This window comes from Nomascus leucogenys, chromosome 2 (assembly GCF_006542625.1).
Source record: "Nomascus leucogenys isolate Asia chromosome 2, Asia_NLE_v1, whole genome shotgun sequence".
NCBI lineage: Eukaryota > Metazoa > Chordata > Mammalia > Primates > Hylobatidae > Nomascus > Nomascus leucogenys.
Genome location: NC_044382.1, coordinates 133763816 through 133835904, shown reverse-complemented (window position 1 = coordinate 133835904; position 72089 = coordinate 133763816).

Sequence of the window (72089 nt, the reverse complement as noted above, 5' to 3'; positions counted from 1 at the left end):
GTCTGCTTGTCTTCTTGTGTTTTCTCCTCCTCTCCTCATCTGTTTGTCTGCCTCTGCACCCTGGGGTTTGGGAGTTATATGGGTATAGGATAGGGAGGTGTGAGGGGCCAAAAGGCAATGTTTTTGGTGCAAAACCAGAAATGCCTGTTCCCACTTAGGGCTGTGGGTCTGCAGGCTTGGGGGTGGGGCCTTTGCCAGAGAACTGCCCTCCTCTACCCAGCATTTCCCTGTCTCCTGTCTGTATCAAAAATGCTGCATTTTGTTAAGAAAACCAAGGCTTAGAAAGAAAAGTGACTTGTCCAAAGTCAACTGAGATCTTCTGCTGATTGCACAGACTTGAGCAAAGACAATCTCCAGCAGATTCTGGCTTGTATTGTAATAGGTCAATTTTTTGTCCATAATCAAGGAGGCATGCTTACAGGAGAATCACAGAGATGTCAGTAGTAAGACTTGACCAAGAGGAGTCAGAAACTGGCCCAAGGGAAATGAAAATGCTGAAATCCAGAGGAAAGCAAGGCAAGAAGTAGAAGGAGCAGACAGGCATTAAGCCCACCAGTATGCATGGGCTAGTTCAAAGAACCCTCAGACAGTGTTGTGCCATCTGTATTGGGATGTGTGCACACATCCACCCAGCCACCTATGGCCACCTATGTGAGGAAAGTCCTATTTGTCATTAACCTTTTTCCTAGAATGCCCTACCCTTTTCCTGTTTTTTTTGGAAAACTTGTCTTCTAACACGACTGAGTTCACACCTCTTCTCTGATTATCCTCTTTCCCATTCTTCCTTAGCATTTTGAGCTCACTTCTGTAGCACCTACAACATTGCATAATGGTCTTTGCTTTTCCAATGGTTAAACTGTATACTTGTAATTAGTAGGGACTGTATTTTATTCATATTTCTATCCTTACCACTTATTTCTTATAAAGTGTTCAGTAAGTGTATGTGTGGAGTGAGTAAATAAGTGAATCCTTGAATCCATGAAGGGCCCCAAAGTGACTGTTATTTTTTATGTAATACTCTCAGAAACAAAATTCAGTTACATGAACACTGCTTGTTTAGTGATGATATGGAATTAGAATAGAGATGACCTCAACCTGGAAATAATAAAGTAGAGAAAGATAAACCCAGCAAGCTAACAAACATTGTGTTCACTGGTCTGTGGTTAATTTTTCTTAACAGTTCTGGAAACAATTTTGGATTGGATTTTTATATAATTTCTTCATTTCAGCCTTCTAAGATAAAGCAACTAACTTTTTGATGCAATGATTCATTTATTTATCCATATAACTTTTTTCTCCTGTAATCAGGCATTCTGTTAAATGATAGGATTTAAAAAAAGAACAAAACACAACACAGCCCTTTTGAAGAGCACAATTTAAGTTTTAGATTTTAAGGGGGCAATTGACACGATGTCAGTCACCATATGATATATACAAATTGAGATAGGAATAGGGTAGTAAGTAATTACATATAATTTCACTCTTTGATTTTTCAATAATGGCTATTGAACAGTCATACCTAGTTACATGTAAAAACACTGCCTCTGAGAGCATAGAGGAGACACATTATAACTATTATAATCTGGCTCCTTTCATCTAATACAATTCAACCAAACTGACTTGGGGTGTGATGGTGGACAAGTGTTCTGAGCCTTAGTTTTCTCATTTATGAAATAAAGATAATACTGTCTACCTCAAGAAACTTGGGGAAGATTTATTTTGAAAACATTGTATGTAAAGCTGCTAGGGCATGTCTAACAGACTTCAAATCAGGTGTTGTTTATCATGCTTTATACCATCTTTGATATCAAAATTCTTAAAAATTATTGACCAGGGGTGCTTGTAGGAAAAAAGTACTTCATTTTTATATGCCTAAATCCCTCAAATTTCTACTGCACTAGAAATGTGGAAATACCTTGAGTGGCTAGGAAGATTAGGATCTTTATTAAAATTAAATGCAGTTATATAATGCTATTCCTACCAGGATCCCTCTCCATTACTATACGCTATGGTTCTGGCTATATTGAAAAAAACATTTTGGCTTTTCTGTCATCAGAATACATTGCTGAAGAAGATGTTGTTACTAGTAATGCTCTCCATATTTCAGACTTTAGGTCTGTATATGAATGTGTCATATTTTACATCTTCTTTCAATTAAGGCACATATACCTTACCGTTTGACTGAATTTATGTATTTAAAAAGTGGTTCCATTTCATTGGTGAATTAAAGGAAAACAGCAATGTAGTACATAGGAAAAGTCAGTTTTCTAGGGGTCAAAGAAAAAGAAAAATGCCACAGTAATGATAGTCTAGTGGAAATATATTTTTAACCCTCCATGTCATACATTTTAGTGCTGGTACAATTTAAGCAAGCTGAATTGTACATCCTTATATTAAAACATTCAGTGAGCCTACTTTAATGAAAAGCTTTTGTCATTGGCTTTTAACCTAGTAAAACCCCAATAATATTAGCTTCTCAAAGCCCATGTTTACAATGTTTGAACAATAATTGTATACCTATTCCCATTTATTTTTATGAATAGAATAATATAATTTATACTTTGCCTTTAAGAGATAGCATGTTCTCTTTATAAGAGCAAAAAATAAAACATTACATTTCCATTAAATAGAAACATTAAGCTTCAAGGAAAGATTAAATTTATTTGGAAGGCTTGGAAAACTTCCAAATTTATTACTTTTGTTAAAATGTTGCAGTTGTACTTTTATGAGTGCTAAACACATTTTTTTGATGTTCACTGGGCTTAGGGGCGCATGTCATGAATAGTATCATTTTTCAATGTCTCTTGCATTACAAAAAGCTCTAGTTGATCCTTGCATGCAGTGTGGTTTGTCTCTTTTGGGTTCCCTGGCAACAATAACCTCTCATCATGATTAGGGAGTCTCTTGCAGAAGGACGGGCCTAATCCCAGTGCTCCATCAACTCAGTAATCTATTCCAATCAGTATTTGATGGATTTGACAGGCCATCTCTAGCCAAGTGAGACAGATTCAGGAAGGTCAAGCATCTTAGCGCTGTGCTACAAAATATTGGGGAAAACCTTTGTGCTACATCAAAAATTATGGACACTAAAATTGCTTCTGGTCTCTTCTGTGAGGATAGAGAATGAACATGAAAAATTTCCAGATCCATAGTTCAAAATAAACCTACTATTTTAGTTATTGAACAAGTTCATTCAATATTAAAAATTAAGGAAAAACAACATGGTATTGTATTTAGCCAACAGCAATAATTCAAGATTATTAAATAAGCCAGTTGTTTCAATGCATGGAGATTTCTTAATATGTTTAGTTTTTCTTACATACGCATGAACAAATATCTTATTTCTGAAAACCATGAATCAAGTCTCACAATTCAATTTTAAAAGGCATTAATAAATAAACATTTTTAAAGATATAATATAACCTAAGATGGCAAGTATCATCTCCCTTTCTGTTTTTAAATATAATAACAATAAAGGGAGTCATCTGAAACAGAAGTCACTGTTTACCTCAAATCTAGCTCTCATACTCAGTGCTCTCTGTTTCTGTAGATTGGGGAACATGGAAGGAAGGTTTCTACGTAATGTGGTGAACCACTGATTTTAACTAGGAAAGATTAGTCTCTCTTAGGTATTTTTTCCTTTCTACATTACTTCTTACAAGACAAGAATTTAGAAAACAAATTTCTCAATATACGTTTATTATTATAGCTGATAATAATCAGCTATAATTTATATAAAGTGATATACAATAGTTAAACATTACTTATCTTATTTCAGAAGCATTTATTATTTTTTTTATTATACACCCTGGAAAACATTTCAGTATGTTTGATTCAACCACCATTTGAAAGATTTCAATGTGTTCCAAGTAGTAGAGCGAAAACAACTTACTAAATGTATTCCAACTACTTTTAATGTCTAATAAAAAGCAGGTTTAGGGAAATGTATGACGAGATATCAATTTAAAGTGCTTACTTTTCTCACTCTACTATTTCCTGACTTTTTCCCCCCAAGAACTCAGCCGGCTCCATGTGATTTAACAGTAAGATTTAGATAAGAAAGAAATCCTAATCTTTCCATCCTTCTTTGCCTTAGGGCTAAACTGTGCACAGTAGCTGTTAATCTAAAAGTTTTATCTAAGATTTCAAAAAGCAGCTTCACATCTGATGTGAAAATAGCATAACCTCAAAGCACTAAAAGTGATTCTCATTTTCTCTATGAGAATGTAACTTACAGAAGCAGAATTCTTCTACAAATACATCTTGAGTGTTCATGGTCACGTAAATGTGTGTGCACCCTAATAGGAGACTGTTCCTATTACACTGTCCAGCACTGAGGTGGTGTACTTGCTTGAAGTAAATGGGGGCAGGGGAGGATGTTTGGTCAAAAATACACCAGAAACACACTGTTTTGTAGCAGTACTGAAATGGATCTTCTATTGTCATATTTTCATAACCGTTTTATATGCTAAAGTTTTTTGAAACAATTTAGAGTTCTGCCCAAGGCTTATTCTCAACTGGGAGTGTTTGGAGATGATTCTTTGGATTGAATCAGGTTTGGCAATTTAATCACTGCAGTGCATAACCAAATTCCCTGCTGCTCTTAATAAAGGAAATAACGGATTTTAAATGAAAGGACGCTTTATATAATATAAGTGAAACCTAGGTAAGACATAGTAATAGGATTTGTTTGGTAAATACATACAAGTTTTGGCTATGGATAGTAATTTATTGAGATAGTAGTGAATAATATGTTTAGAAGCTATATCGTAAGCTGAATCTTAGGTGAGCTGGAAAAATAGAGGAAAATGCAACCGTCAGATGTGGTAAAAAGATTATGATACATCCTTGTTCTCTCTTCCCAGAAAAGAAGAGAGCGTGGCTGTAAAAAAAAAAAAAAAAAAAAAAAAAAAAAAAAAAAAAAAAAAAAGTGTGTGTGTGTGTATGTGTATGTGTTTAAATTAATTGACAAAGAACAAAAGTACATTCTTCCTGGACATTCACCCATCATTCTTGTGTTCATTAATTTTTATGGCTTCACAGAGGCAAATTGTAGAATTGTTATTGGAAGCATTTGTATTGGGCGTGCTAATGCTACAGGTAGCCCTTACTTAAAATTAACCACCTAACAGATTTCCTTCCGAAGGCCGAAGAGCCGCAGCAAGAGGAAAACAGTCAAAGCAAAGAAGCTGGCTCGGGTCTGAGCTGTGTAATTCCGCCCTTGACCACCCGTGTCATTGCAGCCCACAGATCCTTGAATGGTGTTTGCCAGAAATCTGCATTGAGGTGCTGAGCTGACTCTCACGGCTTTTTAAGAGTCTCTGAAGGGGAGCAAAATCAAGATTAATATGCGTTGAAAAATAAAATGCCCTTACCACATTTTTGTCTGACCTTTGCACAGTTAAATGAATATATCTCCTCACTGGGAGTTTTTGGCTTGATGTCAGGTTTGCAGAAGGAGGAAAAAAAAAAGTCCTTGCAGCCTAAGGAGGAAGGGACGCTCCCAAGTGACCCTTGATAGATATTATTAGTATAGAGATGGTTCCAGGCAGCCTCTGTCTCTTTCCTTCTCTCTGCACTTTGTGTTCTACCCTGGGGCAGAATAACTGATGGAAAATTACATCTATTGGAGAGTTGAATATTGTCTTAAAATGCTAATAAGACAAGCTTGGGAGCAGACAATAGAGGCTTTATTTTATTTCATTTTATTTTGCTCAGGAATGCTTTACCTACCAGAGCTCTGTGGCAGAGTTGTGTGAGCAGGGGAAAATCAGACTTGCAAAAAGTTAACCTTGAACAAAGAAAACACCCAAAGCTTCATGTTGCTTGCTATACTGAGAGCTTTTTCCCCGAGACGAAGCCGAATCAATTGCCATGAAGTATGTGGAGAACACAAATGTAAAAGGTTTTCCTCACTTCCTCCCCTCTACAAAGGTTCTTCTTCGCTTATTTACCTCTTCCATTTTTTTTTTTCTTTTTTGGTCAAAGTGCCCGAGGGGAGCAACATCTGCAAGTAGCAAGAGGCTCGCATTTCCTTTGTGTGTGAACGCTGCACAGACTTTAAGGGCTAAGCTGCATCTACCGCGGTGTTCTGGCTGCCCCCTTTTCTTCCTTCCAATCTTCTACCCATGGAACTTGGGAAACTCTATTGTCACTTTCTTCCGAGGGTGGGTTTAGAAAAGAATAGCAATGCGTCAATGTGACTGTGTGTGGAAGCTGAGAGAAGAGACGGTTGAGAATTAAAACAGTAAAAGTCCTAGAAACAAATTTTGTTGATCTGAGAGAATGTAACCCTGAGAGGAGCTGGATAGGCTGGGCTGGGGCTGCACTGAGAAATCCCACACTGTGTGGCTGGAGTAGGAGTTTCGTCTCTCTGTCCAGCCTGCTGGCCTAACTGTGGATTTGTGTAGGTTGTTGTCTGAGCATAGCAAGCAAAAGCTGGGAGGTGCTCCAGAGTTGGTGTCCTGAAAAGAGATGGAAAAAAAGAAAGAAAAAGAAAGAGCAAAAATGTTGATCAGTGTCAGGAACAAAAGCAATCTCATTTTGAACAGAAATGCTTTCAATTTGTTTGGGCTCTTAGAAGAAAGCCAAATAAGAAAAATGAAGTTCAGTTAATATGTCTTACTTCCTTCCCTTATTTTCTCCTCCCCTTCCCTCTGTCCCTTTCTTCGTATCTTTTGTTTTTAAAGAAATAGGTATTCTCTTCTTCCTAGAGAAGAGAGTTGAGTATATTCGATTACAGAAACCTGTTTCACTGTTCATTTCTAATGGTAACTTATTCTTTCAAAAATGGAAGTTTTTGGTTATCCAGATTAGTTGGTTATTTGATGTTTGTATGTCTGTGTCTTTGTCTCTTGCTATGGTTTGAGTGTTTCTCCTTCAAAATTCAGGTGTTAATACTTAATTGCCAATGTGATGGCATTAAGGGGTGAAGTCTTTAAGAGGTAATTAAGTCATGAGAGGTCCTCCCCTCATCAATGGGATTATGTGCCCTTATAAAAAGGCTTGACAGAGGAAAATTGTCCCTCTTGCCCTTCCACCTTCTATTATGTGAGGACGCAGTGTTCTTCCCCTCCAGAGGATGCAGCCCTCACCAGACAACTGAACCCGCTGGCACCTTGATCTTGAACTTGGCAGCCTCCAGAACAGTGAGAAAATAAGTTGCTGTTCTTTACAAATTACCCAGTCTGTTGTATTTTATTATAGCAACCAAAACAGACTAAGACATCTACGCAGTCAGGGTCATCACAATATGTTTCTGTTGAGAATTTCTTTTGTTGTAAAACATCCCTGGGACCATTGGGCGAGAACTGAAAATAAAGGTAATATGATGAGATCAGCACTTCTGTGGCACTGACATATGTAAACAGTCAAATTAGCTCTCTTGTCAGGAAAAAATGGAAGCCTCAGCCACAAAACATTATTCCAGCCGCAGCCTGAAGTGTCCTTTGAGCTGTTAAGGTCATTAATAATGAAATGTCCAAGCATTGCCTTTTGGGTTGTTAAACAATGTGAGGATTACTTGATTTGATAAAACCTATTTCCTGTGGATGGTTGTTTACTGAATTGAACGTGGTTTGTTTGGTAGTATTCCTTTTTATAATTAAAATAATTCACATTGCCAACACATATTTAAGGGATTCAATTTGACATTCTTTGAGCTAATTAACAGAGAGGAATTGCTTCATAGACTGAAAATAGAGATTCTGTTTTTTGTTTCTAAACTTTTGTGTCTTTTTAAAAGGAACAGTCTGCTGGCTTGGGTCAGCATGTTCTCCATATTTTTTTCCCCCAAGAGGAAATATTAATCAGATTCTGATTACTGTCTTCAGCTTGTCAAGAGGTGAATGGAAGTTTTAAGAAGAGTCTAGGAGAATTTGTAGACTCTAGCTTGGGGAATTGAGTAAACACATTAAATCTGGAAAGTTATCCACCAGGGTAATAGGGTGGAGAGGGCATTTAACTACCTTCTGCTAAAAATAATGCTTTTCAAGGAGCTTAGAGAAACATGGTAGTGCTTTAGCCAAACTATCTGCATTTTTCTTTCCCTGAAAATCTGGGCTTTTAGCTACAAAGAGACTATCAGTTTTACATAAAGTTCAGAGAAAAACAAAGGTTTGTTATAATTTAATAAAATAAAATACAATTTTAAAAGTGATCAGTTATTAAGAAGGATACAATTCTCTGCAAATTTTCATTGAGGTATCTATTTCTGCTTGGTGATGTATAGTTTGAGTCAGTCCCAAATCCAGATGTTGTTATTTTTTCTTATTTCTTTTAAGGTAGAAAATTATAATTCATTTTATATACCATTGAGAATGTTAGCAAGTGTATCCTGACTTTGTAAGGCAGTTCTGCATATTTTTAGATCAAACATTAATCTGAAATGATGGAATGATTTCTAACAAAAGATACTAAGTCAATATTCATAGCACATTAAAAAAATAAAAATGGAAGCTTGAATGTTATTGACTTCTGAAATGGCAGCAAATGGATCTTCAATTTACTCGTTGGCTATAGACAACTTAGGGCCATACTTCTTCATATGCTGAATGTAGTTTGTGTACATTGCCTCAAACTGTTATTGGTTTCTTTCACTAATAAGTAGATAATATTACGAATATTGGCAATCAAAACCTAGGTGAATGAAGCATTTACATCATAGCTCAATAGTCTTAGGAAACCTCATTATATTACAAATCAAATTAAAAGTTTTGTTATTTTCACCTTGAATTTATAACTTAAAGGTATTTAAGATATTAATACATTGCCAAGGTACGTCACTTGATTAAGCCAACTGAAATTATGGAAATGATACTTACCAGAATGACCATGATCATGAAAGAATGTTTTCATTATTTACTACTCATTTCAAACAATTTTTGTGAGTACCATTCTGATTGGCTGCTTCCATACTTCGGGATGAATGCACAGTCTTTGTTGTTGGTTTTTGTCTTGTGCAAGCCCTAAAAAGTATATGTTAAATGGTTTTGGTTTTATTCTCTTCTTAATCTCACCGGTGTGTTCAGTACTAAAATGTGCATTAGAAGACATACATTGTTGAGTAAAACAAATAAAACAGAGTAAGGATTTGTAATAGTCTGTTCTTGCATTGCTATAAAGAAATACCTGACACTGGGTAATTTATAAAGAAAAGAATTTTAATTGGCTCATGGTTCCACAGTCTGAACAGGAAGAATGGCTGAGGAGGCCTCAGGAAACTTACAGTCTTGGCATAAAGCAAAGGGGAAGCAGGCACATCTTACATGGCCAGAGCAGGAGGCAGAGAGAGGGGCGAGGTGCTACACATTTTTAAACAACCAGATCTCATGATAACTCATTCACTATCACCAAAACAGGCACCAAGGAGATGGTGCTAACCCTCTGTCAGTATAACAAGAAAAAGGAGAAAGGAGAAGTAGGATGCACATGTTTTAAAAGTTTGAGGAAGAAAAGTTTTGTCATGATCCAATCACCTCCCACCATGCCCCACCTTCAACATTGGGGCTTATAATTCCACATGAGATTTGGTGGGAACACAGATCCAAACCATATCAGAATTGATGATCAGACACAGTTCTTTATTATCCATTGAGTAACCCCTTACTTTGTTATCACACAACTGCTTCATCAGCACTGATTTCGATGCACCTTTCATACTCTAACTTATAATACAGTTCTTAGCTAAAAACAGTCTTCTTCCATAGCATGTGTTTTTGGAGGTAACTAACAGGAAGTTTTCCAAGCACTTCTTCCCCATATCCATGACTTTTGTACCAGGAGCTATTGTATAATATGAACATTAATGGTTCTATCAAAATGTAAAGTGAGATATCTAATAACATGATTTCCAACATTAAAAAACAGTGGTATTATGTGACATCCCCATTTCACATAGAAGTCTTGCCAGTATTCCAATCTGCTTTATCCTAGAGGAGGAGATTTTTCATGTAATTAGTGGATGGCTTTGCTTTTTCAAATTCTTATGAGCAGGACAACTTTGGACGATGCTCCCATAGCTTTGATTTCTTTTCTTGACAGTGAAAAAGGTCATAAATGTCACATTAGAAAGATATATTTAGAATTTTTTTATGTAAAAGCTCAGTTGTTTACCAGTAAGATTACTGTGTTCTACTGGAGAAATCTGGAGGAAATCCTGCATGATTTCATTTCTTCAAATGGATCTTAAACACCAGCTAGATGCTAAGCACAAGTTGCTCATGAGAAGTGTGTGATATAGATATGATCCCTATTCTTGGAGAATATGAATATGAACCAAAAGTCACACACACACAGTAAAAGGTGTGCTGAAGGAAGTAGTAGTGGTACCTATACTAGTCTGGGAAAGTCAAATAAGAATTTCCAGCAAAATCTCTCTTTTGCTATAACAAGAAAAAGGAGAGAAAGAGACATCATTGCAAATGTTTTAAAGGTTTGAGGAAGAAATGTTGCATTCTGCTGGCTTCTCTATGAAGTGGGTTCCAGTCCATCTTCTGAGGGGATTGGGGAAACAGAAGTTTGTTAAAGTAAGAAACATTTGAAGTAGTTTTGTTAAGAATGAGAAATAATGACAATAAGACCCAACAAACAGGGAGATTTATCTATTTTGTTAATTTATGCATTCAAAAAACACATGGAAAACATTTACTAAGTTTATATGAAATGAATGATTGAATGAATGATAACCATACAGTGTTGGAATTGACTGTTAGTTGTAGACTTTAAAATTATGGTGGTGCAATATACTTGATTGTGTGATTTATTTCAGTAGGTCTCAGTCACATATCAGAAGGTAGGTCTGGAAGAAGCAGAGAGTTGGGATTTTGTCAGACAGAAAGGATGAAAATAAAAAGGGACAAGGGTGTGTCATATATTATTTAAGTGCTGGACTGTGAAGTCTAACATGGCAAAGGAGGAATGCAGATGAGTTGCTCATGGACAGGACTAGAGGTTCTGGAGAACTGGCATTTGGTGGGTATGTATTGAAAGGAGTAGAGATTGAGAACAAAGGGTGAGACTCTAGACTTTAAAATTCAGAACCCCTCCTGATGATATGGCTTGTAGTTGGGCTTGACCTGAAATGATATTTTTAAATTGTATCTTCTGTCACTTTCCTCCAAATCCTTCTCCACATTGCAGGGGGTTTTCCATTCATGATTCCTTCTATGCCAGGCCACCAAATAGATATGAGCTTCTTTGTGCCTCACTTTCTCCTTCTGAAAAAGGGGAAAGCAATATTCATTTCAAAGAGTTGTAAAGTTTAAATGGGATAATAAATATAAAATTATAAATTTGCCTACAACTGAGGTATAAGATATACCAAATTATTTCATTTTTTAAAAATTCAATGGAATCTGCCTCTAAGTTCCCATTTAATGTGATGCCAAGTTACTAACTATGAACCATTAATTGTGACTTATTTCTCTGTTTGGCAATGTCAACACTGTCAGATACTTAGAAATATCCTTTGGCCTTTAGTCCATCCAGGTTGCAACTGAGATGGTCACTGGATGAGACGACATGATCCATTCAAAGGCAGGTGGCTCCACTGCCTCTCTGCCAGGTAGGGTGCTGTCATCCTTTGCTGCAGAGCTCAAGTCTGTGGTTCATGAAGTTTCACTTCCTCAGCAAACAGACTGGCCCACTCATCAAAAGTCCTGTTGCCTCCTGGGGTACTTCTAACCCAGGCTCTGACATTAGCGCACCCATCACCACTTATCTTTTCTCAAGGGCACAGAGACTGCTATCCTTGGGTGAATCCCTCTCTTTCAGCACAGTAACACCCCTCCCACCCCACACTCCATCCCCTCCCTCTTAGGAACATGCAGCTACATTACCCTCCGACACAAAAGTCCAGATAAACATATATTAAAGATACTTAACAACTTTTGTATTGGTCCATGCAAATATAATACCTTTAACACACTCTTAGACCAGAAGTCTAGAATTTCCAGGAGGAGAGGTGGGCAAAGTGACCTTTCCATCCTCTGAGTGTCTCTTCTGGCAGGGAATAAGTATAGAAATTAATAACTTGGATATTGTGTCCTGAAGGACATTGCATAATACAGAGTGAGCAGGTAGATCAGGAATTGTTTCAGAAATTACCCTTATGTCATTGTCAGCCTAAACTCTCTCACACTGAAGCCTGGCCCAACCCTCTAAAAATGACATGATAATCATTGACCCCTTTGCCAGGGCTCTCAGTAGAAGGAAGGAGCAGATCCTGAGTTTCAGAAGAGGTGAGAGGGAGCAAATTCTGTGTCTCTTAACTGCCACTGGCCTCTCTAAATGAACCCAAACCTGTCCTTGAGACCCCAACAAGTTAAAAGGGTAACTTAGGCTGCAGCTTGCAGAGCTAATGAAATTTCCAGATGAGAGGACTCAAAAGGCAGAGCCCTTCAACTAGCCAGGGCCTTGCACTAAACTTGAAGATTTGGATTCAATGCTCCATGTTGATTCCCTCCATGGGGCTGCCTCCAGGAATCCAAGCCCTTTAGATAGGAGCTGGCTCTTGGAATTTTGGGCATCAACAGCTGCCCCTTGGTGACACTGTGCCCACTCCATACCAAGGTGCCAGCTCAGCCATGCACTTTGTTTACCCCAACACTGAGCGCGGGCATGTAGGACTCGGTGATGGATAATCACCAAGGATTACCAGGGAGCCACATCCCTGTTGCGTTCTGTTATTTATGGCTCCTCCTCAAACACAACTCTAGAAAATGTGAATAATGCCCCCTGGAGTTGATCCTTCTGCCCCTACACTTGGGCCTTGAGTGTGGCAAAAAAGCACTAGAGAATTTTCTCTTGGAGTAGGTCCTCATCTGCCCACCATCATTTAGCTAATAGACTTTCCTGCTTTTGAGGGCCTTCTTTATTGCCTGTGTGGGAAAAAGTTAGGGAAGGGGAAGGGGAACCAGGGCTAGAAGCCAAGCTAGAGTAAGAAATCCTTCCGGTAGATTTTGGGCAGATCTTTTTGCAGCCACCCCCTCATGTGCACACATTGTGTTGGACTGCCTCACCACACACCTGTGTGTCTTTGGAGATAAGCACAGATCTGGGAGTGAGGTATAACTTGTTAGCTTCCTCCTACCTGACTACCTTCAAGCTGGGACATTGTTTTCCTTCTGCTTTCAGACTTGCACCAAAACATCAGATCTTCCTGGGTCTTGAGACAGCTGGTTTTCAGACTACAGGTACACCATCATCTCTTCTGGTTCTCAGACCTTCAGACTAAGACTAAAACTTACATCCTCAGCTCTCCTGGTCTCCAGCTTGCTGACAGCAGACCTTAGGACTTGTTAGACTCCATAGTGGTAAGAACCAATTTCTTATTATAAGTCTTTTCATTTGTGTATTTATCTATGAATCTATCTATTTATCTGTATATCTATCTATCTATCTATCTACCTACCTCCCTACCTACCTACCTACCTACCTACCTATCTCTGTATCTATATCTATACATCCTCTTGGTTCTCTTTCTCTGTAAAACCCTGACTCTGATACAACCTCTTCTTCCTAGACTGCTTAAGGGTTTACCTCAAGAAGCATCACAGCCTCATTTATTGTGTCAGCTATCGAAATATGAATAAATGAGTGAGGGAAAGTGGGATGGGGAAGAGGCCTGGCTCAGGCCTTAAACAACATTTTGAATTCAAGGACCTCACACAGTGGACACCATATCTGGTGTATCCAAAAGTACACTCTGTGAGCTTCGAGAAACTGTTGAGGACACAAATTAAGACAGGAAAACTCCAGGGAAACATTCTTGTGATATTATTGATCAGATGAGGGTATTTATGGTGGCTGGGTGGATGTGGGCCTTCCCAGATGGCATAATGAAGAGTGGGCAGCAGCCCATGAAGGGTGCATGGCCACTGGGACCCTCGTCTAATTGGTTTGCCCCATGTTCTTCCCCAAGTAACTGTTTTGGGTTGGGTGTTTTCAGTAACCCTCTTGTTTAAGTTATTCCTTGGGAACCTTGAGAAGTCATTTTGTGAATGTCTCACAGAATTTACTTATTATCTCCTCCTGGAAGTCAGCCCTGAGACCCTTCATTAGGCTTCTCTTGAAACCGTGCAGGAGGCCCCTGTCTGGATCTTTTTCTGTCTTCAACCTTGCTGAGTCCCTTACATGAAACTATGGTTGTGAGGAGACAGTACAGTGAAACACTAGAAACTATGGTTGAGGGGAGGGAGGCAGGTGTCAACTTTGATGAGAGAGGTTGTAATCCTAAGAGAGTGTGGGGTCAGGTGAGGAGGTAAATCTCAAAGACAAAGGAGGGTGTGACTGGGGAATAGGGTCCAGTATCTAAGTGTACTCTGGGGGTGGAAAAGAAAAGACAGTGGTGCGGTGAAAGATGCTATGTGGACACTGTGGGATCCAGTTTTGTACCAGACTCTGGGGGAAGAAAGATACCCAGTGGTGACGGTGAAACAAAGGGAAATGAGAAAATGGGAGGGTCCAGTGGGAGGGTGGAGGCCAGAGGAAGGAAGGCCGAGTGAGTGATGCTCAGTGATCCCAAAGGTGATGGAAAAAGCACAGCGTCTTTTCCTGCCTCCTCATAGAAGAACAGAACGTCTGCTTCTGTGGTGGCTCTATTACACCCTACAGAGCACAAATTTTGCTGTATATGCTCCAGAAAACTACCACCAAAACGAAAAAGAAAAGAAAGGGCATAGATAGTAAAAATGTTGCACCGGTAGGGGTCAGGAGGCACAAAGTGGATCCAGAAGGAGAATGGGGACAGGAGGGCCTGGCGGGCCTGGCAAGGATCACATACGCTAATATCCTGGACTTTATGAAACTCCTGTGATCCCTCACCCCACATCTGGTGTTCACATTCCCTTCCCTCTGGGTTCTCCTTCTCACGTCAAACCCAGACTGCATTGGGACACTGGAATTCCATGCGACAAGCTAGAAAGAGGGTTATCTGGGATAACAGAAGAGATTAATCACCTTTTGCGAAGAGAAAGGTGATCTTATGCTACCTTAGCCCTTTGCAAACAAGCTATTTTAAATAGAGAAAGTAGCTTGTATTGCATCAGGTGAAGGTAGGAGCAAAGGTACTCTGTAGGAGGTTTGTAATATGCTTCATTGGGAATAGATTTAAGTTTAGGCCCTGAGAGCTCCAGGAATTTAAGGTCCAAGGGTCAATTACATTAATAGTTAGGCTCACATGGGTACAGTGCTATGTCATTTAAAAAGGACTTTGATATACATTATCCCATGTGAGCAACACAACTCAATGAGATTTGCAGGCAGGATGCCCTCTCAAAGGAGGAGTCTAAAACTTAGGGAAATTAACACTTTGTTCAAAGGGTTGACCTGGAAATTTTCTTTCCAAACTTAGCCAGTATCCTTTCCACTATATCTCACATCAACATTTAGTAGGAAAGACCCACTGCCCAGCTCTATTGTTATTTAATTCCCATGGAGGGGCAGAGCATTAATTGGAGAAGTTTCCTAAATTCTGATATTCTTCCTTTGGGCCTTTCCTCTCAGGGCTCTGTTTTCCTCTAGAAACTGACATCCTCAGCAATTGTGGACCTGGGACCTCATGAAATAAGAGAGATTAAGATTAACACTGGGGGGCTGGCATTGAACAGCATAACCTTACCTTTTTAAGCTATGACTTTGTTCTTCTTGCTGTCTCTGCATTGATGCTGAAAGCAAAAAAAAATTAGAGGGTGGAACCCATTTCTTAGTCTCCTCTTTCTAAGCAAGCAGCAGACATTCATTATAAATGAATAATGTGACTTCCTATGTTGATTTAAAGATCTCTATTCTTTCCTTTTGAAAGTGGATATAAATAATTTCTACTAATCCCTTTCTGAAAAACTCAAGTAATGATAGTTTTTCTCCATATGGTCTTAAATTGATATTTCAGTCAGTAGTCCTCTGCTGAATGAGAAGGACATAGGATCTCGAGTCTTCAGGGTTATATATGCTCCTTTCCATAGGATCCTGTTCCCTGAGGACAGACTAAGTCATATCTGATAGGAGGTTTTTAAAAGTTCAGCATTTCAGCCCTACAACAAGGGACAGGCTTGACCCAAATACACATCAGATGGAAAGGTGGCTATGAGTAAGTGTTGCGGGCCTCTTCTCTTGGAGTAAGCCAGCCTGTAGTCCCAGCATCACAATGTTTGGGATTTCATCTTGGAGCTCTCTACCATGCCCAGGTTGGTGGGGGTGTGTCTCTGAGCTTTGATAGAAGCCCTAGTTTCCTCTCTGCCCTCTGTCCCTCATCAACCTGTTGCCCTAGACGGCTGATGTTCTTCTCTTTCCTGAGAGCTCCCATTTCTTACGTCTCTCTCTTCTAATAGAAAGATGAAGAAAAGGAACTGTGAATGTAGACATGTTTAGAAACATAGGGAAAGGAAAAGAATCAATAAGGGTCAATCTCATTTGTCAGCTGGACCCAGGGTTTCCTTGCCTAATTGATGTCTCTGACTTTTTCAGATATTGGTGAATATGGATTCCACTGAATGTAATAACATGACACAAAGGAGATACTGACCTCATACAAAAAAAAAAAATATGGAACTCACTAAAGCACAAAGAAACCAGTCAGTGGTCTTTATCACTTTAAGCACACTGCTGCCTCTGGCAGCTGAACGCAGAGAACGTGAGCTCCAGTCTCGAGTTCCATGCCAGCAACACAGAGCTAAAGAAGTCACACAGGCCGGGCGCAGTGGCTCACGCTTGTAATCCCAGCACTTTGGGAGGCCGAGGCGGGCGGATCACGAGGTCAGGAGATCGACACCACGGTGAAACCCCGTCTCTACTAAAAATACAAAAAATTAGCCGGGCGTGGTGGTGGGCGCCTGTAGTCCCAGCTACTCGGAGAGGCTGAGGCAGGAGAATGGCGTGAACCCGGGAGGCGGAGCTTGCAGTGAGCCGAGATTGCGCCACTGCACTCCAGCCTGGGCGACAGAGGGAGACTCCGTCTCAAAAAAAAAAAAAAAGAAGTCACACAGAATTATTGAGCACTGGGGAAGAAACAAATGTGGACCATGCACCAACGGCCCCTCCACACCCACAGAGCTAAGCAGACCCCACTGCTGCACCTGGTCTCTAGACCCCTCTACTCTTATCCAGGCCTTCCTATTTTCCACCTGTAGCTTTTCTACACATCCGTATTCAAATCCTAGCTTGGTTGTGTACCCTGAATTGGTCACTTCATCTCTGAGAGCTTTGCTTTCTTCCTTTATATAGTGGGATTGATAGTATTATGCTTGCACCAAGTTGAAGGGTAGCTTAAATAAGGTGATATATAATGTCCTTTATAGATGAATCCTAAAGGGCTGTAAACACATTTTGGGGGATTCTCTTTTCTATATTCTCTTTTTTGCTAAACTCTTTTATCCTTGATCCTGATTTAGAGTAAATATTGATGAATCTTCCTTCCTTGCAAGAGAGAAATGTAAGAAACATTGTATTTTCTTTTAATGTTTTCTTAGTGCTTGGCGCTTTCAATGATCTTGCATGGCTAGCCACAAAGGGTTACTTTAACATGGTCAACGCAGAGAAAAGTGTCCTGGAGATACAGCCCAAGCTGGCTGTACTTCTAACTCTGCCACTCACTACTGACTGTCTGTGTGACCTTGAGCTCTTATCACCTCTGACTGTGACCTGCAGAGTGTGGCTCACATCACTTCCCAGGAGATGCTGGAGGAAAGAGAACTCTGTAAACTGCTGCCAAAGGATGAGTGGGCCTTATGACTAAGTAATAGAGAAATGGAAAACCAATGAAATGAGAGACTCACAACGTGGTTTGTTAACATTCACGCGGGCAGGGTATACTACAACTGCCCTTTGCTGAGATGATCCTCTTTTTCTAGCCTCTGCAAAATTATTGTATCTGTAGAACTTGCATCTCTGAGGCTGCAATGAGGATAGTGTGATGAATGCATTATCTGCCCATTTGTCTATACTTCCTCCAATAAGCGTTCAGATACATACAGCATTTTCAGTAACATGATCCGACTTTTGCTTCAGATAAAATTTGGTGATGGAAGGAGATGAAGGATGATGGCAGGGACATTTCTAGCTCAGAAACTTGTAGGATGATGATATCTTTGACCTAGTTAGGGAGTCCAAGGAGAGAAGCATGATTAGACTTTTGTCAACTCTGAAATGTGTTGCAATTGGGAAAATTACTTAACTTGTCTATGTCTCAATGTTCCTTCTCATCAGTAAAACTTCCTATCCAGCGTTGCAGTCAAAGTGTCTGTGTGCCAGTGCACAGTAGTCTCTTCTAGGGTCTAGCATAGATCCATGAGCTCTAGAAAGAGAAGTCCAGAAAATAGAAATAAATGTAGCAATTACCATCAACTTTATTCAATTTTCAACAATCCCATCCTATGGAGGATCAGGCCAGGAACACTGGTGTCACCGATGTTGCAGAGTCCCTCCAAAGATCCAAGGTGGTATTTTCAGTTTTCACTTATTTTTAAATTTATCTGATCATAAGATGTATGACACCGACACCCTATGATGTAGATTTATAATTATTTTTGTTCACACTTTCTAATAAGGACAGTGAGCTTTAGAAATGTTAAGTGATTTATGTAAGTTACCTGGTAGTGAAGTAAGGATTCAAACTCAGAACAGTCTGGCTGCAAGTTCAGTCTCCTCTAATCATATAATGCTACATATAATGCTACTGTTTATGAAAATGAATTCATTTTATTAAAAATAAACTGGAGTAGCAGGCACTGTTTCATTTTCCTTTGTAGTTACTCCCACACGGCAATTCTCTTGGGTTCTTCTGACTGAGAGACTGACTGCAGTAACGTGGCCCAGTTTTTCCCAGAGTAGTTGAGGAGGGTTCCCAGTTCTCTGTTTTAGTTAAAATGAAATAATAGTATTGCTGTTCCTTCTTACCCACAACTTGATTGCAGGAAGGTTGTGTACAAAACTGTTGAGCACCTAGGTCTGTTCAAAACCCAGTTTGATTACTTACTAACTTGGATAAGTCTCATGCCTTTAGACTGAGTACAACTGTACTTATCTCAGATAGTAGTTATCAGCATCAATTACTAAAAAGTATAAATTTCACCCCACTTCTGCTACGTATATGCTTTTCACCAAAGCTGAAAAGAGCTAAGCTGACATGGAACTATAATTCATGCTGTGAATATGTTTATTTGTCTTTATTTTACCAAGCATTCCATGAAAAAGCTGCAAAAATAAGTATTCTATGACATTTAGATTTATGCCACAATAAGATGTGTACTGACTCGTATTTTGGAGTCATACTGCAAGTTAGTGAGAGGCAGGTCCTAGAATAGTCTCTCCTGTGTGCCTGTTTAACTCTGTTCTTCAACTGCAGCTGCTGTGGAAGGTCTGTCTAGGGAAAAAGTTAAAGAGCTTTTGTAACCTGTACTCTCTTTGAAAGATTCATGAAATCAAAATTGCCAAGTGAAGTCATGAAATAATGTCTGATTTGAGTAAAATCTATTAATTTAGTTTTCTTTTAGATTTCGCTTTTTGTGGGAGAGACATTTAATCTTCATCACATATCCATGTGTTCCCCCACCACTCCTGCTGCAACCCCCTTGCACATGGGAAGGGCCAAGTGACTGGTGTGGCTAATGGATTGAGAGTGGAAGAAACATGTATTACCTCTGGGCAGAGGCAGTGAAAAGTCCCCAGAGAGCCCTCCAGCTCACTTCTGCTGCTACAGAGGTCTAGAAATCTCATGTTCTAGATATTGCTGCTTTATGATGTAGACAGATTCACATCACTGGCAGGCACCTCTCTGGAGAGCCACCTAACCCATGGAGACTGTGGAAATGAGAAATAAGACACTGAACTTTCAGTGTTTGGATATTGCTGCTGAAGCTTCTAGCTTAACCTTCCCTACATAATTTTATTTTTTCCCTGTTATAAAAGTTATATGTATTCACTGAAGAAAAATCCAGGTATATTTGAAATAACCATTCAGAATCCTACCACTAAGAAGAAACTGTCATTTTAACAGTTTTGGTGAATGTTTGGTCATAAACATACACTTAATATAAAATATGCATATTATACACATGTAATATAAAACATAAAATATGACACAAAATATACACGTTATATAATAAGAATTATGAAATTAACATATACTGAATACCCATTTTATTCATGCATTGTACTAACAGCCATACATGAATTATTTCTTTGAAATCTTACAAAGGCCATGCAAATTTGAAAGTTTCTTAAAGTCATTTTATAGATAAGGAAACTGAATTTAAAAAAGGTTAAAATAGCATCCTAAAGGTTACACAGCTAGTCAACAGTGCAGCCCAAACTGGAATTCATTTGTCTGGCTTCAAACTAGAGCGGGTCTTAGCTACAAAACTTATATTGCCTCTAAACTGGGATCATATTATACATATAATTTCAATCTTCTTCTTGCTCTTATTTTCCCCCTTAACTAAATATATCTATTTTTCAATGGCATAATTTATTCTCTTACAATATTATTTTTAATGTTGGTAATGCTATACTGTTAAATAGTAAATTAGCTATTTTTCTATCTTTGGACTCAGATCGTTTCTATTTCTTTTTTTGCCATCATTAACAATGACGCTAAAGATATATCTGAACCTAAGTCTTTACATACATCTATAATTGTTTTCTTAGGATAAATTCCGATAAGTTGAATAGCTGTATTAAAAGGAGTACATGTTTTTATCAGTTTCTTTAAATTATTGTCAAATTACCCTGCATTGAGGTTCTTATCCATTTAAGTTCTATGAGTCCTACACAGCAAAACCTCACCAACACTTTTATCTTTTATTTAGATTTTTATTTCTTTGGTTTTTTTGAAGTTGGACATTTTTCTAATGCTAATTGGCCAGTTATATTTCTCTATTCATTGCATATATATATATATATATATATTCTTTACCCATTTTTTAGTTTAGGGGTTAAGATATATTTTCAAAGCAAGTATTTGTGTGTCATGCTGCTGTGGCAAGCTCCTCCAGGAGAATAGATGTTGAAGCTACAATGTGTATCAAATTTCTTATGGCTATATAAACCACTCAGCTTTTTAATGTGTTAAATTATCATCTTTTAATTTTAGGGAAATCACAAAAGGACTAAGTTATGTTTGATTAGGCTTATGTTACAGAATCTTATTTCACTATATGACTGGCAAAAAATGCTTTAATTCACTGTTTTTTAAGAGTATAAAATACAGGTAATACCTTCATAAAGTACATGAGGGGGCTAAATGATAGGGATTACACCTCTAAAAGCAGTTTACAGCTTGGACAATATTAGAAAATTCAAGTTATGCTTCTCATGTAGCATATTCCTGTTAATTATATAAAGTCCAAATGATTTAGTGAAATTGGGCAATTTAGGATATATACAAGATACAATGTCTAAATTTTGAAGGAAACCTTGGATAGACAAGGAATATACACAGTATTTGTATAACATTTTACCTTTCCCTCAATTGTATAGTCATTTTTATTGCAGTCTTCCATGTTATATATAAGTGTATATATCTACACACACACATACACACACACATACACACACACACACATAAAAGAACAGCATAAATTTATTCAACAGCATCACCTCCCTTTGTTTGGCATAACGAAAGACGTTTTCGTTTAAAGGCCAGAGCTTTAAAATCAGACATACCCTTTTAAAGTCACTGTAAATATGTAGAATTGTATAGGCAGCTAGGCTTATAATTTTGGAAATAATAATTTGCACTGATTAGCTGTAAATCTCAGTTATTAATGTGGCCTCACATAAAGAACAAATTGTGTGTTCTTTTTTGTATTGGCACTTGGCTTCTAGAACATATTCATCTAAGCAAAATGCATGCTATTTCAGCATTTCAAGGGAAAAGTTATTATTAATTATAATCTCAGTTGAAGGCATGATCTGAAACTCAATTCTATGCAGAAAAAGATAGGATGGTTAAAATTGTTCGGCTCAACACATCATTGGTGTATCTCTACTTGGCTAAAATATATTGGGAAATCCTCCTGGTATATCAGGTCTGATTAATTTAAAGGCTTTGTAATTAAGTTTGACTCCAAAGAAATAAGAAAGATGGGTGACATTTTGAGATTGTAATTTAGACAAGGCTTTGAAATCACTTGGTTTAAAAATGTTATTCCTTTATCAATGCCTTAAAACAATGTCCTTTTTTTTGAACATAAAAACACAAAAATAGTCCTATTGATAATTAGAAAGAGCTTTCTATGATATCCCATTCTTTTAAATGTTTACATTAAATTTATAACTGTTAATTTTGTGGTATATTTTCACTTAGATTGCTCTTGTTTGTGAGTGTAGGGAATATTTGTAAATGGTGTGGCTACCATTAAAGCACTCTTCTTTCTAAAGCATTACTGTTGGTTCAGATATAACCTCTAGAAGGGAAAGAAATTGATATTATAAAATATGAATGTTGAGCCTTAGTTATATTGCATGTTTTAAAATAAACCAATGCTGTCATTTCCCAGTACAATATATCAAACCAATTTAACATGTGATAGTGTATTTAAATTAGTAACTTCTTGAGGGAGATGTGATGAACTTTGAGATGAATGAGATCTCCAGGTAGAACTTGTTTTGCTACTGAGGTACTAATGCTTTCAAGAGCTAAGAACCTATAATTAGTGAACTTTGGGTTCACTGAAAAATATAAGTGAAAATCAGAACTCACAGAAAGAAGAGCGAGAAATTTCTATAATGGCTATGTTGAGGTAAATAACCTGTTTAGAAAACCGGAAAAGTAAAGTGTAAAATGGGGAAATAGGAAAAGCAAAGATGGAGAGAAAAGAACCTAGCATACACACATCAAGAAGATGATTCAGGGAAGGAACTGAGGGAGGATGATGGTAGAGATCACAAAACATGAATGGCACTGGCTATTTAGCTATTGTTTTAATGAACATTTATAGAGTGCCAGATGTGTATCAGGTGAGGAGATTTGTGTAGTGGATAAAGTGTGCCTCATGTTCTCTTCTTAGAGAATCTCATTGTCCAATAAGACAAATCAATGAACAGTTGAAGTATAGAATGATAAGAGTTATGATAGCAATGCATACGGACAAAGAGAAGCACAGGAAAAGGACACCTATCTCAGGCAGGGGATGAAGTGAGTAGGTGAAAGCTGAGATAAATGTTGAAGAACCAGAACGATGTGATTGAAGAAGAATGTGAATGATATTTTAGGCAAGTTGGAAAAGTATGGGCAGAGCCAAGATGTGAATGTGTACAGAATCTTCAAGGGTACACAAATATTGCATCATGCTGACAGTAAAAATATACACAGACAGTCCCCATCTTACAAAGGTTAGACATGATTTTTTAATTTTTACAATTGTGCAAAAGCAATGCACATTCAGTAGAAACCATATTTTGAATTTTGATCTTTTTGATCTTTTCCTGGGCTAGGATACCTGCAGTACTATAGTCTTTCTGGATGTTGGGGAGTGACAGCGAGCCACAGGTCCCTGACAGGGACATGATCATGAAGGTAACAACCAGGAGATATACAATATTTTTATAAAATAAGCATTGTGTGAGATGATTTTGCCCAACTGTGAACTATTCTAAATTTTCTGAGCAGTTTTAAGGTAGGCTGGGCTAAGCTACAAAGTTCCAAAGGTTAGGTATGTTAAATGCATTTTTGAATTATAATATTTTCCACTTAACAAGGGTTTATCAGGACATAACCCCACCTGTGTTACTGCATTTGCTTTGCTTTAACAAAATCATTGAGGCTGGGTGATGTATAAAGAAAAGAGGTTTATCTTGGCTCACCATTATTCAGGCTATACAAGAAGCATAGTGCTGGCATCTGTTTCTGGTGAGGGCCTCAGGAAGCTTACAATCATGGCCGAAGGTGAGAAAAGCCTGTCTGTCACATGATGAGAGAGGGAGCAATAGAGAGAAGAGAGGAAGTGTAGGGCTCTCTTAAACAACCAGATCTCATGTGAACTTACAGAGTGATAATTCGTTACCATAAGGACAGCACCAATCCATTCATGAGGAATCTGCCCCCATTATCCAATACCTCTCACTAGACCCCACCTCTAACATTGAGAATCACATTTCAACATGAGATTTGGAGGGGACACACATCCAAACCATATCAACATCTTAGATCAAGGAGCATTTGTATAGGAAAGTGGGGGAGGGGAGAAAAATAACAGGAAAGATGTATTCTATGGTGGTACTTATCCTAAAGGTAATATGAAAACTTGGAATGATTTAAGAGAATGATGCAATCAATTTATACTTCAGAAAAATGTTTTTTTGTGGCAGTATGGCTAATGGATTTGGGATAGAGGGAAAGAAGACTAGGAGAAGGGAAAATTCATAAGAAATCCAGGTAAAGAGAGGAGGGTCTAATGTAAGGCAAAGGCAGCGATAGTACAGAAGGAAAACAAATTGTAAGATATTATGAAGGTAGAATTGACATGTTTAAATGGAATAGTGGAAAGTGAGAAATATAAAATGACCTGTAGGCATCTTGGAAAACTGGAAATATGTTATGAACTGAATGTTTGTGTCTCTCCAAAATTTATATGTTAAAATCCTAACCTGCAATGTAAGGTATTAGGAAGCAGGGCTTCTGGGAGGTAATTAGGTCATGATTATGGATCCCTCATGAATGGAATTAGTGCCATTATTGAAACAAACCCGAAACACCTACCCCCCCCTTCCACCTATGAGGGCAAAGCCACTGGAAGAGGGTACTCACTAGAACCCAGTCATGCTGGCACCCAGAGTTCACACTTCCAACCTCCAGAAGAGTGAGAAATAAATGTTTGTTGTTCATTAGCCACCTAGATTGGCATTCTGGTATAGCAGCTCAGAGTGGCTAAGACAGAATATGGTGGTATAAGTTACTAGAGTAGAAAGTAAAGTTAGTGAGTTGTAGAGGGGTCATGTTATATTGTTCTGGACAAGTTATATTTGAAATGTTTTCTAAATAGTGTTTACTAGGTAGCGGTTGTATGGCTCGACACCTTGAGTACGATGCTGAGCTGGAGATATAGATTGAAAATTATCGTATTGTGTGTCAGACCAACCAATAGGCTTTTCTTGATTGAATAAAAGAGAAGAAAACTAAAGATAAAATAATTGCAATGCAGAATCAGGAAAAGGAAAAAGATCTCATGGACTTTAATAACAAGTATCTGGAGAGATAGGAGGAGAACCAGAGAGAGTGATGCTATTAGAAGCTCATAGTAGGAGAACTTCCAGGTGTGGATGGTCAACTTTTTGAATGTTGAAAATGACTGAAAAGTATTCACTGGGCTTTGCAAATTAGAGATCACTGATGACTATAGGAAGGAAGTATTTATTGAAGAGGTAGAGTCAACAGCAGGATTTGAACACTTAATGAACAAAAGAGAGAAATTAGGAACAGCAGCATGGGGTGGGGGAAGCCCGGGGGATGGTAGGAGGTTGAAGTAGCTCCCTCTTCAGCTGATTGATAATAGCAGTTTCAAACTGTAGCAAAAAAGAGGCACTGTTCTAGGTAGAAGAAGTCACTGTTTCTTATAATGAGTTGATAAATAGGAGAGAAACTTAATCTAGTCAATAGAAATTAAGATAACTAATAGGAACAGTTTTCCCCAAGATTAGAACTTAGAGGCTAGCCTGAAAATTCAAAATGGAAGTAACAAAGGATATTGTCACATAATTAAAACAGATGCAGCTTACTAAGACTTCCTATGGGTCAGCCATTCTAGTAAATGCTTTGCCAAAATAGGTTTTTGTTTTAATCTTCTTAACAACTCCATTTAATAGATACTACCATCTATACTTTTTGATGAGAAAATTGAAGCTCATAAAAGTTAAATGAGTGACCCAAATTCACAAATCTATAAAGTGTCGTAATCAACATTCCGAAACAACCTCTGTGTCTGTAATGCCTACACTCTTGTACAATATTCTATTTTATCTGGAAAGAACTACCAAGTATATAAGCTTTGGACAAGCTAATTCACTAATAAGATGGTATATATTTTTACTTCAAATTCATATAATTCTAATTTTTAGGATATCGTCATGCTATAGTAATGATTACCTCTGACCGTATGATAAATAGATTGAGGGAAGAACACTCAGTGGAGATAAAAAGAATTAGAAAAAAAGCTGTACACCTAAAAATATAAACTTTATAGCAAAATCTCCCCCCCTCCCTTTAAAACCTGCCAGAAGCCAATGGAATAAATGCTGAGATAGTTTAGATAGTGTTTAGATAGTGCCCTTTATGTTTAGATAGTGCCCTTGCAGACTGCTCCAGTTTGTTGAAAGGCCTCTTTACTTAGAAATTTGACAATTTCAAGCTCTTTTCCCAGCAACATTCTCCTTATAATCCCAAAATAATTACTTCATCTGGCTTACCATTTAGGTATTATTTTTCCATTGTGATTTTCTTTGCAAGTAAAAAGTGATATCTTTATTAGTTGTCAAGGAGAAATTTTGCAGTGACATATGTATATGTAAATATACACAAATATATATATATACACACACACACACAATACATAGTAGATTAAAGATAAAAACGTGAGACCTCATATACTCATATGCACATAGATGTGCTACTGCATGGGAAGCTCGTGGTAGTTTTCAAGTACGTTTTAATCTTTGTAATATTAGATCATCAAATTACCCTAGAATTAGAATTCCTGAACTATCTTTTTTGCAATCAGATTTAGTTAACATTTTCTCTTAATGGAGAAAGAAATTAATAAGCGGGCAACTCTTAATAAACTTTTGAACGAAAAGGTTTTCTATATTAATCCCTTTTAATAAATTCAGCCTCAAGAGCAAACACTAATCCGAAATTATTTTTAAAGGTAAAACATATGGATTGTTGAATCAATATCAGAACTATTACAGAGCCTGTACTTTTCTCTCTTTTCCATGACACAATAGCAAATAAGGTCAGGTCACAGCATCTCACCTTCCAATCTAGCAGGTCCATAGTCAACAAGATTATTTTAACCACAGTCTTAAGAACCAGCAATCAAAATGACAAATCTTCACATTATTTGACGATGTTTACAAGTGATTCAGACATTTCTTGTTAACACTGGGAGGCCACCATGTGTTCTAGACACTGTTTGTGAATCTGTCCACCTGATTAGTTTGTGTTCTCTGTAATAACCCTGATAACGTTGAACATATGTTGTGGGCAAGAGCTGTCAAGCAAAAAAACAGAGTTAATGCCATCTATCTCTGTCACCTTTAATACGAACACTTATTTGGTTACTGAATAAGGCAGTGAAAGATTTGGATTATTATACTTTTAATATTTTCACATGTAATAAAAATAGTCTGATGAATCTGAGATGACTAGAAAGAAATCATAAAAAATGACCACTCATTTTACTCAATTTAAATTCATAGCTTAGAACACTATGGCTAATAATTAGCTGTAGTTAATGAAACAAGGCACATGTAATTGACAAGACTGTACCACAAAGGCATACTCTATCATTTTCAGATACAGTACATTGCATATGCCAGAATTTTATAAAAAGAAGAAAGCTTGAAGTAGGCAGAATCCACAAAAGAAAAAGGCATTAAAAAAACTTCCTTTTTAGAAACATATAGTAGCTTCTATAGATTATGATTTTTAAATGTGCATGACATTTTTATAAATGTATTTAAACAAGGGTTTACCTAAGCAAAATTATTCTCCAGTAGTTTTTGCTAAAAGTTCTCCATTAACCATGTGTTTTATCTTTGGATTTTACAATCTGACAAAAAATTCCAGACCAGCATGTTGTGTGTGCAGGTTTACTCAAGCAAAACCGCTACAGTCACCTGGCGCTACTGAGTTCTTGGTACAGCTGGTTTGTTGTAAATCAATTATAGTCATTTCCTAAGGATTATAAATCGTACTTTAAGAATGTGCTTTTGTGTGTCTTAATTTAACTTTGGTAAAATTCCACTGGATTATGGAAACAGTGTAGGGTTTTATTATGAGCATAAGATGAGCCTTATTAAAGGACTGGGATATTTATTATTCAAGTCATGTCTACACTTCATTAGAAGCTGTATTATGAATAACTTACTCACATTCAACACTGATTTCGTAACATCTGAAACCAAGCATCAATACCAAGCACAAATGAGAGGAATAAATTTCTCCAATCCTTAGGTCATCCTGAAGAAACAAAATCATATGACAAGTAGATAAATTATTTTAAAAATGATTTTGGATAATGCCGTAACACTCAACCTCCCAAAACATTAAATGTGTTGGTTTCCTTAAAGACGTATTTTAAAATGCCACATCTGTCTTGAATATGGTATACTAAAAAATTAGGATAATAAAATAGGGCTCTTAATATTTCAGAAAGTTTGAAAATGATAGCACAGATATCCAACCCCCAACCTATATTGCAGCACTTTTTGTAAACAGGAAAAAGGACACACTAAAAATTGATATGTTATAAAAAAAAATACTGACACAGTATTCAGTACGTACAAAAGAGCATAGACACTTATGTTCAGAGCAACCCTGGAGAACCTTTTGATTTTACAACCTGACAGGGGTATAAGAGGCAGAATGTTGAACAAAGAAATTACAGAGTACTCAGGGTCAGTAGTCATGTGCTTCACAGAGTTAAGTGCCAATATTTACAAAGAATCTGTGTTCCCTTCTTTCTCTTTAATCTATTGTCTTTTTGTAGCAAAGAATGTCTGAAAGGATGCCTGTTAAAGCAAATGAAATATTCTTTTAGCTAGCATCCTTGACCTAAATTTCTTATCAAACCATCTTCATAAAGATGTTATTGCTGTTTGGTGGTCATTTTAATTGCACATCTTGTTCCAGGGCAAGAGACATGCAAAATGATTATCTTTTAGGCTTTATCAGTGTGTCTTTAAAAAATAACTCCAGAAACTGATTATTTATTACAGACCTAAAGATTATAGTTAATGAATCCCATTATATGCCAAGAGAATTTCATAGGTCAACACACCTAAGCAATCAATCTGACATTATTACATTTATAAACATAAAAATAAAATGCTGTGCAATTAGATTTACATGTTAAGCATAAAAGTAACATATTGAAATAAAATGTTGCAAATTTATATGATTTTAAAATATTTTTAAAATTACAAGCGCTATAGATATACTTATTTTTTCCATTATCTGAGCTAAACTTTGTTCATATTCTGAATATATTTTAATCTCAACAATGAACAAGTGATAGTAACCTCACGAGCCTGTTCAATTTCCTTTGACCCAAGGATAAAGGCCTTGAGAAACTTGAATTCATTATTTTTCATGATCCATAGGAAGCCAAAGATAGCAGTAGAACAGTTTCAAATCCTCCTTAAAAGCAAGATATACCCATGGAAGCTATTCTGTAAGAGTAATTTAGGGACTTTTGCTAGGTCCATTTATTCTTTTGGGTTATTAAGAAATCAACTGGTAAGTAGCCACTGTAGTACAATAAAATTTTCTTTTACAACATTTCGTTAAATGTCAACATTTATATTAGTCTTCATCATTATGATCTTTCTCTTTCAGTATAAAACTGTCAGAGAATTAATTATCAAAGAGCTCAATTTCACTCTTGGACCACAAATTCAAAGAACTGATCGTACTAACCCTGGAGGCAGAAATACTTAAAAATAGGATATTTTCTACATTGTTCAGTAATGCTTAAATATTTAAACTCTTTAGTGTTCTATAGTCTTATATATATTACATATAATATATACTATTACATATTATATATACATGTATCTATAATACATATTATATATAATGACATATAATATACATCCTAAACATATTTTAAATATAAAGTAATTACATGGAATATTATGATTAAGAAATTTTCATTTTAAGAAATTTAACCTTTTCACAATCAAGATTAAGATTGTACACGTGGAATTAAAACCATTAATGTATGTAGGATGTAGGTTGGATAAACAATATTGGATTGTGTTTAATGTTACCAATAATTCCTTAACTTGCATTAGTACCCTTTGTCAGAAATCTACCCAAACCAGTCCTTGGCATGAGGACATAAATCTTTTCATAACTATTGGCTCCTTGCCCCCAAATACACACAATTGTTTACCCTTCATAATAGTATTAACTTCCATTTGTGAATTTTAGTCCTCACGTCTATGTTAATATTTATTGCTGCTTTGGGCTTATTTCCTTCTTTAATTCTCTATGTTACTTTATAAGTTAGGCTCATTTTTGGCCCATTATTTAATCACTTTATATCCGTACTTGTATTAAATTTTCTGTCTAATTGAACCCCTCTTGGCTTTACTTTTATCTGTGAAGATAGCACTATCTAACTCTGCTAACCTATTTTCTCTTTTTTGGCATGCTTCTTCTTAGCAATCTTTTTACGTATATTTTTGTCTGACTCTTGTTTTTTGTAAGTCTGAAAGTCTGAGCACCCTTTTTTTTTTTTTTTCTAACTATTACATTTGGATGCTGGACTTCTGAGACTTCCAGAAGTCTGTGAATTGCTGTTTTGCTTTTCAGTTTTCTTGTAGAACCAAATACATAAAAAATCAGGAATAAGCCTCAGTAGTCCACAGAAAGGAAGGGATAGAAGGGCCACAAAGTTCCTCTTCAAACCAAAGATGTGACTTAAAGTGCATGTGGTCAAGAAAATGTATTGTAAAATATTTTCAACCCTGTCTCCCTGAATTACCATGTTATTTTTTAAAAGTATAGAAATGTGATGAACACAGGAAAAAGATAAGTAAAATAAAGCCTATTGCAGAATATTCTTGAGCATCAGAAGTAATGTTACTGAATAATGAGCTGTGGGAAATTACAGAAAAGTTGGCTACCTAGGTATAACCTCCATGTGGTTTCATTTACTTTGCTACCTATATATGGCGAAATGGATGGCATTCCAGTAATGGGACTCTAGTCATGCAAAACAGAGCTGGAGTTTTTCTTTCTCCAAAATATGTACTTCATCGATTTTTGCAAATTCTATAAAATGTATATGAAAAACATTTTTCAAGAAAACAAAGCAAAATGAAAAATAGTAATCTTTCTATGGCTCACATCTATTCCCTTTAAGCAAACGTTAATACAACAGCTTCTCTTTAGTTCTTTGTGCTTACCATTATTTGCTTTGTATAATGTCTATATATGCCTCTATTTCTTGATTTATCTGCCCTGGAAAATATACATTACCTCTCCTTTGGAAATAATTAAAAAATTAACTTACACGACTTCCTGTATTTCCCTCATTCTTCAACTTCTGACTTTTATTTTCTTCTATTGGCTTGCTGTATATTAAGCCATATGCTAATGTTTGATTTATTGATGGTATTTATGCACTTTCTTGCTATGAAATATGAGAGAATTAAAATACTATCCACTCTTGAATTTCTCCTCTGTATACTATGTGCACTTTTTGAAAATTTCATTATCACTTTTAAAATCAAGTCTTCTTACATTAAATTCTGCTTGTAAATAATATGAACATTGCATACTTTATTTAACATTTTTTTTTTTTTAAGTTGAAAACTAATATGGGCCAGGTGCGGTGGCTCATGCCTGTAATCCTACCACTTTAGGAGGCCAAGGCAGGTGGATCACCTGAGGTCAGGAGTTCAAGACCAGCCTGGCCAACATGGCAAAAACCCCTTCTCTGCTAAAAATACAAAAATTAGCTGGCATGGTGGAGGGCTTCTGTAATCCCAGCTACTTGGGAGGCTGAGGCAGGAGAATCGTTTGAACCCATGGGGTGGAGGTTGCAGTTAGCCTAGATCATGCCCCTTTACTTCAGCCTTGGTGAAAGAGAGAAACGCTGTCTCAAAAAAAAAAAAAAAAAAAAAAAGAGAATGAATATGATACATTTATAATGTTATATGTAAGTATTATGCATTTTGCTTTCAGTTATGTAGAAGGTAGGATAATTCTGTGCTATTTCAATTTTGCCAAGGGTATTCTTATCATGCATTCAAGTCCATTGAATATTCCTCTAGTTAACTTCTAGCTTCCTTCACATTTGCTGAATTCTCAGTTGCTATCATAATTTGTATTCCATGTTATCCTCAATTTTATATTATTTTCATATGCAAAAATATGTTAGGAATACAGTTAACAGCAAATGAGAAAAAGTTACTAATTGTATATTAACCACATAGGGATACATTCATCTTTTTCATTAAAAATTTAGAGTTTGGAGTATATCTAGTAGTGGAATTACTGGATCATGTGGCAATGTTACGTTTAACTTTCTGAGAAAGTCAAACTGTTTTTCATAGTGGCTGTACCATTTTTACATTCCCATTATCAGTGCCTGTGGGTTCCAATTTCTGCCAATTGAACATCCTTGCCAATTCTTGTTATTTTTTGTTTTAAATGATGGCCTAGTGAGTATGAAGTGATATTTCATCATGGTTTTGACTTTCATGTGCTTGTTGATTATTAGTTTCTTGTTTGGAGAAATATTTATTAAAGTCCTTTCCTCATTTTTAAATTTGGCTGGTTGGTGTTCGTTGTGGTTTTGCTAGTTCTGTAGTTTTAAATCTTACTTTCAGGTTTATAATCCACATTGAATTAATTTTTGTGTGTGATGTGAGGTAGGGGTAGAAAGTCATTCTTTTGCATGTAGATATCCAATACCACTTATTGAAAAGACTTTTTCTCCCCTTTGAATTGTCTTGGCAGTCTAGTTGAAAAATCAGTGATTATAAATATTAGAGTTTCTTTCTGGAATTTCAATTTTATTCTGTTGATCTATATGGCTAACCATAGGCCAGTACCACAGTCTTGATTAGTGTAGCTTTGCAGTAAGTTTTGAAATCAGGACATGTGAACACACAAACTTTGCTCTTCTTTTTACAGATTTCTCTGGGTCCTTGTATTTCCAAATGAATTTTATAATAAGGCTGTCAATTTCCTCACTTTATTTGACCATGATTTTTTTCCTATTTTATTTTATTTATTTCATTTGTTTGCTTTCTCTTTCTGGAATCTCTATTAGGTAGACTCTGTATTGCTAACTAATTAATGTTAAATGTCTGCTGACATTTTCCTTCTCGCATTCTCTATCCCTTTGCTTTTTTTTCCATGTTTTGGAAAAATCTCTTCTGTTAGCGTTTCAGGTTTCTATTTCATCCTTCTACTTTTTCTATTATGCTATTGAATACCATACAATTTTCAAAAACATTGCAGTGAAAATTTTAATTTATAAGATTCATGATTGGTTCTCTTGCTTTTAGCATATAGGTTTATATGTTCTGTTAATTGTCCCCTCAACCAGGAATTTCTTTGCTAGTTTAACTTGGTGTCTTTCTTTTGTAGTGATTTTTTAGACTTTTTGTCCAAAAATTTGGTAGTTCTTTTTTCGGGAGCTGAGAGTCTCATGTTTTTAGAACTCCTATACTATTCTCTGTGGATGTAGTTTCTGAGGACAGGATATAGCCTTCGTTTATTTTTCTGGAAAAGTATTTGGTTGTTTGTGCCATTGTTTTCTCCTTAGCTTTGGTCTTTTGTCGTATCCGATGAGGGGGCCGGGGGTTCAGCAGCTCCCTAGGGAAATGCTAAGAGTCAAGATTTCCTCACTGTCATATCCAGCCTGTGATAGCTAAAATTGTTGTCCACTCCACTGCTCCACTAGCACAGAAAAAGGGAAGACCAATCCAATAGTTCTGACTATGGATGCTCTGTCAGTTGTCAAATATTTGCCTAATTGGCCATTTCTACTCATTTTATTCATTACCTGTGATCCTAGATAGCTTCCACTTCTCTACCAGTCTTCTGAGCCCATATGTCAATCAGATTGCATCTGATTTCTAGCTCTCAGAATTTCTTATCATTTCTGGCTCATCAGTGGCTATTTTTTCTTATAGTCAACCCCATTATGTTTTAATTATATTGAAAGACTTTTTATTAGGTTTTAGTTGAGGAATTATATAAATGGGAGATAAGTCTTCTCAGTTCCCCATTTTGTTACAAATTTTTCACACAAATATTTTAAAACATGTTAGATACCGATAGTTTTCTAATAGGAAACTGTTATATGTGTATCTATGAATGTATGAAGTTTGTATTTTTCATGTTTATAAATTCCTATATCCTACTACAGGAATGAATATTATCTATGTGCCTGAGTGTGTATTTATGTGTTTGTGCCTGTGTGTGTGTCTGTGTGTGCGTGTGTGTGTGTATGAGAGACGGAAAAAACACATTTACACCTTGGTCACCATGTTTAAACTATCATGCCTGGATATAACTATTATACTTCAGATATTATACGCAAAGTATTTATATCAAGTTATACATATGATATTCAAAGTAATAAAAGAACAAAATAAAAGGGAAAAATAAGAGCAAAAAAGAGTTTTCTCAAGAGACACATCCACTTCAGAGTAGAAGAGAAAAGATAAAGTTAAGGGAAAAAAATAGAAATACATCTTTTTGGCTCTATGTATTTCAAACACTACTCAGGTTAAATATAGATGTCTTTTTGAATATGACAACATTTTCATATTTTTCATAAATGTTGATGTTTCCCCTGCTATATCTAGGTGACTGTATTTCTATACATTTGTACTTTCTGTTATATACTTTCATCTGAGTTGTAAATTTAAAAAATCTGTGCTCTCTTTCTTAGAATTATTTTCATCCTCAATTATCTGAAGCTCTTTCCATGGGAAGATGACCCTGTCTAAGAAAGTTCAGTTCTTGTATAATAAATAACACATAACTACACTCAAGAAACTAATATTTAAGTTTGTTTAAAATATCTTTAAAATGTTTAAGGAGAAAAGAATTTGTTTTTTAAAAAACTCTTTAACAGAAGGTCAAGTTACAAACCAAAACTGCTTGAAGGCTCATCCCTGGGAGGTTATTTTTATCTAAATAATACAGTGATTGAAGACAGAAATATCAGGTAGAGTAAAATTATATTAAGTTTAGTTGCCACAAAAATCATTTTTTATTGGATAGATATTATCATCAGACGTGATAAAAACTTCATTGATCACCCTCTGGCACATTTTCTCCTTTATTTCCCATGAAAGGAAGAGCAAATGAGAAAACTAAAAGGGCATTTCAGAAGTGAGTCACACAATTCATAGAAATCCACATATCAAGAAAGTCAGTATACTCTCTGGAGACAAATGGTTAGAAGCTTCAGCAACAATTGTGAGTTGCATTGATAGAGTTCTCCAGAGATAAGCCTTTTCTTTATAAATAGAAGGCTAAGAGGTAAGCTTTTTGGTTCTGTTCTGCAGGCTCCAAGAGACCAGAACATACCACATATCTATAGATTTTTAAAAGTAGGAAAAGATCCGAGACTTGTGATATCTGGGCACTAAAGCTTAAGGGACAGAGATCTCAGTTCAGAGCAAAGGAGTTCAGTTCAGAGAAAAATATAAATAAACTAGAAGAAGTAAGGTTTAATATAAACCTTCTCATTATAATTGTATAGATCTTTATATATTTACTCTTGCTGTTCTTTAGTGCCTATGTTTCATATGTAGTAACTGAAATTCATACTGTTCATGGAATTTCAAACTATGTGTCAGGCAGGTGCTATGATAAATGCAGAAGATAGACATGATTATTTTATCAATGGAATTAACGGTCAGTTCCCACTGTTGTATTAATCAACCAATTAAAAAATAGACTAACAAAATTCACAATAAGGAAAGTACATGGTATGACAGGAACAGAAGACAGGGTTGCTTCACTGAGTCTGGGAGTGGGGTGAAGTTCAGAAAGAGTTTCTTAGGGGAAATCATTAGTAAATAAGTGAATGAAGAAGAGAAGTTTGCCAGATAGAGAAAAAGTTGGGAGAGGTAGAAAGAGAAGGCACGTTGTTTCAAACAAGAAAAACCATATATGCAAAGTCTTTAAGAAGAGTATTACATATTGAAAAGCTTGTAAGAAGTTAGGTATGAATGGACAAGAGTATGTGAGGCAGGAAAGAACAGTAGCAAAAGTAGAAGCTACATAAGGCCAGGTAATAAAGGGGTTCATGATCATCCTAGGGTATTTAAACTTGATCCTAAGGGAACTTAACTTTATTTAGAGTACTGTCGTTACTCTGTTTATGTTTCAGAAAGGTCACTCTGACTGCTACATGGAAAATGTGCTGGGGAGAAACAAGACTGCAGGAAATAAGAGCAGTGAACAAGCTTTTGCTGTAATTCAAGTCAGATATGATGATATGATGGTGTCTTAGACTGGGGTAGTAGCAACATGGGTGAAACTATTTGGACACATTCAGAAAATAGAAGATAAGACTCCAGAGGATTTAATAATGCATTATATGTGGGAGAGTTGAACAAAGAAAAAGCAGGCAATCATAGCACCTAGGTTCCTGACCAAGGCAACTAGGAAAATGGTGAGGCAATTCACTGTTTGGGACCATTAAGTATAATTGGATAAATTGCACAATTCCGTGTTGCCATAGATTGGCTTATTACCTCCATTCTAGAAAGAAGGACATTCAGACTTAGAGAATTCAAAGGACTTGCATAACATCCCTAGTTACTCAATGGTATGTTACATCTCAATCTTAGTTCTCTAATGTCCAGGTATGTATTTAGTAAGTATGATATTTTTACTTTCCATTATTTGGATCTGAAATTATCTTAACTATTTCATTTACTCACTTAATTTCAGTATGGATTGTTTGTATTTATAATGGGTAAGCACTGAGAATTGAAGTCAGCATGGTCCAGTCCCTGTCCTGAAGGAGCTTTCAGTCTCAATTCCTGATTTGCAAAGCAAGTAGTACCTAGGAAGGAATAAACTGTCTGACTGATACATGCCTTATAACCACATAGCTATTTAGTGGCAAACATTAAGTTCTAATGTGCTGTCTAGGAATCAATGTTAAATTTCAGTCTCACCAATTTTCTTTTTCCCATCCTGTTGGGATTTAAAAAAATACAGGAAAAATGGGTATTTTGGCACAGTGAACTTTTTGTCTTTCATTATTTATTCCCACCCCACCACCCCTGCCGAGAACTTAAATATTTTGCTCAGTGCATTACCATACCATTTTAAAACTACATTTCCTAGCCCATCTTTCAGCTAGATATGGCCGTGAGACTCAGTTCTGGACAATGGGAAACAATAAGAGCTGTCCTGTGGGACTTCTAAGGTATCTGAAAGAGAGGAACTTACACATTTCTCCACCTTTTCCTTTCTCCTGCTTCCTGGAGTGCAGGTGTAGAAGCTGAAGCTGGAGCAGCCATTCTGAACTAAGTAGGTAAGGGCGGTACTCCTATGGTGGCATGGAAATGAGCTGGAAGGCACCAAGGTGCGTGACGATATCATGGGGTTCCCATAGATACCCAGGATCACAAACATCAGATTTCATTTCCATGAAAGGGAAATAAATTCCTGCTTGGTTCAAGATACATATCCTAAAAGGAAAAAAAAAATGAAGTCCTGAGGAAGATGCCATTTATTTTCTAGAAAATCTACCTGGAAATAAAAAGTTGACTCACCGATTCACCCCATTTCCGTTGTAAGTAAGACGATGTCACTGTATTTATCATTAAGCATTTTTTTGCTTGCTTTATTTCAGAAAAATAGGGTTTGTTCATTTTTTTCTCACATGCTGACAGAAGATTATATTTACTGTAACTCTATATATCTGAAACCAAATAGGAATATATTTCTCTCCCATATGTATTAGGTAGCCAAATCTATGTGTAACATCCCCCAAATAGCAAACCACAGAGTCAGCAATTGTCTCAAGACCTTTTTTGAGTCAAGTAAATCTTGGCTAAGGGATTGTCCTTGCACTCGTTAAAAGGACATGCCCAGGATAAACAGTACTCTCAGATTTTTGTTATACAAATGAAGAATCAGGAGCAGGAAATTACTTCTCCAATTAGAAAATTCACAGGCAGTGGAAAAAGGTTGCATGATTCTGTCTCCCAATATACTCGGAGAAGCAAGTTATTTGTGAGGTGATAAACTTATATGTTAATGCGCTGAGGGAAAGGGGAGTAGTGATGTGCCCCAAGGGCAGTAAATTCCAGTATACACATGAGAAAAGAAAGCAAAATGCTCTTCACAAATCTCTCCCCATCAGCTGAAGATAGACCCCTCTTAGCCCAAGGCTAGAAATTGATCACCTAGCTCCAATAATTCAATTATGTGTTCTATATACCTTGTCCTACCTGTGCCTTTATCAGCTAATCTAAATTGGATGAATTTGTAAATTTGCCATATAAGTATTTTGGCTTGGTTTTTTCAGCTCAGGTATTACTCTGTTCAGATGTAATCTCTATTTCTTCAGAAGAAAGTTATATATAAGGAAAAGTCTTAATATTTATTTCAAACTGAACACTTATAATTAAGTGTTCATTTTTATTAAGTTAATTTGAATTTTCAAAAAACCATGAATTTATTTTAAAACAAAACTTCTGCCTTTATAGAATGAGAGAAAAAACAAAAGCATAGTGGCTTTCCCAAATCACAGCATATTTTAATACACCAAATTTGATAATAAAACATTGCAGTGTATCTACACTTAATACACATGGCAATGTATATTACACTTGTAATATAACTGAAGATATATTACAAATGATTTTTTCCTCTTTACTATGTATTTTAGAGAGTGAGTACAAAAATTGATTTATGATTAACATCATAAGTTCCATATCAATTACAATCACGTATGTATGGCATAAGAATTAACTTTACACCATTACTGAGAGGAAAATAAATTGTTGATAAAACAGGTAATCACTCAAAACTCAGGACCTCCAACAGGTAATTGATCTGCAGCTTTATATTCTTTGTTCTTATGAGAATAATTGTCCAGAAATGACAAACGTTGCCAACGATTTTTTTTCTTGACAATTGTGAAATAGCCAATTGGACTTAGAGTTTCAGATCAATATTTTGATAGCTTTTTGAGATGAAGCATTCTTTTGACGGTGGTCAAAATTAAGGGCTACATTAAGGAGAAGTTTTTTCAATAAGTGATTTAGTGCTGTGTCTAGCACACAGTGTAATTAATAATATGTCTATAAGACTGCCAGAGAATTAAGTGGAATTTACTAACAAATGCTGCTACGCTTTCACTTCTACTTTGATGATTTACTTTACATTAATATAAATGAGGTAAAATTAACACCAGTTCACAGTATAGCAGCCCATTTAATTCGGTTGAATATTTCTCAACTGCTTTCAAGTGATACATTTTGTTTCAAGAGTAATAAAATCAGACCATTTATCATTTTTCACTTAAAATACATAATTTTGTATATACATTTACATTTAAAATTAGTTTTTACTATTCTTTCAGATACAAGACAAAAAACATCTTAAGATATTTTAAAATTTAATTATTAGTCAAAACTTTTGTCTTGTACAATAAAAGAACAATAAAACGAATTCCTGAATAAAATGCTATTTATTTTATAGAAAAGCTACCTGAAAATAGAGTTGATTTCTCTATTTTCATTGTAACTAAGAGTATGTCACTGTAATTATCATTAGGCATTTTTTACTTGCTTTGTATCAGAAAAAGAGTTTGTTCATGTTTTCCCTAATGTGCTGACAGAAGATTATATTTACTGTTAATGGGGCCCATTACTCAACATCAGAAGTTACACAAAAGAAAGAAAACATCTTTCTAAAAACCTTTACTTAAAGAGGGACAGACCACAAAATATTCACCCCACACACAAAAAAAGTGAAAACAAAAATCACTGAGATAGCTATTTTACTATTTATTTATTTTCTTTTTGTAGAGACAGGGTCTCACTACATTGGCCAGGTTGATTTCAAACTCCTGACCTCAAGCAATCCACCTGCCTTGGCCTCCCAAAGTGCTGGGATTACAGACTTGAGCCGCTGTGCCCAGCCAAGATGACTATTTAAAAGCAGTGGTTTAGAAAGCAGAAAACATATGGTTGAATTTATGAGAAAAAAGAATATATGATGTTATTACTTAAACGAGTGATAAGTATGGTTAAAGGTGGTTAGGAATTCTGTGGTAGAGATGAGTTTTGTAATGAACACATATTCTGATCCTGGTCACAGCTGTAGGCAAAGTGGCATAGTAAATAAAGGGCTTAAGGCAAAATTTTCCAAAGCACACTCCTGTGTTTTTCTAAAGTGTTTCTAAATTACAAAAAAAAAAAAAAAATACAAAAAGAAATTAAAGGCATACATTGCATTTCTCTGGGGGAGCTAGAATTAAGCAGCCTTGTACAGTTTGACATGAAAATCTATGGTGACATTATGTTTTGTCTGCACTTTACTATTTGCATTTCTAGAACGGCTAACGTCTAAATGTTCAACAAAAATTGATGTGTACTGACTTTGATTCACAATTTTAGAAGGAAGAATGAAGGGAAAATTGTCAATACCAAGACAGGCAATCTCTTTGGAGGCATTCATTTCCACTGCTCAATTTTTCTAGCATAAGGTCCACATGACGGTGTTTGGGTGAAAGGTGTGGTTTATACAACAAATCGCTAAGAAGGCAGACATTGTTCTCAGGAAAGGAGAATGTGTGATATTGATGGCAGGCAGATACCAAATGGATGGTTTACACTCTCTTCTCCTGATTATACATTTGTCTCTCAGAGGCATTCTGATCTCCTTTCTTGTGCTGTGTGGAAAGGCATGTGTGCATTGTGCCTGGCTTACATTTCCTTCTAACAGAGAAGCAAAGGCAGTCTCAGAGGACAGGAAAAGAAAATAACTGGGAGGAGATCTCTTTGTTTCCCTTTGATTTAACTCTGGGACCTGTTACTTTTGGCTGCAGCCCTAAGACTATGATTCTATCCTGGCTGGCGCATACTGGCTGGTGGCAGTGGAAAACATTGCTTTACCAAGTTCTCAAATAACATGAAAGGTTCCAGTGTTCTTACCTGTGTGTGACCTAGAAGGTGGGTTCAAATATTTTTAACAGTTCTCTGTCAACTCTTGGAATTCATAGTTTGATTTTTGTTTTGTTTCTATTAAATGGAAGAAAGAGACCACATTTCATCCATAAAAATTTAGGCTTCATTTCAAGCTGAACCCCCTGAAGTAATTTTAAAATTCTATGCTATATTTTAAGGCCATGGTCACAAAATAATAATAACAAAACTACTTTGTATAAAATTTGTCATAGATTAAAAAAACCAAAACTCCTTTCCCATAAAAGGTTTAAGCTGCTTCTCTCCATTGCTTCCCTTCCCTCTCACTATTAGGAGGACGTTATTACAGATATGAAAACTGAATTCCCTTCTGCCTGACAGGTAGCTCCTGGGTCCCTAAGTGTTGCCTAGACTCTGGGCCTTCCATTTGTTTTTTTAACCCTGTCTAGAACACTGACCCTGGCTGATGCTATGGCACTTTTATTTATTCTTATTTCAGGCAGTGAGATTAATGGGAGGATTCTATTATAATAATGTTGGTATTAAGATGACAAGGACATTGACTACAGTACTGTCAGCAGAAATGAAGGGAATGTTTAAAAGGCTTTTTTATGAAAAGGGATTGACAAACCCTGATAATCCTCAATACAGGGTGGGGAGGACTTAAACCTTTCCAGCATGGCTTCTTTGGGAAAAAAAACATAACTGGCAGCAATAAGGAAGTCAAAGGAGGAGCCAAATGGAAGAGGAAAATGAGCTTTTTAAGAATTTTTTACATGGCCAGTTAAAGTTGTGTTGAAATATCTAAGTCAGGATCTCCATGAGGTAGTTGGGTTTGTAATTTAGGACTGGAGCTGTAGAAAAGAAATACGTAAGTGATTGCATGGCACAATTGTGGATGTAATGAGACTTCATTCATGAGAGGCAGGGAAAGAGAAAAGCAGGAGGCCAGAACCTGACCCTTTGGGATTTGCAGGGCAAGGAGAGGAAATAGAGGAGGGAGTAAAAGGGTCATGTGAGGGATGGGAGAAGGCCAGGGTGATTTCTCCTTACCTCCTGAAAGATGATAACAAGCTAAAAGTAGAAGTGGTATTTTTATTCTCTGGGTTTTTCTACCTTATCTATAAAATAAGATATATTCCCATGATTGTTGTTTCTCTTCAGAATGTACCTCAGGATGACAAAGTAATGGGGAGGAAGGAAATTTGCTTGACTGAGCAATTTTTTTTGAGTCATCATTTACTACATGTATATATATTGTGGCAGCCATAGAAATGTGCCACTCAAATCTCCTTCAAGACAACTACTTTGAGGAGCAGATTGGCAGCCCCAGCGGCTGCTTCTTTTGATCCACCACTGCACTGAAGCCAGTGTTCCCTGGGCTGTGCCTAGTCAGTGTATAACCCAGTGAGGGTACTTGCAGACCATTCTTACTCAACACTATTTACCAGGCAAATTTTGCTTAGAGACTCCCATTGACCTAATCAAGATTACCTCAGAACTACATTGCTATCTGGAGCTCTTCTGATCCTATCCCCCCAGCCCTTATTACTTAAGCCTGCATTGAACCCACTCTTGATGGCTACTCCTATTTGCTTCCCCTTCACAGGCATTTGTCCTAATGCACACCTCTTAGTATCTGCTTCTCAGAAGCCTCAAACTCTTACATACCAACTTGTTTAATGTTGACCTGGGTAGCTCTGATAAATCTCATCCCTCAGAAATAAGAGCCAAACCTCTAAAACATTTATTTGTGATTTGTTTCCTCAAGATTTTAAGACTTAAATATATCTTATTCGGAGTCAGATCTGTGGAAACCATACGTAAAGCCATTGTGATAATTACATAAAATGATGTTTTATGTATCATTCCCTACAATTTCACTTGAGGAAACTCAAAAAGGTTAATAACTCGCCCCAAATCACCTTGACATTGAGAGGCAGTGTCAGAATTAAAACCCAGTGGACATCATTGGTGGAAAAGGTCCAAGATTTTCCACTGAAACAGAAAATCATATTCGGGCTTATGAAGCATTGGGTAAATCCCTAAATGTTTCATTCGTTTTCATCAGGTAGTGAGAGGCTCTGTCCTTGGTGCTGAATTGCAAAAAAATTATAAAGAGTATTATTCTTCTTATGGAGCTTATAGTCTGGTGGGAAAAACAGTTAATAAATAAATGACATGACTTCAGCTCCGTTATTCTATTTAAAACAAGACAAACTGTAAGTAATATTGATGGTTTCACTGACTCCTACTAACTAAATATAGAAAAAATTTCATTAACTTAAACTTCTGAAGAATTTTATCTGAAAGGGATACTCTCGAAGTCTGTGGAAAACATCACAACTAATTGTATAACATTGAACACATTTCCACTGAATATTAGAAAGAGAAAAACTTAAAGGAAGACCTGGATAAGTGAAAATTAATACTTTAAAAAATCAGGGCTGGGTGCAGTGGCTCACGCCTGTAATCCCAGCACTTTGGGAGAACGATACGGGCAGATCACGAGGTCAGGAGATCGAGATCATCCTGACTAACATGGTGAAACCCCATCTCTACTAAAAACACAAAAAAGTAGCCAGGCGTGGTGGCAGGCGCCTGTAGTCCCAGCTACTCGGGAGGCTGAGGCAGGAGAATGGTGTGAACCCGGGAGGTGGAGCTTGCAGTGAGCCGAGATCACGCCACTACACTCCAGCCTGGGTGACAGAGCGAAACTCCAACTCAAGACAAAAATAAATAAATAAATAAAAATAAAATAAAATAAAAATCAGCCTGTTGCCTGGCAAGAGTGACACCATCCTGAAGCAAAACCATCAAGATAACCAATGTTTGACCTCCACATATCGAACTATTCTGCAGCAAGGCCCTAAAATGATGCTTGTAACATAGATAACCCCTCCTAAAGATGCTTATCTAACCTCCCTAGTGGTCATGAGTTTTAGCAAGAAAGTCTGAGATGTGACCGGCCGCACGTTTTACCCTAAAAGCTTGCTATATAAAGGATGTTTTCTGGAGGGCATGTGCAGGAATCCACCATCTTGTGGCCACCCCAGATATCACTTCATTCATAATTCCCTGCTAAATATTTTCTGTCTGAGAAACCGGATCTGTCAGGCTCCTTCTTTGACATCTCATCTCCTTTGGCCTTTTGAGGTAGGCTTTCATATACTTGTTCACCTTGAATTCTTTCCAAGATAGCCAGGAACTGAGAAACCAAGAAATAAGTAAATTGACTAAAGAATCTGTAGGGAAAATATCAGGATGGCTAGCCCTGTCTCTGTGGGGTGGTGTGGCATGTCTGTTAGACACTTGGGGAGCTCCACATGAGTACCCTGAAAATGCTGGTTGGCGAAGAGCAGTTATTACCTCAAAGCCATATATCACACTGCAGTAAGGAAGGGTGGCAGGTAGCCACTGCAGTGAGTCGGCCAGTTCTGTGGTTCATTCATTTGGTAACAGAGGCCTACCTGGTAGCAGAAACAAAAATTAACCAGCTAGAGGAAGAATTGCCACTAGAAAGACATGTGCCTTTCCACTTCTCTCTTTGCATCCAACTTAGTGGACAGAATTGAAGACCAGGAGACAAAAATTGAAATGTTAGCATGTAGATTTGCCCACCTAGGAGACAATAAATGGAAATGACCAAAATTCAGAGCTATCATACCTGAGCCATATTGAAACATGAAAACTTGGAATCCCAGAGAATCTTATGGAGAGGAAGACTGATGACATAGAAGGGGGACAAGAATCACTGGCAAGCTCACTCTCTAATGCAAAGGAAAGCAAAAGCTCAACAACTGCAGCAAAAAGGGGAGAAGTGATATAGGAGACTCCCTCTTGGAGAATGAAAAGACCTTTATACAACTACTCAGGGAACCCTTGACAGCTTGGATGATCTGACTGTGGGACACAGGAGATTATGATGTTTCCTTAGCCAATAATTAAGCAGAAAAATAATGAGTAAAATCACCACCTACCCAGCTCTGTGGCGACACCTTCATAATGCAAGGGAATTATAAACTTATGGACTGGATCACTGTAGCTGTGAGAGAGGCTTGCTTAATGAAGGAGGTTTACCAGAAGGGACAACCTCTTGGCAGTTAATCAAAAAGGCCCAGGGGCCTCTCAAAGAATTAAGAATGAGACAAGCCATTTCTTCTCAGGTTTTTGCAGGATCTGATAAGGAAGTTGTTACTGCCAGTATTAAAAACTAATTGCTACAGGGTGCACCAAGAGAATGGCATGGCCCTTTGCTGTCTTTGTCGAATCTTATGGTGGAGCAAGATGTAAATGATGTGGGAGAAGCCATCATAGATTTCGGAGAAACCAAGAAAGTCAGAGACAGAGTATTCCTGGTAATCTGTCAAAGGCTAACATATGGTAAGAAGAAAACTCCACAGAAAGAAGGAGAAAAAAGGGTAAAGGTACCAATAAAGGTCTCATGTAAGCAAATGTAGTATGATTTATTGGAAGCAGGAACAACACTCTGAGGAGAAATAGACAATCTAATTCTGTATTAGTAGCTTTATGGAGGGAACTACAGCCTGAACAGTAGTTTTATTCTTTCCCTTTTGTCCCTCTGGTAGAAGGGAAAGACAACTCCACTCCTAGTTCTAATGCCCTGGCCCTTCAGGGGTGGCTCCCATCTGGCCCAGCGATTAGGAGTGAGGCCAAGGTCAAACCCACATGCAAGCAACAGAGGGGCAATCAGAAGCCCCATACTGAGCTCACCATTTACTTGTACCCCCACATACAGAGAAGACTATTGCCTTAGTAGATACTGGGGCAGAATGTACTTTAATACATGGAAATCCACAAGGACACCCTAGTCAATGGTTTACCTTTGATAGTTATGGGGGTGAGGGGAAATGATCTAAGTAAAAAGAACTTTAATAAATTTAGTTATTGAAAAGGCTTCTCTTGCCCTACATATGGTGGTTATTTTCTCTATTCCAGAAAACACTATAGTCATGGATATTCTATTATGAAAGACTTTGCAAACTTCAGTGGGTTAATTCAGATTGAAGGTGCATGTAGGAAAGGCTATTCTCAGTGGAGAGGCAAAATGGTTACCTGTATAACTCCCTGTCCCTAGGCAGGTTGTCAATATCAAACAATGCAAATTGACTGAGTGTGTGTTGGGGGGGAGGTGGGGCATGCTGAAATAAGTGCAACTATTGAGGAACTGGCAAAGGTGCATATTATCCTTGCAGCTCAAAGCCTGTTTAACAGCCTCGTCTGGCCTGTACACAAACCAGGTGCAAACCAGAAAGTACCTGGTAGATGACTGTGAATTAATGGAACTGAATAAGGCAACACTGGCCATATGTGCTGTAGTTCCTAATATTACTTAGGTAGTCAAACACACAGTGTCTGCGCTGGAGACGTTATGCTCTCTTAGATTTGGCTAATGCATTTTTCAGCATTTCTTTCTCTGAACAATCACAAGATTAATTTGCTTTTACCTGGTAAGGTCTGCAGTAGAGCTTTCAAGTGTTTTCCCAGGGATATCTTCACAGGCCTACTATTTGTCATGGAATGATGGCTAGAGACTTTTTTTTGTTCTCATTCCTGTCTTCTCTTTCTTAGTTTCATTATATTGATGACATTATGTTGACCATAGAAAATGTTAATGTGTTACAGGAAAATCTTACAGCATTGTGTGCTCTTTTGTGGGAACAAGGATAACCAATCAGCCCTTGGAAGATCCAGGGCCCAGAGTGAAGTTTTTAGGGGTTGTGTGGTTGGGTAAGACTCATTTTACATGGGGTATATTAATAGACAAAGCCCAGCAATTTCCAACTCTAAAAGCAGTAAAAGAAATCCAAATATTTGTGGGATTTTTGGGTTATTGGAAAGCATTCATCTCACATTTAGCCCAGTGTTTGAAACCATTATATAGACTTATCATAAAAGGGAGATATTGAGCTTGTGACACACCTCAGCAAGAAGCTTTGAACAAGCTAAAGTGCTAATATGGCAGGCATAAGCCTTAGGCGCCACTTTAAAGGGAATAGCTAGGACTTTGGATGTGACTGCTACTCCTGAGGTGTGAACTGGGCCTATGGTAACCACAGAATAGTAAGTCAGTTCCTTTAGGATTTTGGTCACAATTATGGAAAGGAGCCAAAACCAGATGCTCTCCCATTGAACATTAAATGCCAGTAGTATATAGTGCTTTACAGCAAGTGGAGCCATTGACAAAGACCTTTCCTGGGATTGTGAGAGCAGGTCTACCAATCAAGGGATAGATAGAAGGACTGTTTAAACAATTCACCTCCACTGTAGCCCAAACACCAATCTTGACTAAATGGCATGCCTATTTGCAACAGTGAAGTGTTCTGGCAACGAGTTCCTTAAGCTCAGACTTGCATTCTGCATTAGGCCCTGTTACATTTGAGCAAACAAAGGACTCCTCTTTAGCTCCTCCTACTCTGGTGCCTGATATAGTAAGAAAAGATTGTTACTCATCTGGACAATACTTGGTATACAGATGGCTCCAGTAGAGGAAGCCATGTTACTTGGACTGCTATTGCTATACAACCACAAACTGATACAATCTGGCTTGATACAGATACGCATCAGAGTAGTCAGTGGCCAGAGTTGAGAGCTGCTTGGTTAGTAATCACACATGAGCCCTGGCACCTGGTTCTTTGCACTGGTAGCTTAGCTATATTTAAAGTTCTAACTATGTAGCTAGCCCAGATGTAACAAGAAAATTGGATGGGATGATTATGTGCAAGCCTGGATGGGGCATGAACATGTGGCAAGACATATGGGAGAAGCTGCAACACCCTGCAGTTGATTTAATTGTATTTCATGTGGCTGCAGAAAAAAAAAAAAGACTCAAATCCAAGAGATGTGAAGCTGACCTTCTAACAAAAATTAGAAGCATTATGCTGACTCAGGCTGCTAATTTAGTGACCTGAGTACACAACAAAAGTGATCATAGAAATGCAAGAGTAGGCTGAGAGATAGCCAAGGAGGGGCAGAAGTGGCCTTAAAATATAGTGCCCCCCTAGCAGCTGTTACAAACCGTTTACCATGTTCTTGATTGTATCCATGGCATATACCATAACAAGCAGGAAACATTTGTAGGGCTATCCACCCTGTAATAAATTGGAAAGTAGATTACATAGGACCTCCAAGGAAAGAAATGTGTGTTAAACTGTGCAAACACTGCTACTGGGAGTGCTACAAGGTTTTTCTTGTAAGCTAATCAAGCCAGTACTACTAAAGGTTTAGAGGCTTTCAGTACTATGTATTGATATCCCCAGTGCACCGACAGTGACCAAGGGACCCCTTTCGCTAGATGTGATATGCATGACTGGGCAAGGGAACACAGTGTAGCATGACACTTTCATTTACCACGTAACCCAATAAGCCTAGGAATGATTAAGGACAGTTTGGAGGTTAAAGATGGGGGTTGGTTAGATCAGATCTCTATTACTGTCATAATTTTCTCACTGTTATAATTTTTGCAAGGGTGATTTCAATAAGATGAATAAAACAAACAGGAAATGATGCAATAAATGATGGTATTTTATGTGGCATGGCTGGGTATGGATTCTGGGAAAGGTAACAATGGAGTAAAGGAATAACCTATTTATATCTGAGAAGAGCTTTCTAGGCAGAGGAAGAGAAAATGCAAAGGTCCTTAGGCATGTTCTTGATACGTTCAAGGCAGAGCAAAGAGGCCTGCAAGGCTGGAGTATGTTGAGTAGGGGCAAGATAGGTAAGAGATATGATCAGAGGGGTAGCAGGGAGCCGCATGAGTTAGGTACTTCTATGTAACAAAAAAGATCTTGGGGTTTATTTTGAGTGTGAAGAGAAATTATTGGAGGGTTTTGAACAAACAAATGACATGACCAGACCAACGTGTGTGTGTTTTCCTAGTCTCTCTTTTTAAATCAATTACACTTTGTATTACAAACTTAAACACCCTGAAAGTTGTCACTCCCATACTAACAACAAGAAAAAAGCAGAAAATGTTAAACATTGTACATGCTTTCTTAAATCCATCACATAATTGAGCACACAACAATGCCCTGAAACTGGAAAGAGACAGACATGCAAATAAAAAGAACCACAGCACACTGGAAGCAGAAACCACTGGAGCCACTGGAAATGGTAAGAAAACTTAAACTGTAATTGATGAATGGCTAGACACTAAGTGAGGATTGGCATGAGAGTTAAAAACTCCAGGGTGCCCAGTCTTAAAAAAGCCCTCACACTTTTGTGAGTTTTACCTGCAACAGCTCTGATAGGTTCTCCCAGTGAAGACCAGAGTAAACATCTTCACATTCTCCTCAGGCGGAGGAGAAGTATAACCATTCTAAATACATCCATAGCATTCTATTCTTTACTTTAAGGGAAACTACTTCACCAGAGCTTAAATAGCAAGGAGGAAGGAAATACCCAACTCTAGCCCCTAGTAGTCTCCCTGACTCACCTAAGTGGTGGTAGGAGGGGATGAGGGGACTCAGAAGCACTTGGGGATGTCACAGCTTAGGGGCACAGTCTCATTAAAAGACTGATATTTGATCGTAGGATACACTACTCCTTCAATCTTATGCCACATCACAGGGCTGCTGTATCATAACAGAAGATTATGGTTGAAAGAACTACAAAGTGCTCAGACCCTATTTAAGGAGGAGTGTCAAACCCAACACAAGAAAGACACAAACAAGGATGATAGAGGAATTTGAAACCTCATACCCAACAGCCACAGAAAATTGTAAACACCTTGTAACTCCTGGACATATAAACATAAAACTTAATGCTAAAACCCTATTTGCTTTCTATAACCTAAGGTATTATGTTGAGCTTTCAGAAAAATCTACAAGGCATAAAAAATACAAATGAAAACACAGTTCGAAGGGACAAAGCAAGCAACAGAACTAGACTCATATAGGATACAGATTTTGGGATTATCAGATGGAGAAGTAAAAATAACTATGATTAATATGCTAAGGGTTCTAATGGAAGAAGTAAACAACATAGAAGAACAATTGGACCATGTAAATAGATAGTTGAAACTCTAAGAAAGATACAAAATGAAATGCTAGACACCAAAAATAAAAAAGAATGAGAAAATGGAACAGAATATTCAAGAACTGAGAGATAATTACAAAAGGTATAACATATGTATAGTGGGAATAACAGGAAAAAGAGAGAAAGAAACAGAAGAAATATTTGAGATAATATGACTTGGAATTTTCCAGAATTGATGACAAACACCAAATCATGGATCCAGGAAGCTCAGAGACATAAATCAAGGTAAATACTAAAACATATGCATCTTGACATATCATATTCAAATTGCAGGCATAAAAGACAAACAGGAACTCTTAAAAGAAGACAGAGAGGCTGGGGAGAGACAGGTAGAGAGAGAGAGAAAGAGAGAGAGAGAGAGAAAGAGAAAGGGAGACTTTACCTATAAAAGAACAAGAATTGCATTGAGTGTCTCCTCAGCAAGCAGGCAAGTCAGAAAAGAGTAGAGTGAAATATTTAACAGTCTGAAAGAAAAAGAAACAGAATTCTGTATGTAGTAAATATCCTTCAAAAGTGAAGGACAAATACTTTCTGAAAAAAACAAAAACCAAAGGAACTTGTCATCAGTATGCCTGCCTTGCAAAAAATATTAAAAGAAGTACTTCAGAGAGAAAAAAAACAATATAGGTCAGAAACTCAGAACTACATAAGGAAAGGAAGAGTAGTAGAGAAAGAATAAATAAAGGTTAAATACCATGATTTGTTTATTTTTATTAATTGATCTAATGGGTAACTATTCAAAATAGTAACAAAACAATATATTGGGTGGTTATAGTTTATGGATAAGTAAAATGAGTGACAACGATGCTATAAAAGATGGGAGGAGGAATTGAGAATACTCTGTTAAGGTACCTACATTACTTGTGAAACAGTACAGTGTTGTTTGAAAGTGATCTTTCATTAGTTGTAAATGTATATTGCAAACTCTAGCACAATTAGAAACAATCATGAACAATTTTAAAAGAGGTATTATGGACATGTGTAGAGAAGGGAGAAAACAGAATCATATAAAATAATTAAAACCAGAGAAAGCAGAAAAGGAGAGAATAAAAAAAGAAAGAACAAGTGCATAAATAAAAAATAGTTACAAAAATGGTAGATATTTACCCAACTATATCAATAATCACTTTAAATGTGAATTGTCCAACACCAACGAAAAGACTGAGTGGAGAAAACAAACAAACAAACAAACCAAGACCCAACCACATATTTTATACAAGAAACTCCTTCTAAATATGAAGACATACAGTAAATATACATCATGCTAACACTAACCAAAAGAAGATTGGAATAGCTGAGTTAATTTCAGACAAAGCAGATGTCAGAAGAAAGGAAATTATAAAGGATAAAATGGGTTATTAAATAATAAAAAGTAATCAGTACTCCAAGAAGCCAGAATAGTTTTATTGTATATGTGCCCAATAACAGATTATCAGAATATGTGAGGCAAAAAATGATTAAGCTGCAAGCAGAAAAAGGCAAATCCACTCTTATAATTGGAGATTTCAACACACCTCTATCATTGATGAACAGATCCAACAGGCAGAAAACCAGTAAGAATATGGTTACCCTGAAGAGCATCATTAATCAACTGAATCTCATTAACATTTACCAAATGCTTCAACCAGCAACAGAAAAATACAAATTATTCCTAAGCTCACATGGAATACACACCAAGGAACAAACTCTGGTTTATAAAATATACCTCAACAAACTTAAAAATAAGAATCATATAAAGTATGTTCTCAGATCACAATGGAATTAAACTGGAAATCAATAACAAAAAAGGCTGGAAAATCTCAAAATATTTGGAGATTAAATAGCACACTTCTAAAATCACATGGATCTAAGAAATAGTCTAAAGAGAAACTAAAAATATTATTAACTAAATAAATATTAGATACACCTTAATAGAATTTGTGAAACGCAGTAAAAGCATTTCTTAGAGGCAAATTTATAGCACTGAGTTTACATACAGGTATACCTTGGAGATATTGCAGGTACAGTTACAGACCACTACAATAAATTGACTATCACAACAAAGCAAGTCATAGAAAATGTTGGTTTCCCAGTGCATAAAAAATTATGTTTACAATAAACTGTACTATATTAAGTGTGCAATAGAATTATGTCTAAAAAACAATGTGCATAGCATAATTTTAAAATACTTTATTGCTAAAAGATGCCACCAATCATCTGAACCTTCAGCAAGTCATAACCTTTTCGCTGGTGCAGGCTCTTGCCTTGCTATGGATGGCTGCTGACTGATCAGGGTGATGGTTGCTGAAGGCTAGAGTGACTTTGGCAATTTCTGAAAACACACATAATTGTCAGATTCACCAGAGTTGAAATGAAGGAAAAAATGTTAAGGGTGGCCAGAGAGAAAGGTCGGGTTACCAACAAACGGAAGCTCATCAGACTAGCAGCAGATATCTTGGCAGAAACTCTACAAGCCAGAAGAGAGTGGGAGCTGATATTCAACACTCTTAAAGAAAAGAATTTTCAATCCAGAATTTCATATTCAGCCAAAGTAAGCTTCATCAGTGAAGGAGAAATAAAATACTTTACAGACAAGCAAATGGTGAGTGATTTTGTCACCACCAGGCCTGCCCTAAAAGAGCTCCTGAAGGAAGCACTAAACATGGAAAGGAACAACCGGTACCAGCCCCTGCAAAAACATGCCAAATTGTAAAGACCATCGAGGCTAGGAAGAAACTGCATCAACTAATGTGCAAAATAACCAACTAACATCATAATGACAGAATCAAATTCACACATAACAATATTAACTTTAAATGTAAATGGGCTAAATGCTCCAATTAAAAGACACAGACTGGCAAACTGGATAAGGAGTCAGGACCCATCAGTGTGCTGTATTCAGGAAACCCATCTCACGTGCAGAGACACACATAGGCTCAAAATAAAGGGATGGAGGAAGATTTACCAAGCAAACGGAAAACAAAAAAAGGCAGGGGTCGTGATCCTAGTCTCTGATAAAATAGACTTTAAACCAACAAAGATCAAAAGAGACAAAAAGGCCATTACATAATGGTAAAGGGATCAATTCAACAAGAAGAGCTAACTATCCTGAATATATATGCACCCAACACAGGAGCACCCAGATTCATAAAGCAAGTCCTGAGTGACCTACAAAGAGACTTAAACTCCCACACAATAATAATGGGAGATTTTAACACCCTACTGTCAACATTAAACAGATCAACCAGACAGAAAGTTAACAAGGATATCCAGGAATTGAACTCAGCTCTGCACCAGGTGGACCTAATAGACATCTACAGAACTCTCCACCCCAAATCAACAGAATATACATTTTTTTCAGCACCACACCACATCTATCCCAAAATTGACCACGTAGTTGGAAGTAAAGCTCTCCTCAGCAAATGTAAAAGAACAGAAATTATAACAAACTGTCTCTCAGACCACAGTGCAATCAAACTAGAACTCAGGATTAAGAAACTCACTCAAAACCACTCAACTACATGGAAACTGAACAACCTGCTCCTGAATGACTACTGGATACATAATGAAATGAAGGCAGAAATAAAGATGTTCTTTGAAACCAATGAGAACAAAGACACAACATACCAGAATCTCTGGGACACATTCAAAGCAGTGTGTAGAGCGAAACTGATAGCACTAAATGCCCACAAGAGAAAGCAGGAAAGATCCAAAATTGACACCCTAACATCACAATTAAAAGAACTAGAAAAGCAAGAGCAAACACATTCAAAAGCTAGCACAAGGCAAGAAATAACTAAAATCAGAGCAGAACTGAAGGAAATAGAGACACAAAAAACCCTTCAAAAAATTAATGAATCCAGGAGCTGGTTTTTTGAAAAGATCAACAAAATTGATAGACCACTAGCAAGACTAATAAAGAAGAAAAGCGAGAAGAATCAAATAGATGCAATAAAAAATGATAAAGGGGACATCACCACTGTTGCCACAGAAATACAATCTACCATCAGCGAATACTACAAACACCTCTACGCAAATAAACTAGAAAAAATGGATAAATTCCTCAACACATACACCCTCACAAGACTAAACCAGGAAGAAGTGGAATCTCTGAATAGACCAATAACAGGCTCTGAAATTGTGGCAATATTCAATAGCTTACCAACAAAAGGAGTCCAGGACCTGATGGATTCATAGCCGAATTCTACCAGAGGTACAAGGAGGAACTGGTACCATTCCTTCTGAAACTATTCCAATCGGCAGGAAAAGAGGGAATCCTCCCTAACACATTTTATGAGGCCAGCATCATCCTGATACCAAAGCCTGGCAGAGACACAACCAAAGAAGAGAATTTCAGACCAATATCTTTGATGAACATTGATGCAAAAATCCTCAATAAAATACTGGCAAACCGAATCCAGCAGCACATCAAAAAGCTTATCCACCATGATCAAGTGGGCTTCACCCCTGGGATGCAAGGCTGGTTCAACATATGCAAATCAATAAATGTAATCCAGCATATAAACAGAACCAAAGACAAAAACCACATGATTATCTCAATAGATGCAGAAAAGGCCTTTGACAAAATTCAACAACGCTTCATGCTAAAAACTCTCAATAAATTAGGTATTGATGGGACGTATCTCAAAATAATAAGAGCTATCTATGACAAACCCACAGCCAATATCATACTGAATGGGCAAAAACTGGAAGCATTCCCTTTGAAAACTGGCACAAGACAGGGATGCCCTCTCTCACCATTCCTATTCAACATAGTGCTGGAAGTTCTGGCCAGGGCAATTAGGCAGGAGAAGGAAATAAAGGGTATTCAATTAGGAAAAGAGGAAGTCAAATTGTCCCTGTTTGCAGATGACATGATTGTGTACCTAGAAAACCCCATTGTCTCAGCCCAAAATCTCCTTAAGCTGATAAGCAACTTCAGCAAAGTCTCAGGATACAAAATCAATGTACAAAAATCACAAGCATTCTTGTACACCAATCACAGACAAACAGAGAGCCAAATCATGAGTGAACTCCCATTCACAATTGCTTCAAAGAGAATAAAATACCTAGGAATCTAACTTACAAGGGATGTGAAGGACCTCTTCAAGGAGAACTACAAACCACTGCTCAATGAAATAAAAGAGGATACAAACAAATGGAAGAACATTCCATGCTCATGGGTTGGAAGAATCAATATCATGAGAATGGCCATACTGCCCAAGGTAATTTATAGATTCAATGCCATCCCCATCAAGCTACCAATGGCTTTCTTCACAGAATTGGAAAAAACTACTTTAAAGTTCATATGGAACCAAAAAAGAGCCGGCATCACCAAGTCAATCCTAAGCCAAAAGAACAAAGCTGGAGGCATCACGCTACCTGACTTCAAACTATACTACAAGGCTACAGTAAGCAAAACAGCATGGTACTGGTACCACAACAGAGACATAGATCAATGGAACAGTACAGAGCCCTCAGAAATAATGCCACATATCTACAACTATCTGATCTTTGACAAACCTGACAAAAACAAGCAATGGGAAAAGGATTCTCTATTTAATAAAAGGTGCTGGGAAAACTGGCTAGCCATATGTAGAAACCTGAAACTGGATCCCTTCCTTACACCTTATACAAAAATTAATTGAAGATGGATTAAAGACTTAAATGTTAGACCTAAAACCATAAAAACCCTAGAAGAAAACCTAGGCAATGCCATTCAGGATATAGGCATGGGCAAGGACTTCATGTCTAAAACACCAAAAGCAATGGCAACAAAGCCGAAATTGACAAATGGGAGCTAATTAAAGAGCTTCTGCACAACAAAAGAAACTACCATCAGAGTGAACAGGCCACCTACAGAATGGGAGAAAATTTTTGCAACCTACTCATCTGACAAAGGGCTAATATCCAGAATCTACAATGAACTCAAACAAATTTACAAGAAAAAAAACAACCCCATCAAAAAGTGGGCAAAGGACATTAACAGACACTTCTCAGAAGAAGACATTTATGCAGCCAAAAAACACATGAAAAAATGCTCGTCATCACTGGCCATCAGAGAAATGCAAATCAAAACCACAATGAGATACCATCTCACACCAGTTAGAATGGCCATCATTAAAAAGTCAGGAAACAACAGGTGCTGGAGAGGATGTGGAGAAAAAGGAACACTTTTACACCATTGGTGGGACTGTAAACTAGTTCAACCATTGTAGAAGTCAGTGTGGTGATTCCTCAGGGATCTAGAAGTAGAAATAGCATTTGACCCAGCCATCCCATTACTGGGTATATACCCAAAGGACTATAAATCATGCTGCTATAAAGACACATGCACACGTATGTTTATTGTGGCACTATTCACAATAGCAAAGACTTGGAACCAACCCAAATGTCCAACAACGATAGACTGGATTAAGAAAATGTGGCACATATACACCATGGAGTACTATGCAGCCATAAAAAAATGAGTTCATGTCATTTGTAGGGACATGGATGAAGCTGGAAACCATCATTCTCAGTAAACTATCGCAAGGACAAAAAAACCAAACACCGCATGTTCTCACTCATAGGTGGGAATTGAACAATGAGAACACATGGACACAGGAAGGGGAACATCACGCTCTGGGGACTGTTGTGGGGTGGGGGAAGGGGGAGGGACAGCATTAGGAGATATACCTAATGCTAAATAATGAGTTAATAGGTGCAGCACACCAACATGGCACATGGATACATATGTAACAATCCTGCACATTGTGCATATGTACCCTAAAACTTAAAAGTATAATAATAATAAAAAAAAGAAAAATTGAAAAAAAATCATAGGCAGATCCATACTGATTTTGAGGATGTATGTGATATTAATTTAAAGAACCAATTTTTTATTATTTGATTATAATATAGTAATACAAGAGTATGTCCTCTTTTGACAGCTTTCAAAAATATGTGCACATTTATTTTACATTTTTTAATTATAAAGGAAAATATGGAAAATAATCTAAAAGCTATACATAATTGGATCTATAGGAAAGAGAATTTTCGTATGAGAGATTAATTTTATTGTAGAACCCTCAGTACTCTTTAGTTGTTAATATGAACATATTATTTTTGTAACTCAATCAAAATTCTGCATACATATATGTGCATGCATATATACACATAATTTTGAGTATACCAGGTTTTTTCCCTACAATTAGTACATAGCTTGTAAGTTTAGAACTATTAAATAGTTTTGAATACCATTATTTTCAATCTCAGGCAGCTGAGAGTGTAAAACTGATTCAACAGGGGCCCAAGCCAGCCTCATAAAGCCCAAAGAACTAGAGAAGGTGTTGGAGACAGTTCTGTATCCCCAAAACCCCCAGAAGGAGTGTGAAAGTACTGAGAGGAACAGTGGATTGCAAGTTGCTTGGAGTAGGACAAAGAGGATGGATAGTGACACTAGCTGCTGTAGAGTCAGACAGGACTGTGGACACCTGTCATTATTTCTGGCTTATCACAGAGGCTCAGGTGGGATGAAATATGTTGTCAGAGGGGAGGGAAACTAGGATAAACTGAATCTCTTCTCTTAAAATAATAATAACGGCAAGCCCTTAAAATCTTAGATCAACTCCAAGTAGGAAGGATAAAGGGGCAGAGAAAGCAGATAATATGGAATTGACTCAGTTTAAATACAAAATTAAACACATTTAAATCAGGAAGTGTTTGAGAAGAAGTACTAGTGTGTGTGTGTGTGTGTGTGTGTGTGTGTGTTTGTGCACTCAAATAGCTTAAGGGAGGGTCAGGGAGAAAGAGAGACAAACAGACTCTGGAGGATGGCAAAAAATAACTTTGGCATGAGCATTTCGTCAAATGACCACTTAACAATAGCAATTTAGGTTTATTTATTGTAAACATAGTTTTGAGAGTTTGATATTTACAGTTTGATATTAATTTTACCAGGTGCTTTTTTGCAGTTTCAGCTTGATTTTATTCAAAAGAATATGTCCATTTTATCTGGGTAAATAAAAAAATTATCTGTCTTTTCAAAGGAATTAATTTTTTATGAAATTCCTGGTTACCTGAAAACTATTGATTTCTAAATTCATTAAATTCTGATATGTTTACATTTTAGTGTAAAGTCAGTATGTTTATATTATGCATGAAGAAAATCTCACAAACCTGTTTTCTTTGTATGTATAAAAACACCAATGGTATTCATTAATGTTTTCTGGTTATCATCTATTACATACACACAAACACTCATATAAGGGGAAAAAGGCAGTTTGTTATATTACTGACAGGGAAGATTCAAAGGGGAAATAATAAAAATACAATGAAAAATATGCTTTAAACTATGATTGCTTTGCAAGCTATGCAGATTGATGTTTCAAATTGTGGCTGGGGAAAATAGAGAATAATTACATTCCGTCTTTTACAACTATACGTGCTGGCGTTCCAAAGAATGACAGGTCGGGTGAGGCATTAGTATAGGTCCCTTTAGTTGGATTCTTCTTTCCCTTTTAAATGGCATCAGTCAGCTGCAATTTCAGATCTATTGTCTATAGACCAAGCCCAGGGCAAGATCTTACTGTGGCACAGTGACCTTTTTTATTTCTTTTCTTATAGTTCCATTAGTCTTTTTAATCTGTCTAATGCGACAAGTTTATGTCAGATAGCATTGTCTTAAACTAACATTACTTTGTCAGAATTTTCCAAACAGTTTAACAATTTGCCAGCTGTTGCTTTTGATAAAAAAGGAAGGTTATATGTATTATTCGCTGATGGTGGTGAAGGAGAAAAAAAGGAAAGGAGGGGAGAGAAATTGTTCCTTTCCAGTGCCCTACCTTTTTAACTTTGCCTGGGTTTTGAGGGTGCTGATACAGGGTGAAATAACCAAAGTGTAACTGGAAAGCAAGAAAGTGGTACTTTGGATGTATTTTCTGAGGTTATTTAGTAATCATTTTCTTTTGGGGATACTTTATATTTTATAACTTGAAATCAATTTCTTTTATGCTAGAAGTGAATTCCTCCAGACTTGACTTTTATAAACATACATAGAGGTATATTCACATACACAGACACTCACGTTTTCCTTCCCACTGAATCTCATCTTTTGCTCTTGTTCTCTGGTGACCTCAAATGTTCATGCTCTCCCAAGAGCAGGATTAGAAGAAATTCGCTTATTATGGTGTTCAGTGGTAATTGATAGCTATTAACTTGAAGAATGGCTCTATATTGGCTAATTCTGATGGAGTCACAACATTATATTACAATAAAGAATGGATAAAATAATGTACCAAATTCTACAAGTTTGCTTATATGGATGTAGAATGTTGTTGTCCACAAAACTATTTAGGTACATGTTTTGGGATTCCAGAGAAGGCAGCAAAATGTATGTTTTAAACAGACAGATACTTTTCATCAGTTTGAAGTTTTTATGGCCCATACATAAAGATTGTACTCTCATTACTAGACAGTTGCTAAATGCTCACCTAAAGAGAGTAAATATCTCTTCTGAGAAGCAATGTGGCCTATGTGTATTCATACATGGAAAGCCAAGATGGAATATTCATAAAATACTGAGAATTCATGTCAAACAGGAATCAATGAGATGTAATGCAAGGATCAACAGTTCTCAGAAGGCAAAAAGATAGAGGAGCCAAGGGGATTATACATTTTTATCAAGTTATAAACAGATTCTTATTTAGAGACATTTAAATCAAGTGAGTAGTACTTCCTACTGGTGTATGGAAAGTAATAGACTTGTATTATCATTGAGTCAAGAAGAATGAGATCAATATGAATCAATTTAAAGAATTTTCAAAAGGAAAGTTGATAGACCTTGGGTATGCTAGGAGTTATCTATGCGTGAATCAATGTAGGGTTTTTTTGTTTGTTTGTTTTAAATTTCTCAGTTTTTGCAATCTCTATTTCAACTTTGTTGACCCAACAGTTGCCTCCATTGTTCCTTAGGATTTACGTCAGTCCCAGTGGGAAAGGAATGAGAAGATTGGCTGCCTGATACAGCAGTACCTTCTCTTTCACGGCCTTTTTCCTGGTTTCTTGTGCCTGAACTTCTGTCTCCTTTTCCTGCTCGTGCCTTAGGCTCCTTGCTATTTTAGGGTCCTGATTACTGATGTAGATCCTCACACCAGTCTGCCTTTGCCTCGTTTGCACGCTTCTGGGGTTTGTTTGACTTCCTCACTTTTTCTCCCAGGCTCATCCTCACCCACTCTTGGCACTCTTTTTGCCTGAGTGACCTCAAAAGGTAACTGTTTAAAAGTAAAAATATTAGAATGAAAATTAATTGAGGGCAGGGGTCATCTTGCTCTTAGCTCTTTATAAGCAACTAAAATAATACTTAGTGTGGTAGGCAGAACACTGACCGCTAAATATGCCCACGTTGTAATCCGTGAAACCTGTGAATATGTTACCTTATATGGCAAAGGGACTTCATATATGTGGTTAAGGATCTTGAGATGGGGAGATTTTCCTGGATTATCTGAATAGGCCCTGTGATATTGCGATATAATAGGAAACAGAGAGAGAGTCTCTGTTCCAGTTCCTGGCACATAGCTCCTGAAACTCCTGGAATCTCTGAAGCGATGAGTGTCTTTTGTTTGCTAATGAGATGACTGGTGTCTGGCAGCCCCTGGATAGCTTCAGGATATCGGCAGGCCACCAGAATGACCAAAGCCTGACTAAAGTTTGGGACTTTCAGCTCTATCTCCTGACCCCTGGGGAGGGGAAATGGGTTGAGCTGATCACCAGTTGCCAATGATGTGATTAACCATGCCTATGCAATTAAGCCTCCATAGAAACCCAAAAGGATGCCAGTTGAGGACTTTTGGGATAGCTGAACACATGGAGGTTCCTTGAGGGTGGCATGCCTAGAGAAAGCATAAATACTCCATGCCCCTTTTATCCATCGCTTCCCTTATAATAAATGGGTAAACATAAGTAAAGTGTTTCCTTGAGTTCTGTGAGCTGTGTTTGCAAATTAGTCAAACCTGAAGAGGGGGGATCATGGGAACTCTGGTTTATAGCTGATTGGTCAGAAGCACACGTCACAACCTGGGGCTTGCAATCGGCATCTCAAGAGAAGAATAGTCTTGTGGGTTTGAGCCCTTAACCTATAGGACCTGATACTACCTCCAGGTAGAGAGTATCAGGATTGAATTAAATTGTAGGACACCCAGTTGGTGTCTGCTGGAGAACTGATTAATTTCTGCTGGGGAGAAATTCCCACACATTTTGGTGACCAGAGGTGAAATATTCTGTGTTGAGTATGTGAGAATAGAAAAAGAAAACACTTTAATTTGTCCCATCTCTTCAGAAGCCCTAAATGTAATCACAACTATTCATACAAGATTGAGGCAGAAATGCTCTGGAAAAGGAGGAGGCAAGGTGACTAAGGAAGCACAGATGGCAGTGATAAAGCCAGGAGCCAAAGAATGCAATTAGTCTCTGTAAGTGGAAAAGGCAAGGAACAGGGTCTCCCTTGAAGCCATCTGCAGAAACCAGCTGCTGACTTCCTGATTTTTGCTTTTTAAGACCAATTTTGGACTTCTGATCTGCAGAACTGTAAGAGAATACAGATGCCGCTTGACTTACAATGGGATTATATCTTATAACTCCATTGTAAGTTAAATTTTTTATTAAGTCAAAAATGCATTTAATACACCTAACCTACCCAACATCAAAACTTAGCCTAGGCTTTCTTCTTGTTTTCTTCAAGCTCATTGATATAGACTGAATAATAAAGAAGCTTTCAAAAGGAATAAAAGCAACATGAAAGGAATAGTTTTTCTTAGGTGTATTCCTAGGAACACCACGGTAACAAGCCACATTGGCCCCTACCATTATGCTGGAGAAATGAGACTATTTCCAACTTTTCTATAATGACTTGTAGCTTTGTTTAAATCTTATTTTTGTGTATATAATTTAGAAATATTCACCAATATGCCTACATAGATATCTTTAAGAAGCTAGGAAGAAGTTTTACTCCTTAAAGGATGGCAAATACTTCCCTTATACTTGTTATTGTATAAACCTGTTATAAACTTTTCATCATGTTATTTTTGCTTTTATTTTTTCTCTTACACTCAGAATTGATGACTTTTAATTAATTGGTTTTGATGTTAATGTCTCATTAATAATGAAATGAAGAACAGCCACAATTCTGCCATGGTAACACTTCCGAATTTGATGACTACAAAAGTCTTACACATTGAGGAACATACATATTGAAGCCTGTTCAATATTTTATATAAGCATTTGGGTCATGGTACTTTTCTAAAGTTGCTGGATGGTTGTAGTAACTTACTATAGATGAAAATGTAGGCAATTATTAAATTTTGAAAACCTTTTTAAAAAGTCATCTTACTTTGACTTCTTAGCTGAAGGCAGAAATTGTGAGATCATGGTGATATTAAATCAAAATTATTTTACTAACTTAGAGACAGGGAGTCCTGGTCTTTTATAAAATAAAAAAGCATATGAGCATGATTTATAAAGGGAAAGAGACTTAAAGTAAATGTTTTGCAGATGGAACACTGTCTTAGCCTTTATTGAGGGGAATAAATTTTTGTCCAAGAGTCTCTGATAGCCTGTAAATACCATCACACACACACACACACACACACACACACACACACACACACACAGAGCACGTTTTTAAACTAATTTCAAACTTTTCCAGCATTACCAGAGAAGGCAAGACAAAGGAAATGCAGAGATAAGGCAAGGATAGAAAAGAAGAATTTTTAAAATTGTGATAACATTGTTAATCAATTGATTTACATTTATTCTCCATTTATATCGTGATTATTTATACCCACAAAGTGAGACAAATTACATGTGGACTTAAAGATCTAAATATAAGTTGAACGTGGCAAATTGCCATTCGTAGATGAGACCTACATACTTGTTAATTTAAAAATGTTCTGATGTCAGTTTCAGGGACGCTTAACCTTCCAGAGGAAGAGATTGGTCCCAGTGGACAACCGTAACTGAAGCACACAGCTCAAAGAGTGTATGAGTGTGTACTTGATTTCTTTATATTGTCCACAGTTACTTCTAGATTAGGCTTTTTGATCCCTCAGTTTGGAAATAAATTATTTCTTCTTTTGGTGGCCTAAAATTCCTCAAGAAGATGTATGTTTTATGTTGCATCTTTGTACGTATATGAAATATTTACTTTAAAAGGTTTGATAATAATTTTCATGTTCTTCTACATACAATTCTGTGAATTCTTGCCCTTATCTAAGCTATTATTACTCACCCTTATTCTTACCTCCCCAGATCACTTTTACAAATGAATTTTCTAGGCTTTTCTGTAAACAGAAACTTTCTTGGTTGGTTTGAGCCCTGTCATTTGAGGCTGTCACCCCAAGTTTTATTTGGTGGCGAATGAGCTGATTCTATTTCAGATCTGTAGACAAAAACTGACCTCAATTGGTATTTTACAAATCATCAAATGGAGAATGCACAATGGTTCATGAAAATCACTACCAGTATTGGAAATGATAGCTACTATGTTTTGAGCATCTATTATGGGTAAGGTTCCTAGACACATTATGTATAGCATAGCATTTTTCTCATTTGGCATTACTCATATTTTATATATAAGACTCAGAGAAGGATTGGTGAGCCAAGATGGCCAAATAGGAACAGCTCCGGTCTACAGCTCCCAGCCTGAGTGACACAGAAGACAGGTGATTTCTGCATTTCTGTTTGAGGTACTGGTTTCATCTCACTAGGGAGTGCCAAACAGTGGGTGCAGGACAGTCGGTGAAGCGCACTGTGCACGAGCCAAAGCAGGGTGAGGCATTGCCTCACTCAGGAAGTGCAAGGGGTCAGGGAGTTCCCTTTCCTAGTCAAAGAAAGGGGTAACAGACGGCACCTGGAAAATCGGGTCAGTCCCACTCTAATACTGCACTTTTCCAACGGGCCTGGAAAACGGCACACTAGGAGATTGTGTCCCGCATCTGGCTAGGAGGGTCCTATGCCCACGGAGTCTCGCTGATTGCTAGCACAGCAGTCTGAGATCAAGCTGCAAAGTGGCAGCAAGGCTGGGGGAGGGGTGCCCACCATTGCCCAGGCTTGCTTAGGTAAACAAAGCAGCCAGGAAGCTCGAACTGGGTGGAGCCCACCACAGCTCAAGGAGGCCTGCCTGCCTCTGTAGGCTCCACCTCTGGGGCCAGGGCACAGACAAACAAAAAGTCAGCAGGAACCTCCACAGACTTAAATGTCCCTGTCTGACTGACAGCTTTGAAGAGAGTAGTTGTTCTCCCAGCACGCAGCTGGAGATCTGAGAATGGACAGTCTGCCTCCTAAAGTGGGCCCCTCACCCCTGAGCAGCCTAACTGGGAGGCACCCCCCCAGTAGGGACAGACTGACACCTCACTCGGCTGGGTACTCCTCTGAGACAAAACTTCCAGAGGAACTATCAGACAGTAGAACTTGTGGTCTCACGAAAATCCACTGTTCTGCAGCCACCGCTGCTGACACCCAGCCAAACAGGGTCTAGAGTGGACCTCTAGTAAACTCCAACAGACCTGCAGCTGAGGGTCCTGTCTGGTAGAAGGAAAACTAACAAACAGAAAGGACATCCACACCAAAAACCCATCTGTACATCACCATCATCAAAGACAAAAAGTAGATAAAACCACAAAGATGGGGAAAAAACAGAGCAGAAAAACTGGAAACTCTAAAAAGCAGAGCACCTCTCCTCCTCCAAAGGAACGCAGTTGCTCACCAGCAATGGAACAAAGCTGGATGGAGGATGACTTTGACGAGAGAAGAAGGCTTCAGACGATCAAACTACTCTGAGCTACGAGAGGAAATTCAAAACAATAGCAAGAAGTTAAAAACTTTGAAAAAAAATTAGAAGAATGGATAACTAGAATAACCAATGGAGAGAAGGGCTTAAAGGAGCTGATGGAGCTGAAAGCCAAGTTTCGAGAACTACGTGAAGATTGCAGAAGCCTCAGTAGCAGATGCGATCAACTGGAAGAAAGGGTATCGCTGATGGAAGATGAAATGAATGAAATGAAGCAAGAAGGGAAGTTTAGAGAAAAAAGAATAAAAAGAAATGAACAAAGCCTCCAAGAAATTTGGGACTATGTGAAAAGACCATACCTACGTCTCATTGGTGTACCTGAAAATGATGGGGAGAATGGAACCAAGTTGGAAAACACTCTGCAAGATATTATCCAGGAGACCTTCCCCAATCTAGCAAGGCAGGCCAACATTCAGATTCAGGAAATATAGAGAAGGCCACAAAGATACTCCTTGAGAAGAGCAACTCCAAGACACATAATTGTCAGATTCACCAGAGTTGAAATGAAGGAAAAAATGTTAAGGGCAGCCAGAGAGAATGGTCGGGTTACCCACAAAGGGAAACCCATCAGACTAACAGCTGATCTCTCGGCAGAAACTCTACAAGCCAGAAGAGAGTGGGGGCCGATATTCAACATTCTTAAAGAAAAGAATTTTCAACCCAGAATTTCATATCCAGCCAAACTAAGCTTCATAAGTGAAGGAGAAATAAAATACTTTACAGACAAGCAAACGCTGAGTGATTTTGTCACCACCAGGCCTGCCCTAAAAGAGCTCCCGAAGGAAGCACTTAACATGGAAAGGAACAACCGGTACCAGCCACTGCAAAAACATGCCAAATTGTAAAGACCATCGAGGCTAGGAAGAAACTGCATCAACTAACGAGCAAAATAACCAACTAACATCATAATGACAGGATCAGATTCACACATAACAATATTAACTTTAAATGTAAATGGGCTAAATGCTCCAATAAAAAGACACAGACTGCCAAACTGGATAAGGAGTCAGGACCCATCAGTGTGCTGTATTCAGGAAACCCATCTCACGTGCAGAGACAGACATAGACTCAAAATGAAGGGATGGAGGAAGATATATGAAGCAAATGGAAAACAAAAAAAGGCAGGGGTTGCAATCCTAGTCTCTGATAAAATAGACTTTAAACCAACAAAGATCAAAAGAGACAAGGCCATTACATAATGGTAAAGGGATCAATTCAACAAGAAGAGCTAACTATCCTAAATATATATGCACCCAACACAGGAGCACCCAGATTCATAAAGCAAGTCCTTAGTGACCTACAAAGGGACTTAAACTCCCACACAATAATATTGGGAGATTTTAACACCCCACTGTCAACATTAGACAGATTAACGAGACAGAAAGTTAACAAGGATATCCAGGAATTGAACTCAGCTCTGCACAAAGTGGACCTAATAGACATCTACAGAACTCTCCACCCCAAATCAACAGAATATACATTTTTTTCAGTAACACACCACACCTATTCCAAAATTGACCACATAGTTGGAAGTAAAGCTCTCCTCAGCAAATGTAAAAGAACAGAAATTATAACCAACTGTCTCTCAGACCACAGTGCAATCAAACTAGAATTCAGGATTAAGAAACTCACTCAAAACCGCTCAACTACATGGAAACTGAACTACCTGCTCCTGAATGACTGTTGGGTACATAATGAAATGAAGGCAGAAATAAAGATGTTCTTTGAAACCAATGAGAACAAAGACACAACATACCAGAATCTCTGGGGCACGTTCAAAGCAGTGTGTAGAGGGAAATTTATAGCACTAAATGCCCACAAGAGAAAGTAGGAAAGATCCAAAATTGACTTCCTAACATCACAATTAAAAGAACTAGAAAAGCAAGAGCAAACACATTCAAAAGCTAGCAGAAGGCTAGAAATAACTAAAATCAGAGCAGAACTGAAGGAAATAGAGACACAAGAAACCCTTCAAAAAATTAATGAATCCAGGAGTTGGTTTTTTGAAAAGATCAACAAAATTGATAGACCGCTAGCAAGACTAATAAAGAAGAAAAGAGAGAAGAATCAAATAGATGCAATAAAAAATGAAAAAGGGGATATGACCACCGATCCCACAGAAATACAATCTACCATCAGAGAATACTACAAACACCTCTATGCAAATAAACTAGAAAATCTAGAAGAAATGGATAAATTCCTCAACACATACACCCTCCCAAGACTAAATCAGGAAGAAGTTGAATCTCTGAATAGATGAATAACAGGTTCTGAAATTGTGGCAATAATCAATAGCTTACCAACCAAAAAGAGTCCAGGACCTGATGGATTCACAGCTGAATTCTACCAGAGGTACAAGGAGGAACTGGTACCATTCCTTCTGAAACTATTCCAATCGATAGAAAAAGAGAGAATCCTCCCTAACACATTTTATGAAGCCAGTATCGTCCTGATACCAAAGCCTGGCAGAGACATAACCAAAAAAGAGAATTTCAGACCAATATCCTTGATGAACATTGATGCAAATATCCTCAATAAAATGCTGGCAAACCGAATCCAGGAGCACATCAAAAAGCTTATCCACCATGATCAAGTGGGCTTCATCCCTGGGATGCAAGGCTAATTCAACATATGCAAACCAATAAATGTAATCCAGCATATAAACAGAACCAAAGACAATAACCACATGATTATCTCAATAGATGCAGAAAAGGCCTTTGACAAAATTCAACAACCTTCATGCTAAAAACTCTCAATAAATTAGGTATTGATGGGACGTATCTCAAAATAATAAGAACTATCTATGACAAACCCACAGCCAATATCATACTGAATGGGCAAAAACTGGAAGCATTCCCTCTGAAAACTGGCACAAGACAGGGATGCCCTCTCTCACCGCTCCTATTCAACATAGTGCTGGAAGTTCTGGCCAGAGCAATCAGGCAGAAGAAGGAAATAAAGGGTATTCAATTAGGAAAAGAGGAAGTCCAATTGTCCCTGTTTGCAGATGACATGATTGTGTATATAGAAAACCCCATTGTCTCAGCCCCAAATCTCCTTAAGCTGATTAGCAACTTCAGCAAAGTCTCAGGATACAAAATCAATGTACAAAAATCACAAGCATTCTTGTACACCAATCACAGACAAACAGCCAAATCATGAGTGAACTCCCATTCACAATTGCTTCAAAGAGAATAAAATACCTAGGAATCCAACTTACAAGGGGTGTGAAGGACCTCTTCAAGGAGAACTACAAACCACTGCTCAATGAAATAAAAGAGGAGACAAACAAATGGAAGAACATTCCATGCTCATGGATAGGAAGAATCAATATCGTGAAAATGGCCATACTGCCCAAGGTAATTTATAGATTCAATGCCATCCCCATCAAGCTACCAATGACTTTCTTCACAGAATTGGAAAAAACTGCTTTAAAGTTCATATGGAACCAAAAAAGAGCCCACATCGCCAAGTACATCCTAAGCCAAAAGAACAAAGCTGGAGGCATCACGCTACCTGACTTCAAACTATACTACAAGGCTACAGTAACCAAAATAGCATGGTAGTGGTACTACAACAGAGACATAGATCAATGGAACAGAACAGAGTCCTCAGAAATGATGCTGCATATCTACAACTATCTGATCTTTGACAAACCTGACAAAAACAAGAAATGGGGAAAGGATTCCCTGTTTAATAAATGGTGCTGGGAAAACTGGCTAGCCATATGTAGAAAGCTGAAACTGGATCCCTTCCTTACGCCTTATACAAAAATTAATTCAAGATGGATTAAAGACTTAAATGTTAGACCTAAAACCATTGAAATCCTACAAGAAAACCTAGGCAATACCATTCAGGACATAGGCGTGGGCAAGGACTTCATGTCTAAAACACCAAAAAGCAATGGCAACAAAAGCCAAAATTGACAAATGGGATCTAATTAAACTAAGGAGCTTCTGCACAGCAAAGGAAACTACCATCAGAGTGAACAGGCAACCTACAGAATGGGAGAAAATTTTTGCAACCTACTCATCTGACAAAGGGCTAATATCCGGAATCTACAACGAACTCATACAAATTTACAAGAAAAAAACAAACAACCCCATCAAAAAGTGGGCAAAGGACATGAACAGACACTTCTCAAAAGAAGACATTTATGCAGCCAAAAAACACATGAAGAAATGCTCATCATCACTGGCCATCAGAGAAATGCAAATCAAAACCACAGTGAGATACCATCTCACACCAGTGAGAATGGCCATCATTAAAAAATCAGGAAACAACAGGTGCTGGAGAGGATGTGGAGAAATAGGAACACTTTTACACTGTTGGTGGGACTGTAAGCTAGTTCAACCATTGTGGAAGTCAGTGTGGCGATTCCTCAGGGATCTAGAACTAGAAATACCATTTGACCCAGCCATCCCATTACTGGGTATATACCCAAAGGACTATAAATCATGCTGCTATAAAGACACATGCACTCGTATGTTTATTGCATCACTATTCACAATAGCAAAGACTTGGAACCAACCCAAATGTCCCACAACGATAGACTGGATTAAGAAAATGTGGCACATATACACCATGGAATACTATGCAGCCATAAAAAATGATGAGTTCATGTCCTTTGTAGGGACATGGATGAGACTGGAAAACATCATTCTCAGTAAACTATCGCAAGGACAAAAAACCAAACACCTCATGTTCTCACTCACAGGTGGGAATTGAACAATGAGAACTCATGGACACAGGAAGGGGAACATCACACTCCGGGGACTGTTGTGGGGTGGGGGGAGGGGGGAGGGACAGCATTAGGAGATATACCTAATGCTAAATGACGAGTTAATGGGTGCAGGAAATCAACATGGCACATGGATACATATGTAACAAACCTGCACATTGTGCACATATACCCTAAAACCTAAAGTATAAAAAAAAAAAAAGACTCAGAGAAGTTACTTTTCCAATGGCAAACATGTATTTAATAGCCAAGCCTCAACTCCTATGGTTTTTCTATTAAACCAAACTGTAAATATCTCAGTGTTCATAGAGTAATCCTGTTGAGTCATCCGTCAGCAGCAGCATCTTCATATGAGAATTGTACATGCTACAAATACATGTTTAAATAAGAATTTGCTGGATAAATAACTGACATCAATATTAAAATAGTAGTATAAATATATCTTCAATACATAGTCTTTTATTCTTCAGAACTTATACCCAAGAAAGGGGGCAAAACATTATTGAATAATTCATAATTCATTCAGCAAGTATTTATGGTGTTTTTTACATTTGCATAATACCTATATTAACCAGAAGAGGTTATGGTCCTTGCCCTTCAAACAAGGCATAAGGACATGAAACAAACAAATGTATTATGATACCAGTTATAGTTTGTGTCAAAACAAGTGATAAATACAAATGCACAGTAGAGCAGACAAAGTGAAAACATGGTGGAGAGGAACTGTTAGAGAAGGGCTTATAGAGTCATTTGATTTGAGTTTGAAAGGTGAGAGAGTTTGGCTGTAAAAGGATTAGAGGGAAACCATTCCAGGGAACTGGGACGTCATTTAAAAGTACTGAAATAGTGATTGAGGATAGCTGTGATGTATTTATGATTACTGGGAAATATTCCTCTTTCTTCCTCTTGTGCTAGGTAGGGTTATATTTTTCTGCCTCACTGATGGTAGGTTTGTCTGTGTGACTTATTTTGGCTAATGGAATATGATAAATATAATATCTCATGCCTGAGAAAAGGTTTGACATGTGATTTTGTAGTTAGTTTGACCTCTGGCTCTTCTGTGAAAAGAACAGGTACATCACATGCCTGACCTCTGGCCTGGAGCATAGCCACCGTCAAATTTCAGTTTATATGAAACTCAAGCAAAAAGTAAACATGTGTTGTTTTAAGCCAATAAGATTTTGAGGTTCTTCCTTATGCAGCAAAACCTAGTGAAAGCTGACAAATATAATGGCATTGGAGGAAATCCTATAAGGAGTCCTGATGAGAAGATGGTTTATACTGGATTCTCAAGTTAAATAAAACAATGAAGACCTTAATTTCAAGACTTGAGTTTTATTCTATAGAACATGAACTTGGTTGTCAGTCTGCAATTAAAAAATGAAATGTTAGTTCCATTGTGACAGCAGTGTTGACAGGAGCCTTTTTTTTCTAAGAGTGATCAAATGTGAATACTCTCTAATATTTGTGATTATGGCCAGAATTAATGTAAATAAATAGATCCTATGACTTTAACTTTCTTATGTAACACTTATCTTCAGTCATCAACCATCTCTTAACTGGGATGTCACTGTGGATTGCAGGGGACTAGCATTTTACCATTAAGATAAAATTGAACTTGTATATAATTGGGCTTGCGTTTTCATGACTTTTGCTTGTTGCCTTACTAAATGACTGGTAAGCTTTGGAATACATATTTAATCTTTACAATTTCTCATTTTGATTGAGAAATTATTTCTTTGAAAAGCTATTTAAAATCTTTAGGCAGTAAACTGAATAAATGTCAAAATCTATCTAGTCTTGTTAATCAGCTTAACATACCCCTACATCAATGGGATGACTATATAGTTTAGTGTCTAAATAAGGACACTTTTGAGAACAAAATAGAATACTACTAATAATTATCCTGGGACAACAAACATAAACTGAAAATGTTTAGGGCAAACTTAGATATATGGCCATCAAGTGTGTGAAAGAATTGAACTATCACATTCATCACTACTTTCTTGCTATCTACTTCCTGAAGAAAATTTTAAAAAGGAAGATTTCGCCAGTGACATTGCCCCTTTTCTTTCAATCATCTGTCATGTATATAGGTCCTGCCTCTCTCTCCCTCACCTTCTACCCACTCAACCAGCTTTGAGAGAAGTGAGAAAAGGGCCAGCTACTTCTGTATTCTGAATTCAGTAGTTAAAAACCCCATCACAACAGAGCTTCAGTGAACACATAAATACTTTAAATTATGTTCAGCACAATAAGAAGAATGAAAATGAATATCATTGCCTTTGTTCAAAATAGCACAAGAAATATAGATTTTTTTATTTCAAAGAATTTAACAGTTTTTCCCCAATATTTTTCTCTTATGTAACACATAGCAAAAACAATGATTTTAGCTGTGCTAAGAAAACTGTCATTGTTAAGATGTTTTAATTGCCTTTAATTTGAGAAGGTTTTCAAAATGGAATATTTTCAGTGGAATTAAAATTATTTAAGAAATTCTACTTGATATGAACTCTTCGAAGTCAGTACCTATGAACTTTTCTAACCTCATGCGATGTATACCAATATAGATTAAGAAATCAAGACTACTTTAAGCCGTATCTAGAGTAGTAATGAAAAAGT